The sequence below is a fragment of the Denticeps clupeoides genome, chromosome 9 (genome assembly GCF_900700375.1).
Source record: "Denticeps clupeoides chromosome 9, fDenClu1.1, whole genome shotgun sequence".
NCBI lineage: Eukaryota > Metazoa > Chordata > Actinopteri > Clupeiformes > Denticipitidae > Denticeps > Denticeps clupeoides.
This window is the reverse complement of record NC_041715.1, coordinates 8,110,690-8,168,777: the sequence shown is the minus strand read 5'-3', so window position 1 is coordinate 8,168,777 and position 58,088 is coordinate 8,110,690. Positions and strand designations below refer to the sequence as shown.

The following is a 58,088-nucleotide window of genomic DNA, read 5'->3' as shown; positions in this document are numbered from 1 at the left end:
GCACTTTGTCAGTATGTTTACATTACATTTATCAGACGCCCTTATCCAGAGCGACTTACAATCAGTAGTTACAGGGACAGTCCCCCTGGAGCAACTGTCTTGCTCAGGGACACAATGGTAGTAAGAGGGATTTGAACCTGGGTCTTTTGATTCATAGGCGAGAGTCTTACCCACTAGGTTACTACCACCCTATGTATGTAACTTTGTTCAAATGTTACACGTGGCACCATGTTCCGTAGAAACGTTTTTTTTCGTGTCACTATGTACCATCTAACATGTATATAGCAGAAATGACAATAAAAGCTCGACTTCAACTCTTTAAAATTTAAAATGCCTCCAGTACTGCTCGCCTGGTCCCTCCATCTCTGAAGGTACGAGGAAGACACTCATCTAGACTCTTCTCCGTCTTGGCCCCTCGGTGGTGGAATGAACTTCCCCTCGAGGTCAGAACAGCTCAGTCACTGAGCACCTTCAAACGACAGCTCAAGACCTTCCTCTTTAGAGAATATTTAGATTAAATTGTAACTTTCTTGTTGTCGAACTTGTGTACAGAATCTACAAGTGAATAAAAATATGTATTCATAGTTGGGGTCCTAGTGAACCGGAATTGATCTCATCGATGGTAACTTGAAAGCACGTTGTAAGTCGCCGTAAATGTAAATGTAAATGTAAATGTAAAAATGATATAAAATTGTGCTGCGCTGTTTACACTCCGGGCCACCAGGGGGCGCCCCTGGCAACGCAACGCCACAGACTATTTTTGAGACAGTGGCGATTTGTTGTTTTTGCAGTTGTTTTTGTTTGCCTCAGTTTTTCCCCATTCGGCCGGATCCCTGCCCGTGTGTTTCACTCTCCGCCGCGCCGCTGCCAGCAAGCCGCGACATGCCTGCGCTTCAGTTCGCTTCTCCGGGATGCAGTAAGTCCCGCTTTACTTCCGCGTTCGTCTTCGATGTCGCCTCCCGGTTTTCCCACGTTTGCGTATCTGCCGGCCCTGGCGCACAAGGGCATCTGGCGAGCTGCGGGCTGCTAACCTCGTAATCCCCCCTGCTTACCGCAGCCGAGGACGCGATCGCCGAGCACGTCGGGCGGCTGCCTCCAGATGTTTTTGCAGAAGCGGTAAGGCCCTGTCGCCGGTCCCTTTTATTCGCAATAAGAACATTCTACGTAAAAAAAAAACAACAACAACTCTGTGTGTGTACATGCACAGGGACCGACATCGTGCGCATACGTTGTTGTGCATGAAGTTGTGTCCGGTCCCGACCTTCCCTGTTGAACCTGGCGATGACGCGCCGTGAGCTGTTATTTAGGCTGCATGCAGTCCTGACCGTAATCTTTTAATCTAGTGCCTGCAGATCCTGACCCATCTTCAAGGTCGAGGAAGAGCCGTAGATTTGGCTGAAATGTGTGACGTGAGTCAGTGTGTAGAATTTATATATATACATATATACAGTACAGTTTGGACACACCTTCTCATTCAATGTGCTTTCTTTATTTTCGTGACCATTTACGTTGGTAGATTCTCACTGAAGGCATTAAACTATGAATGAACACATGTGGAGTTATGTACTTAACAAAAAAAAGGTGAAATAGCTGAAAACATGTTTTATATTCTAGTTTCTTTGCTCTGATTACTGCTTTGCACACTCTTTGCATTCTCTCGATGAGCTTCAAGAGGTCGTCACCTGAAATGGTTCTCCAACAGTCTTGAAGGAGTTCCCAGAGGTGTTTAGCACTTGTTGGCCCCTTTGCCTTCACTCTGCGGTCCAGCTCACCCCAAACCATCTCGACTGGGTTCAGATCCAGTGACTGTGGAGGTCAGGTCTCCAAGTGCATAACTCCACATGTGTTCATTCATAGTTTTGATGCCTTCAGTGAGAATCTACCAACGTAAATGGTCATGAAAATAAAGAAAACGCAGAAGAGAAGAAAAGGTGTGTCCAAACTTATATATTTTTTTCTTCTGCATCTTTCCATGTTGCCTGATTTCTATGTATGTAGAAATGCCAAAATGCTGGTGTGCACGTGGAGTGGAAAGACCTGCAAGACGTCGTCAGATGGTTATCGTTTCATTTCAGGTACTTGACCTTTACGGGTGACCCCATAAACCCCTTGTTTGTGCATAATAAAGATGCGGTGTGTTGTTTTTCACAAATCGCAGGGCTGCGACAAAACACAATTTCACCGCTGATCAGTTAATCGCCGGACTGGGAGAGAGCAGCGCGAAGTGGCCCAGGCCAGTGCTGGAGATGTTGCTCCAGCTGTGGACTGAGCGCGGGACCATGATCCACACATGCCAGGAGATCCTGCCGGCAGTCCGCATCGGACAAGTATGTTATTGGACCCTTTTATGGAAGATATGTTAGATGTGTCCTGTTACATATTTAAGTCTAAGCCTATTCCTGTCTTTAAAGGTCCCCAATTATGACTTATTTCTGCTTTTATATCGGTCTTAGTGTCCTTTAATGCTGTATCTTTCCGAAATTCAGCCGTGGTGCAGAATTACAGCCACTTTTAGCCAGACACGGCATTTCTGTGTCTGTAGCTTTAAATGCTGATGAGGAGGAGAGTGGCCTAATAGAGGTTGAGGGGGCATTCGCGGAAATGACGTCACCAACAGTTCCTGTCGGGCACAAACAGGAAGTCGAAGTTTTTCCCAGCAAACAAAAAACATTTACAAAATTTACATTTTGTGCTGAATGTGACGGTTGGGAGGGGTGGTAATGTTTTAGGGGAGGGACAGAAAAAGCCTGAGAAAGGGGAGGTGACCTTTCCCCAAATGACATTATAAGTGGACAAATTCCGGATCCGACCGTCCGAGCTGCCACTCTCTGAGCGGCGAAGCAGAATGGCCGAAAGCGCGCGTCGCCTTTTCTAGCCACAGCAGGACCACAGACAGGCCGGGGGAACTCGTATTAAAATTCTAATTTTATTTGTCACATACATATTAATAACAAAGTAAAAAAAAAAAAATCATAATAGGGGACCTTTTACTATGTGCCTCACTGAATCAACTGCACCTTAAATTTTTTGTTCCTCGAAAAGTGACAATGACAATAAAGATATATCTTAATATTACTGTGCAAACTATATTGGGCACCGCGCAGTAGTTCTATAAACTAAAAGCGGCCCCGTAATCAGAAGGTTGCTGGTTTGAATCCCGATCCGGCAAGGCACCACTGACGTCCCGTCCCCGCACACTGGCTGCCCACTGCTCACTAGAGTGACTGTTAAAAGCAGAGGACACGTTTCATTGTGTCACCATGTGCTGTGCTGCAGTGTTTCACAATTACAATCGCTTGACTTTATCACTTTTAACAATGAAAATGTAAATGTGATGAACGGACGTGCAAAATCCTCCCGCAGCTGGTCGATTTGAGGTGGAAGCTGGCGATGGCGGTGAGCTCCGACACGTGCCGGTCTTTAAACTCGCCTTACGTCACCCTTTCGCTGAAGGTGGCAGACTCCTCCGGAGAAGTTACACACAAATCCTTCGAGATGACCATTCCTCAGTTCCAGGTCGGCCTTTTTTTTTTTTGGGGGGGGGGGGGGGGGGGGGGTTTAAGCCAAATTACATTGTATGATTTGGTTGGTGCCGTATTGAATGCTGTTTATTTCTTTCTCCAGAATTTCTTCAGACAGTTCAAAGAAATGGCAGCGGTTCTTGAGACTGTGTGACTTCTTGCATAGCGTCACTCTGATCTCTGTGATGTTTACATCCAAGCTTTTTTTTTTTTTTTTTTGTCTTGTATTAAATAAAGTTATTTCTGTGCTTTTACATTTGTTTGCTCTGTGATTTAAATAAAACAAATTCGGAATAATTCCCCGACTTCTGCACTGTTTGCAGCAACCGTTTAGCATTGGTTATATTTGGCCTGTGATGGTAACCCTGGCGCTTCGCTGGGCCTCGGTGCCAGAGACTCGGCCTCCGTGCGCCGCATATTTCTTCTATTTCGGGGAGAGCAGGAACCTACATCCGTGGCATCCTGTTACAGAGAGAGAGAGAAGAGAGCAGCGTGAATTGAGTTAAGGCCGCCGCTGTATTTTTCAGGGGGTTATTAGGTGTGCTGGATTAATGGGTTCTAATATTTCTATTGGCAAACAGAATTAAAACACCCAACAAAATGCGTTGCTTACTCTTATACCACAAATTATGCAACTGAAATTCCGAAGCAATTGTGCACCTAAAAAAAAAAAAAAAGAATATCACAAATCTATACAAATTTAAATAATGCCTGTTTATTTGCAATGAATGTGGGTAACACACTCTCCTATGAACCAGAAGACCCAGGTTCGAATCCCACTTACTACCATTGTGTCCCTGAGCAAGACACTTAACCCTGAGTGTCTCCAGGGGGGGACTGTTCCTGTAACTACTGATTGTAAATCGGTCTGGATAAGGGTGTCTGATAAATGCCGTAAATATAAAATGTACATTATTCTGACAACTGAACTGACAGAATTTTCAAACATTATGGCTTATTATGGTTTATGGTTTATTATTATGGTATTAAAGTTAATTATCCCAGACGTGTTGTACATTCCAGGTCATTATTGTGACTGCTTTTTTTTGCATGCAGTCCTCAGTGTCTCTGGGGTCTCTGGATTATTTCTAAATGTCACTGGTAACCTGGTTCTGCACAGGAATTTCAGAAACATTTAAAGCCTGGCAAATCTAATGTCAGAGAAACTAATTTCTTAAAAAAAACAACAACAAACATATATATATACAGCACAGTACAGGCCAAAAGTTTGGACACACCTTCACATTCAATGTGTTTTCTTTATTTTCATGACCATTTACGTTGGTAGATTCTCACTGAAAGCATCAAAACTATGAATGAACACATGTGGAGTTATGTACTTAACAAAAAGTGGAGACCTGACCTCCACAGTCACCGGACCTGAACCCAGTCGAGATGGTTTGGGGTGAGCTGGACCAACAAGTGCTAAACACCTCTGGAAACTCCTTCAAGACTGTTGGGAAACCATTTCAGGTGACGACCTCTTGAAGCTCATTGAGAGAATGCCAAGAGTGTGCAAAGCAGTAATCAGAGCAAAGAAACTAGAATATAAAACATGTTTTCAGTTATTTCACTTTTTTTTGTTAAGTACATAACGCCACATGTGTGAATGGTCATGAGAATCACAGGCCTGCTGCAGGTATTTGCAGGACAGTTGTTCCCAGGGCCACCTGTAAGGTGACCTGCTCGCGCCCGCTGGCCGCCGACTCCACACTGTGACGCGGCCACGCGCGCTCACGTGGCCGCGTCTCCGCCCACCTCGGAGCGGGAACGCGCGTAGCCGCGGCCACTCCTCCCGGGCGAGGGCTGCGGGAGCGCACGGGGTCTCTCTCTCCCTCTCTCTCCCTCTCTCTCTCTTTTGGTTGGTGGCGAAAGTCGCACGCGGGGACAATAACAAAGCCAGCGATCGGGCGCAGCACGGGGCGACGACGACAGGAGCCGCATTTCCCCCTCACCACAGGCGGTATATTTTCTTTGTAACTGAGGGGAAATTAAGTCGGAGCGGTGGAATATTCCCGTCATTCCGTTTTCTTTTTCTCTACATGATACACTCTGAAGGGCGACACGAACTCCGCCGTGCTTTATCCCGCGCCGTGACAACTTTCCGTCCCCTCCTACCAGAATGGACTGAAGTTGCCGCGCGTGTCGCGTGTCGCGTTATTTAAACCGGAGCCTCGGTCGCGGCGATGGCGGGTCGGCCCGGCCCGGAGCCGGACAGGCGCTTCGCGCTGTGGTACGTGGGCTGGTCGCCGCTGGACCGCAGGGCCACGCTGCCCATGCTGCCGTGGCTGGTGGCGGAGATCCGGCGCCGGGGCGAGGGCCAGGCCAGGGAGGTCCTGCTGGCCCTCGTCCCGCCCTTCGTGCGCTGCGTGCCGGCGAGGAGCAGCAGCGCCGCCGTCTTCATCTTCGAGCACAGGGCGCAGTTCATCTCCCGGTTCGTCCACAACAGCAACGACCTCTCCTACTTCGCCTACCTCATACGCGGCCAGCCGGAGAACCCCGAGTCCGAGGTGGTGTGCCACGTCTTCAGAAGCCAGGACCCCAGCCAGGTAATTGGCGCGGTTAATTAACTAAGGGTTAATTACGGGGGGGTCACGTGACTTCAGATTTACATTTACAGCATTTATCAGACGCCCTTATCCAGAGAGACTTACAATCAGTAGTTACAGGGACAGTCCCCCCCCCCTGGAGCAACTTAGGGTTAAGGGTAGTAAGTGGGATTTGAACCTGGGTCTTCTGGTTCATAGGCGAGTGTGTTACCCACTAGTCTTCAACCACCCACAGATCTGCTGAAGTTGTGGCCAGGGGATTGTAGAGAGACGTTTTTCAGATGATCACACACGAAACTGTATTAACGTGGTTTTGTTGACGTCGATGCACAGGAACGTAGGGTGGTAGTGGCCTAGTGGGTAACACACTCACCTATGAACCAGAAGACCCACTTGCTACCATTGTGTCCCTGAGCAAGACACTTAACCCCGAGTGTCTCCAGGGGGGGACTGTCCCTGTAACTACGGAGCGTAAGTCGCTCTGGATAAGGGCGTCTGATAAATGCCCTTTACCTTTACATTGAAACCGTGAATCCGAGACAAAAGGACGAAGCAAAGGCTGGTCTCGGGCTTTATTAAGCATCTGGAACGTTTATTAAAAAAAAAAAAAAGAACAGCCGTCTTGCCCAAGGCTGCAGAGTTGTTCGATAGCCAAAATCTTCAACAGGGGTCTTTTTCTTTAAAATATACGTTTTATTTGGTCTTTAAATAGTAGGCAGCTGGCCATTTTCTATTCACCCCTGGAGTGAAGTGAACCACTTTCATCGTTCCTTTTTTTCTGCCAGAAAGGACATAAAAGTAGGCTAATAAGGTCCTTTATATTGGGAAATTAACATTGTGACAGAAATGCCAGCCGACTGAGTGACAGCTGTCTTGCAGAAGATCTTAAGCCACTCCAAGTCAGGCTGCAGAGTTGATCGATGGCCAAAAAACTTCAACAGGAGATTTTCTTTAAAATAAACCTTATATACACCTTCAAAATAAAACAAAATAGGCTGCTTTTGTCAACTTCACTGGTTTGACACCTTAAATGTCAAAAGTGTCACAACACCAAGCTTTCTTATCTGATTCCTGTTCAGTTATATACTTTAGCGTCGTATGTCGAACCTGTTTCCATAACCAGATCCCCCCCCCCCCCGTTTTATTGGTTCTCATTGGTCCGTGTTCGGCGTGTGGCGGAGACGAGAGCTGTCCTGTCTTCGTCTGTACGACGCGCGTGTTTCTCAGAAGCCAACTGGAGCTGTTGGACTGTTGTTATGCGAGAAAAACTGGCTCGCTTGCGGCATGTGCCAGATGGGGCATGAGGAATTCTCCCTTCACCCACTTCGGCACGAGCTCCTTCACTCAACTACTTCCCTGGAACTACCGGTGCTCCGAAAACCAGACCTCCGTCCCGTCTGGATATGGCAAAAGATGTCTTGTGGCGTGCAGGAACGTCCGGCCCATGTTCTGCGTTTTGAGAAGCAAAAAAAATGTCCCTGTAAGGCCATTTAAAGCCAAAGTTCTTTTCCCGATATATATGTTGTCGGAGCCCAGACAGACCGGAGCTGTTGGAGAGCCTCTGGTCTGTAACCTTAGACCCAGGAGAGTCCTAGCTGGAAGCTGGCGACTTCTGAGCAGCTTTCTATTTATTTAAATAGCCTTGTAGAACTCGATATTTGGAATGGGCGGACCTTTTAAAAGCCACGGCCGCTTTACACGTTGGACTGCTTTTGTCAGACTCCGCTGCAGTCCAGCTGCTGGACTTTTTTTGAAAAGGGGTTTTGTGTGCGAACGAGCGCCCCGTGCATGTGAAGTTGGCCCGAGCTTCAACGTCCCCAGTCACGGCAACGGGTTCGAGGCGTTTGCACAAATAGACGCAGACTGGCGGTCTGCGAACCGGCTTTTAGACCCGCGCCCTTCTTTTGTTCGCTGGCGGGTCCGGTGCCCGGCACCACCTGGCGTGCCTGGAGAGCCGGACTGGGAGTAAGTGGTGCAGAGTGAACTGCTGAGTCATGGTTGCAGGAGACCTTGTCTTGCGCTCCTGGCTCCTGTTCGGCAGTGGAAGGGAGGAAGGAGGTCGCAGGAAATAGCAACTGTTTCTATTCCAATTGAGTTGGGAATAAAGGAAGAAAGTGACCGTAGTGGCTCGGTGTGCAACCATTAAAGGTTTTGTTTTATTTTTTGGCATCCCTTCAGGCAGAAATATGGAACAATGTCTTTAAATCTTTGAGATTAATAGGCAGCCGGCCATTTACTGTTTACCCCTGGACTGAAGTAAACCACCTTCATCATGCCTTTTTTCCGCCAGAAAGGATGCGAGAGGGTCGGACATAAAAATTGGCTAATGAGGTATAGAGGGTCCTTTATATTGGGAAATTTATGTTGTCACAGAAAGCAACAGGACATGATAAGAGCAGCAAAAAAAAAAAAAGAAATTGTATAAAGACTATGCCGACAGTACAATATAAAGAGTTTACTATTCAATTCAATAATCTTGAAATAACTGTGGATGATTGTATTTAAAAATATGTATATAAAAAAAAAAGTGAAAGTGAAGTGATTGTCACTTGTGATACACAGCAGCACAGCACACGGTGCACACAGTGAAATTTGTCCTCTGTATTTAACCATCACCCTTGGTGAGCAGTGGGCAGCCATGACAGGCGCCCGGGGAGCAGTGTGTGGGGACGGTGCTTTGCTCAGTGGCACCTCAGTGGCATCTTGGCGGATCGGGATTCGAACCGGCAACCTTCTAATTATGGGGCCGCTTCCTTAACCGCTAGGCCACCACTGACCCATAAGTATGTATGTATGTATATGTAGAATTTATGGAGTGGATATATTTACATGTATTGCACAAAAGAAAACACTATGGTGTACTGGATGTGTGTGTTTGTTGGTCTGTGCATGTGTGGTCAGCTGTTGTTGACGGCGGTTGGCAGGAGAGACTTACGGAATCTCTCCGTCCCACGTCCCATGAAATGCTAAACGTCTTGCCCAGTCCCTTTTGCCTGTTGCGTTTTTCTTTAGGAAATGAAAGCAGAGTGACGGCCATGATGTCCTTCTCAGTGGATTGAATGTAAGAACCCAAAATGAATTGCTGATAATGCCGACATTAACGATTCCCCGCTGGAAATCAACCGATTCCACGAATAACAATTCACAATGATTGCGCCAGTCCTGGAAAACACTGAAATTTGCAGGGCGTCGTCTCTTCTGGATCAGGGCCGGGAACTTTTATGCAGAGCACACAGATACACTGACATGTTTGGAGGTGTTTTTTACAGCCATCTGTGGGAAAAGCAGCGAGCCAAGCACAACAACGTTACTCTGAATGATGGGAAAAGAGTTAGAGATCATTTATTTAATTTACATCTATTGCATTTATCAGACACCCTTATCCAGAGAGCCTTACAATCAGTAGTTTTAGGGACAGTCCCCCTGGAGACACTCAGGGTTAAGTGTCTTGCTCAGGAACACCATGGTTGTAAGTGGGGTTTGAACCCGTGAGCCTTCTGGTTCATAGATGAGCATGTTAACCACTAAGCTACTACCACCCCTAGTTTAAGAAGAGGTTACAGCTTTGAGTGTACGGTACTGTCACGTTTACACATTGCATACATGACACTGTCATGCATGTAAAGGCGTGTACATTTTTATTTGTTTATTTATTTATGTAAATGTCATGGTACCTTCCCTAGTGGTACAGATCAGTCATTACAGCGTGGCTTGCACCGCATGCCACATTGCAATGGCTGTCCTGTACCAGTAGTGTCTGTACCGTTCCAAAAACATCTCTTTTCAACAGCTGTACTGTCGCGTGCCACCGCCTTTACCTGCATGACACTGTAACGTAAAAAAGGTTAAAAAAAAAAAAAAAAAACGCTACATTACGCTTACATTACCCACTAGGTAGTAGCCTAGTGGGTAACACACTCGCCTATGAACCAGAAGACCCAGGTTCGAATCCCACTTACTACCATTGTGTCCCTGAGCAAGACACTTAACCCTAAGTTGCTCCAGGGGGGGACTGTCCCTGTAACTGCTGATTGTAAGTCGCTCTGGATAAGGGCGTCTGATAAATGCTGTAAATCTAAATCTACACTCAAGGCTGTAACCCCTGCTGCCTAGTTTTTCACATTTAAGATAAAAAAAAAAGTTTGTAAAATTTAGTTCCTTCATCAGTAAAACGGCTAACCCACCGCTTTGGGTTTCTATGTAGCTGACTCTAGGGATTTGGGTGATACGATGCTATTTTTTGCATCCATAATTTCATTCAAAAGCTGCTTTATAATCATTTTGCAGGAAAAAAATATTGTAATGGTAACCTAGATTGCACGATTTGACATTTCAGTTTAAAATCTCATTTGAGAGGATTTATTGTCATTGACCCATATACTGCTGAGCTGTATAGTGTGAACAGTTCTCCGAACCGGTCCCGCGTGTGTTTATGTACACAGCACCCAGTGTTTCCCTTCTGACCTCTGCTTTGCTTTGAAGCAGCCCTGAAGTAGCACTAGCTGTCCTCACATGAACCACCCACCCCACCCTACCCCTCGTTGTGATTAATCTTTTTCAATTAAGTAAATCCTATCGGAAAGGCAGTGCCTCTGCAAACATTGAATCTGCTTCTGCTAGGATGTGGCACCAGGTTTTGCCGCTGTTGACGTACTGAGCGAAGCAGGAGAAGATCATGATGTTGTAGCCCCGCCTACTCCTGACAGGACTTGCTGCAAATAATTGATCAGATTAAATGGTGGTGTGATGTTACTGAACTTTATGAATAATGTATTGTTTTCTTTAAGAGTTTAAAGTTTAAAGGAGACCAGGTCTGGTCACTTTTCAGGTGTTTTGTTGCGTTTTCTAGATCTTTGATTTGTCGGTGAAATGTAAGCAATATCTTTTCTTTCTCTAATCAAAATATTTCCCTTTAAAACTAATATACACTGTTCAAAAATATGAAGGTAACACGAAAATAAGACATCCTAGCTCTGAATGAATGAAATATTCTTATTAAATACTTTGTTCTCTACACAGTTGAATGTGCTGACAACAAAATCACACAAAAATTACAGATGGAAATTAAATTGGTCAACCGATGGAGGTCTGGATTTGGAGTCACACTCAAAATTAAAGTAGAAAAACACACTACAGGCTGATCCAACTTTGATATCCTTAAAACAAGTCAAAATGAGGCTCAGTAGTGTGTGTGGCCTCCACGTGCCTGTATGACCTCCCTACAATGCCTGTTCATGCTCCTGATGAGGTGGCGGATGGTCTCATGAGGGATCTCCTCCCAAACCTGGACTAAAGCATCCGCCAACTCCTGTATAGTCTGTGGTAAAACGTGGTGGATGGAGTGAGATATGATGTCCCAGATGTGCTCAGCTGGATTCAGGTCTGTGACACGGGCAGGCAAGTCCATAGCATCAATACCTTCATCTTGCTGACTGCTGACACACTCCAGCCACATGAGGTCAAGCATTGTCTTGCATTTGGAGGAACCCAGGGCCAACCGCACCAGCATATGTTCCCACAAGGGGTCTGCTGGATGTCAATTTGCAGGGCTCTGGCAGTGTTCCTCCTGTTCCTCCTTGCACAAAGGAACCCTGCTGGGTTGTCCATGTCTCCTGATGTACTGGCCCGTCTGCTGGTAGCGCTTGCATACTCTGGACAATACGCTGACAGTCACAGCAAACCTTCTTGCCACGGCTCGAATTGATGTGCCGTCCTGGATGAGCTGCACTACCTGAGCCACTTGTGTGGGTTGTGGACTCCGTCTCATGATCCCACCAAAGCTCTAGTCTTGCTAATTGGCAACAATTTCCACCTCTTGTCTGTTCCATTTGCACAACAGCATGTGAAATTGATTGTTAATCAGTGTTGCTTCCTAAGTGGACAATTTAATTTCACAGAAGTGTGATTGACTTGGAGTTGCATTGTGTTGTTTAAGTGTTCCATTTATTTTTTTGAGTCATGTATAATACAACAGTGTTATTATCATTCACTGGTTTCCAGTAGCCTGGATATTTAACCAAACCTGGTGTCACTGATGAGTTCTTTAGGGCAAAAAAAAAAAAAATAAAAACTTGTTCATGAGATGATTTTGTCTGCCACAGGCAGCAAACAACCTTGCCGCCTTGCAGCGTGTTGCCTTTATCTGTCCCTCAGACAAAATAACACAGCCGATAGCAGCAAGGCCCCATTCTGAACATGCTGTGGAGACGCCTTTTTTTTTTCTCCTTCAGATACTGAACCTGTGAAGGTTAAATTCCCCAGCATGCAAATGCACAGCAGGGGGTCACACGGGGTGGAGTTGCTTCGGTGATGATTCAAGAAAAATGCTGGCTGCGTCTGCAGGCAGATTTAATGGAAATTCTCAAGTATTCCTGGGAAAACAGCCAGTTGTCAGTTGTAGACAAGAGTCAACGCCCCCCCCTTCTCCTCCACAATTCGTCTCTTTGTGAAGGGAACGTCCAGGCTTACATTTTTATAAATGTATTTATTTTGGCTCTCCCTCCTCGTCCCAATCTCAATGAACTTTCTGTGTTCTTAAGAGCGAACCTCACCCCGCACCCGTTGCCCCCCGCCTCATCGCACACATCCGAACGAACTTTCCCCTGGAATCAGCTCTGGAACCCAACAGAGGCGCGTTATCAACGCTGAAGCTTTTATGCAGAGGGGAGATTTAGTCGGGTCGAGATTTTAATTTCCACAACTTCCTGGAACGAGAGCACCATTTTAACCTCGTGGCTTGTGCTGTCTGTAGTCTGTTGCTTTACAGCGAGAGTGCTGGTATTGATTTTTAAACATTTTTTTTTTTCATGGCAACAGGAGATGGGTTCTTCCCAGGCTTTCAGACTCGACTAATGAAGGGGGGTATGAATATCTGTAGCTGTGATGCATGCTGGACCCCGCAGCACAGGAACTAACGACAAGGCTGCTTGGCTGCTTTTGGTGTTGTCGTCCGGGTCCTGCTTCGTGTCTGGAGCGCAGGAGCGTGCAGGAACTCTTCTTTGGCACAAGGTCTAATTCTGACATTGGAGGACTGTTTGTCCTGTATATCGTTTTTTTCCCCTCTCATTGCATTGTGCTTGTTTTCAGGACAAAAAGAAAATTCCCTTGAAATAAAGGTTTTTCTTATCTTATTTGTTGCAGTAGGAGAGGGAGATCAAAGATGAAGAATTTTTTTTTGTAGAACCATTACAGACTCCATCAGAGAATATTGTTGCATGTACGGTTTGTACGGTTACTAGTTCTAAAATGCAACCCTCTATCTTTTATTTCAGTGAAAAACTTTCTAGTTCCTTGCAAAGTTCGTCTCAGACAGTCTGAGTCTGGGTGAAACATGAAACTGAAACCTTCATAACATCAAACGGCTCTGGTGTTGAGGGCCCCGAAAAGCATCAGGCCGGGATCAAGCAGTCATAAATAAACAAATGGCCCGCGAGAGCATATCACGTTTCCGCACGGTCCATAATGATTCCCGGCAGCTTGTCGCTGCTGAATATTGGGTTTAATTCCACTGTCTGTCGTTGCTGCGTTCATGTGAAATGATCGTGCTGTGCCGGTCTTTTCCGCCAGGTCCCGGAGGTCATCAGCAGCATCAGGCAGGTTTCCAAGGCTGCGCTTCAGGAGGACAGTAAACCCAAACAGGAGAGCGACGAGTCGTTCTACAATTCGCAGAAGTTCGAGGTGCTTTACTGCGGTAAGGTGACGGTGAGTCACAAGAAGGCCCCCTCTACTCTCGTTGATGACTGCATCGAAAAGTTCCGTCAGCACGAGTTGGAGCGCAAGCGCCAGAGACTGCTCAATGGCCAACGGGGGTCCGGTGAGACGCCCGTGGAGTTCTTGTTGGGGGACGACCCCCTCAGCGCGTCCCTGAGTGAAAGTCTGGAGTTAGACAGCGGCGTGACTGAGGAGGGCAGCGAATCGGAAGCTGGCGATGACAGCGGGCCAGGCCTCGGTATGAGTAGCAGCATTAGCCTGGGGAGCCTCAGAGGGGCCTTCCCAGAATGCATCCTGGAGGACTCCGGAATGGAGGAGCAGCAGGAGGTTAGAATGCGCTGCAACAGCCTGGCGGGCAGCCTGCAGTGGCGGGCGAGGGAGGGCTCGGTGTTGGCCTCCACTCGCCGCAGACACGCCAGCGCACCCAACCACGTGCAGCCCTCAGACGCTGACAAGAACCGCACCATGCTCTTCCAGGTAGCCCACACACTTATATCACGGCTCAGGATCCACGGCAACACCGTTTTAATGTATATTTCCATTCACGGCATTTATATAGAACGCCTTTCAATCAGTAGTTTCAGGGGAAGTCTTCCTGGAGTCTTGCTCAGGGACACAGTGGTAGTAAGATGGGTTTGTTGTCTTCTGGGTCACAGGTGAGTGTGTTACCAGCTAGGCTACTGCCTATAAAATACAGCAAATAAAAAGACTGCCATGTACATGGACTGTTTTGCATTTAGTGTGTAGGTTCATTGTAGGGCAATGTATTCAGGTACGTGTGCACATGTGAGTTGTGATTTATAAATATTAATTTATAATATTATATCATTGGCATTCACATCATACCTGTGAACTGCTCCATATAACAATAAAAAACTTAATTTATCTCTTAATTAAAAGAGAGATGTTGTGTAGATTCATTTGAACTAGATTTTTTTTACTTTCCTCCTTTAGTTTATGGCCTACTTGTCCGTCTCCGTATTACGCCCATGTAGGAGTGGCCAGTAAGATCATTCATCTTGGTCTGTACGGGCCACTGTTGATTTACAGACTCTGCCCAAGTGGCCTTGGAATATTTACACAGGCTTTTACTTGCACAGAGAGAAGAATGTTATTCGGCTGCGGCCGTTACACGCCCCTCCTCTCGGCTCTGCATCTGTGTCGAATGCCACAGGAATCACTTAAATGTGTGAAGCAGTCAGTCTCGATTACTGGCCTGCACTTTATAGCACCTCGGAGGAAAGCCTGGCGCTGCGAGTAGGCAGCACTCCTTTTATGTAGAGTGTGATGGTTCTTTTTTTTTTCTTTGGTAACGAATGCACGTTCCAGTAAGTCATTTGTCATCTCCCAAGGCTGCGCCGTGCGGCCCTATAAAGCAAAGAGGCGGTGGAGTGGAGTGAGAAAAAAAACAAGAAAGTTATTTTCCTTCTGGTCAGTCAGTGGAAAATCGCTTGAACGCCATATGCGACCTTGTGAGTGTGTTTACAGTGAAACAGTTTAAGAATAGCCGGCAGTTTGTCATGATGCACCCGATGCAGATCATAATGTGCATTCTTTCCTCACATGAATGAATGAAAGATGAATCGCTTAATTCGGCTCTGCCTGCTGTAGGTCGGCCGATTCGAAGTGAATCTCATCAGTCCAGACAGCAAGACTGTGGTGCTTGAGAAGAATTTCAAAGACATTTCGTCCTGTTCTCAGGTACGTTTTCTGTTTGTGTATGACAGATAAGACACTAATCTAATATATCATAAAGCATCACAAGCCTTGATTTTCCCAACTCATTTCCAATTATTTACAATTCATTTTAATTCATAATCTTATTCATATTCAATCCTAATAAAATATGCATTATAATTTTTTTTACCCCAATCCTCCTTAATTCCTGGTCATATAATGATGTGTCTGCCACCAACACAGGGTATCAAACAGACCGACCACTTTGGCTTCATTTGTCGTGAGCCGGCGGAGTCCGGTCCGAGTCCGTATGTTTGCTACGTGTTCCAGTGTGCCAGCGAGTCTCTGGTGAGTAGCGCCATACTTTCCCCTCATCCCGCGCTCCCAGGGCTATAAACTGTTATTTATTATTAGCTGCGGGATGAACAATGGGAACAGTGCTGCAGGCGGTCCGAGAATAACCTTTGACCTAATGTTCTCCCTGACTGCTACACCCCAAACAGCAACTGTTGATTTAGCTCAGTGCATAATCATATCACACTGTATTATGTGCGCAAATGCTTTATACTTTCTGTGTTCTGAATTGTGGTTACATCAAACACAAGGGGGTATCAAGGAGCATCATGAGTTCAAATATCATAACAATACTGCTGCAGTGGTGTAATAAAACACTTCTGGTAGTATGTAGTTAACATTAAATAAACTGGATTCATGTTGTGTTTGTTTCGATATGCTTCCAAGCTTTCAAGTGACTCTGACAGAGATATGTGGCGTGAATGTGGGGTTTTTAAAAAAATCATGTTATCATTATTAGATGTTCTACAACGGATGGAACAAAAAGAACCGCTCTGTGTCAACGTGGGAGCAATTCTGGACCGGTCGTGTCACGTGATTTTAATTTGTGAGGACTGCTGTGTGAAAATTGTCACAACTGCCTCACAGGTGGACGAGGTGATGCTGACCATGAAGCAGGCTTTCAGCGCGGCAGCCGCTCTGCAGAGTGCGAAGAATCAGGTCAAGCTCTGTGAGGCCTGTCCCATGCACGACCTTCACAAGCTCTGCGAGAGGATAGAAGGTACCACCTCAGGGGCCATCTTCTAAAAAATAAAAAAAATTTAATCTCATTGCTCAGTGTTAAAAAAACGGCCATGCGTGCAAAATAAAGTAAAGGTTCTCCTTCTCCTCGAATGTAGGTCTGTACCCTCCAAGGGCAAAGCTGGCCATTCAGAAATACCTCTCCCAGCTGAGCGATAATGAGCAGGCCGATATTTTTGAGCGCGTACAGGTAGGAGCTCTGCCGCATTGATAGTAACGAAGCTGGAGCGTGTTGGTGCGTAGCTTCTTAACAAAGGCGTTTCTCTGTGAAGAGGATGAAACCGACCTCCGACCAGGAAGAGAACGAGCTGGTCATCTTGCACCTCCGGCAGCTGTGTGAGACCAAGCAGAAGACCCACGTCCACATAGGAGAGGCACCTCAAGTACGTTCCGTGTACACACCTCTGGGGTGCATCTCTTTTTCATAGCTTTTCTTCTATTTTATTCTTCTTCCTGTGCCTATGTCCATTCGTATGAACACCTTGAAAGACCTTTGTTTAAAGTTGCCACTAATATTTAATGGGATGAATTGGTGGTGAAATATAGGCAGGTATGAGAGAGACAAATGAACCACCTAGTGGGGTCACCATAGAACCTGGAAACATGTAATTAACTGAAATTATAGATCAAGATGACCATTAATGACCCCAAAGATGACCCCGGATTCCAGTTATGACACATTGACTGGTCTCTGCCCTTTCAGTCTTCTGCCAGTGGCACACTTTCGGACAGCGCCGCGGGGGGTGGGCTCTCTAAACTGGATGTTCTGAAGAACAAAGCCCGCACCTCCCTGACCAACTCACTGGAGAACATCTTCTCTCGGGTATGTGTTTATCAGAGGGATTTGGCTTGACCCACATTCTGCATTGCACATGGACTAATAATACTAGCCTTTGTTTCTGTGGTTCCTGCGTATTTGAGACGTGCACCATCTGTTGATGTGTTTACACCGAAATATCCTAAATATATGTGTGTGTAGATGAAGTGTCGCTGACATCAGCAGAGCAAAAATCTCTTCTCTGGCAATGGACAGATTTAAGACCTTGTTTATAAGGACATTGATGTCATTTCATATCTGTATAACAGATTGTTGTTATCCTCAAGGTTTTGCATGAAACGCAAAATGCAGGGTGGTAGTAGCATAGTGGGAAGGACACTCGCTTATGAACCAGAAGACCCAGGTTCAAACCCCCACTTACTACCATTGTGTCCCTGAGCAAGACACTTAACCCTGAGTGTCTCCAGGGGGACTGTCCCTGTCACTTCTGATTGTAAGGCGCTCTGGATAAGGGCGTCTGATAAATGCCGTAAATGTAAATATATGTCGTAAATGAAACCTATCCAAATGTTGAAGTTGAATGCAATATCTTTCGGAATGCTATCAATTGTCACTTTGGATTTTTGTACGTGTTCCTCACAGTTTTTTCTCCCAATTCCAGGGAGCGAACCGCATGCGTGGTCGTCTGGGCAGCATGGGCAGCACCAGCAGCTTTGACCGAGTGAGTACCTACCTACCTAAGCCTGCTAGCAGTGTTGCCAAGTATAGCGGATGGATGCAACCCATGTTGCAAAACCAATTGTGTTTTGTTAATGTATTATTAAAAACTATTGTAAGTTAAATGCCACTTACTACCATTGTGTCCCTGAGCAAGACACTTAACCCTAAGTTGCTCCAGGGGGACTGTCCCTGTAACTACTGATTGTAAGTCGCTCTGGATAAGGGCATCTGATAAATGCTGTAAATGTAAATGTAAATGAAATACACACATATAAGATATTTAAAACCTGCCCAGTTTGCAGGAAACCACCAAGTCTGGCAACATTTTCTGCTGGCACTCATCATGCTTCAGAGTTGCAGTAGCGTTTGGTGGAGTCCTGCCCCAGTGTAGAATGAGTGTAGCCACTTTCTCCCACACGTTAAGATGATGACATGGAAAACCTCAAGGTGGTTTTTAATATTATTATTATTATTTTTAAAGTCATTTGTCTTCCATTTACATTGTCTAGGATGGGTTCCAATCACTTAGCAGGCTTGGATGGACTCGAAACTGCATGCAGAAGATTTAAGGATTAGGTGCACTTTCCCGGCAGTATCCATTTCTCAGCGCTTTAATCCGCCTGTGTCTGGGGTGTATTAGATGTTCGGAAAGAACTGAAGCTTGACTTACTAAGGTGTGTCTTAATGTTGTCCGCAGTTTAACAGTAGAGCGCACAGAAGATCTATGCCAAGCTCTAAATGAAATAGTTTTATAGAATAGTTGGAAAGGTATGGATGTTGTGTGAAGAACTGTGTGGGTACCTGGCAGAAGGATGATTGAAGGAAACCGCGATGAAGGACGAAAGGGGACCGTTGTCCCTGAATATTAGAATGGCAGTTAATATGTCAAAATGCAAATGTACTGTTAACGTAGCATTGCCCTTAGTATTTCTATAAAAATAAAATGGGTAAATCAAAAATAAGGGAAAGGTAGAGACTATTATTTAGGGATGTGGGTGAGTTAAAAAGTGCTGGCAGACCACTGACTAAGTGAATTTCAGTGTAATGCTGACGTAAAGGAAAAGATAGGCAAACTGTTAGAGGGTGTGTTCTGCTCAGTTAATTCTAAGTACAAGGCCTGCAATAGATTTTCACAAAAGCACTTATGAATGCAATTTTTTTAAATCTCTCATGAAAAAATTGCTGTTAACCTTTGAGTCCTGAGCACAGACAGCAGCACCAGTCAGCATTACGAATGAATTTAATTTCCGCAAAGCAACAGTTTTGCTGCAGTTGGAAAATCAGTTCAGCCTAAAAACTCTGTAGTATGAAATCATTTTTCCCACTTCAACTAATTCCTGGCTGCACGAATGATGAGGGGGTTATTTTTGAACTTGCTTTTAATTGGGTCATTCTTTATACTGTGTCACTGAGGACAACTGTCCCATTATTATGTGTAAAAGGTTAATTTCAAATGGTGCATGTAATTTAACTGCAGTTGATTTTTCATGCTTTACATGCCAAATGAATATCTAAACGTTCCCCCTTTTTGCAATAACAATCCTATTATGTTACGTTTTACCCTCTTGATTGAAGTTTTGAATTATTTAATAGATTGCATGTAAAGGAATATACATTTTGTTTTTTTATTAGTAGATTTCCTTGGAGGTTTGAGCCATGAGTACCCTTAAAATTTTGAAGCTTAATATAATTTTTTTGTAATTACAACCGAGAGCAACTCCTTAAAGTAACACTTTGTGTAGATCCTATGTAAAGAAGGTGTTTTCCTGTGCCTGGATCCTTCCTGATTCTGTTATAGCTGAGTAATGAGGTGCTGGAATATTGTGGACCAGGCAGGAAACCGTGTGGGGAGAGGAAACCCTGTTCTGACACTGCAGCCGAAAAGAAGGAAAAGGGAGACAGAGCGGGAAACGGTGCTTCACATGGTGCAGTAAACAGGGTTAGGGTCCACCTATTGTCCACCTCCAGCTGTGTGTGTGTGTGGTATCTGTAATCACAAGACAAGAGTGATTAGCATACAATGGATGAGAGAACCCGCAGAGAGTCTGTGCTGTATACAGGTCCTGTGCGGGTTCTGGTTGCACACTTATCAGATGGGACGCATGGGTGAGTTCAGAACTTGGGCTTTGGACCTTAAGTTCCTCTGTGATAATTGGTTGGCATTTTTTTTGTTGAGGATCTTAAATGTTTGCTCTGGCTTTCTAAATACAGTCGGTGCAGAACGTTGGAATTGTCTGTGACAGTGTCATGCAGCAACACTGTGACTTCGTTCCCAGCAGGACGAGTCGCCAGGAGACTCCCCTCCAGGAACTCCCCCTGGGTTCCTTGACGACGACCCCAATGCGCCGCAGTTCCGTCGCCGCGCCCACACCTTCAGCCACCCACCCGTCAAGAAGAGGATCTCCTTCACCGACCTCCATGCGCAGACCGCCAAGGCCCCGCTGCGCCGGCAGCAGTCTGTAGCCCCAGAGCTGCTCCAGAGCAGGTACTGTGCTACTTCCTGTTGACTCGGCTGTATCTACATGTATCTTGAGTTTACACTTAGGTCAGCAGTTAGTTTTGTTCAGGTTGACTATACTTTCACCTGAGCATTTCCCCCCCAAGCTAATTATGTCAAAGTTCACATAAAAACTAATACCCCAGTGCAGCATGTCTAACAGCTCAATCAAAATCAGTTATCATCCATATGTCATTAGATTAAAAAAAATCCTTTAAAAAAACAAATAAATAATTGTGTTCTTCTGTATTCTTGATTTTACTAAAGCCCCACAGCGCTAAATTGACTGATGACAGCTGATGATATAGAGTGGTTTGGTGTTTTTTTTTTTTTTTGTTTTTTTTTTCCATCTCCCAGCATGATATTTTTAGTAACCTGTATTTGTTGTGGACCTTTTATGTCTTGGCCCCCCAGCCCTGAGGGCTGCACAAGGACACGCAGTGTCTCCGAGAGCGAGACGTCCTCGTTCGTCCTCCCTTCCTCCTTCTCCGCTCCCACTTTCCTGAAAAGTTTTTACCAGGGTTCGCTGGGCTCCCTGGGGTCACTGGCTGACAGCGGGACCCTCAAGAGGTGAGAGGGGGCAGGGGCCAAGCCCCTCCCCAGCCCCAGTTGCTGCGACAACGGCTGAGTACGTCCCTGGGAAACCAGGGATTGGGAAGGCGGCAGCCACGTTCTCTGTCTCTGCCATGTGGCGCTTACGTCCACACTGTCTGTCTCTCTATTTGGAATAGAGCCCTTTTCTGTCTTTTTCCAAAACCCCTGCTGGTACCCATACCAGGGGTGAACAGCACAAACCTGATAGGCTCCTTGTCCTGTGTGTGTCAACATAACCTACTGGAGACAAATTTTTGCCGTTTGCGTTGTGTAACTCACACGTTGCAACTCTATATAACCATGCTGTGAACTAACCTGCTTCATTTTTTTTTATTAGTATCTTTCTAAAATATTACCCATGTACCTTGGAAGTGCCTGCGTCAGCTGATCATTTCTCAGTTTATTTACTATACGTTTTTTAACTCATTTTTAGTAGATGCTTTAAAGATTCAATTTAAGCCCGCAAAGTGGATTGGGAACACAGGATCGAAACACGGGATTGTACAATCAAATATAGTGGTACTCAAGAACAATATATGAAGGTTTTTTCCTAATAATAGACCATCATTTTGACTCGTCTAGTAGGCGCAGAACTTTCTGTAAGCAGGTTGATGAATCTCGAAGGATTTACCCGGACGTCTAATCAGGCGCGCCGCTGGCTGGAAATGGACTCCCTGTGCTTGATTTGAGAACGGCCTTTTCCCTCATTACCGGGCGTCCAATTTCCATTTCAAACGCCGGCCAGTTTTCTATTTGCAGTCGAGTGGGTCACTAATTGAAAGCATATCACGACCTTTCGCCGGCCCTCCATCTGCGATGAAAGGGCCCAAGGCCCCGCGGTGTTCGCTGCAATTATCGGGCACGTGCAGAGAGCGCCTGTTGCTCTTCGGTTCGTAGTTCGGCGAGATGGCGAGGCAAGTCTGTCCATGCCCCATGCCCCCCCCCCCGCCCCACGCTCTGTGCTCTGTGCAGGAGAGAGGAACAGGTTGGGTTAATTGAGCTGGCATGTTGAAGCACTGAATAATAGTTACCCGTAGCTGGCCGCTTTAGCAGCTGCAGTAGACAAAGGCTTCAAAGGATAAAGTCCCTTTCTGGAAGTCTGTTACCATTTGCCGGCCCTCCTAATTGGCACGTACGTACATTATCTGGCTGTGCTTTTATCTTTTTACTGAATTTATGAACTTTCATCTATTGGAAAAAAGACAATTTTATGGCTTTCCAGGCAGAACCCACAATAACAGTAATCACATGCACTGTTCCTTTTACAAAACAGGCCTCATTATAATTTTGTTTGACCAATATTGTTTATTATAATAAATATCTAGCAAGCTGCACTTACCAAGCCTGCACTCATGTTTTCACGGAGCTGTGGTATTGCCTTGGAATGCTGGGGATTAAAATAGTAGGCCCATGATATCATGGTTTGTGAGATTCTAACGCTAACAATCTTTTCGTCATGTCAGTATATTTCCCCGGCCCTAGCTTTATGTTGCAGAAGCTTTTTAAGTCTACTCTGACATTTTGGGCCGTTAAAACACATTTTCCTGTTGCAGCTTGCCACAGCTCCCCTTACTTCACCCAGACAACAGGCCCAGTGTGTTTTGTACAGTGCTTGCGCAACACCTTGCTGATGCAGCCAGAACAAACAAGTTTAAGACACAATTTCATGGCCGATTTGCTGGTTTCGTGGCGTGTGTGGGGCCGGTGTTGAGAGATGCGGCATCGTGTCCTTGCCTCGGTTGATAGAATTTGTTTTGGTTCCGTTGTGTTTGGAGTAGAGATGCCAAGGCTCGGTGCTCCTGTTGCCTTGGAGACCAGACTGGCGCTCTGGTGAGGTGATGGGTTCCAGACCTGACTCGCTGTCATAATAGCCAAAGTTCACCGAGTCTTAAATGTCCAGTGATGGCTGCCATGACCCGGCTTTAAACCCTGTTGTCTGATGAGAAGCGAGTTGGAGTAAATAGTGTAAAAAAAAAAAAAGAAAAGTTGACTGGGTGGTCTAGCCTGACCATGTATCTTCTGCAGTTTTAAATACAAGCGTGTTTAGATGCATCCTTGATGTACAAATCAGGGAAATATATAATTAATCTGGGACATTATTTATATTTATAGAGCGAGTTACAGGGACAGTCCCCCTGGAGACGCTCATGGTTAAGTGTCTTGCTCAGGGACACAATGGTAGTAAGTGGGGTTTGAACCTCTGACGTTGTGGTCTACTGGTTCACAGGCAAGTGTCAAACCAAATAATCTACTACCACATCTGGTACCACATTTTGGCTGTTTTGACTGACGGCAAAATGTAAATTGGCTGATTCTACACTATGTCCGGTATTAGACCAGTATTAGTGCAGTGTCTAGACTATGTCCAATCTGCCAGCTACACTAGCCAGATTGACATGCAAAAGAAACAGGTAACTGCTTGGAGTTAATATACAGTGTTTCACGTCTGACATGTGGAGTAGACACTGGAAAACCGCCCTTTAATCCGGTTTTAAAACCAAATGTAGGCATTCTAGGTTTGTATTGTTACAGTAGTGCATCTCAAATATCATGTGGTACATGGTGGGCGACGGGCTAAATGCAGTAGGTGTGGGCAGTAGTCCAGAGCTTATCTCTTCCTGACGTTAATAACTTATTTCCCGTCATAAACAACCCCCCCCCCCCCCCCTTTTCCCCCATCCTAAGGATTTGTGCATGTCCCCTCTTAACAAACCTTGTCTTTTCTTCTTCGTTTGCAGGTACTTGTATACTAATTATGATACTAATTGTGCTTTAATTAATCAGTTTTGCTTTTCATGCAGTGTTTGTCTTGTTGAGGTGAATGTCTTTTTTTTTTTTTCATTTCTAGATTGTACACAGAAGTAAATGGCTGTGTGTGAGTGTGTGTGTGTAGTGCAGTGCCTGTTTGCGGTGAAGTTGTTGCGGTCACTGACTGTGTGTGTGTGTGTTTCAGTAATGGGGAGACCAGGAAGAGGACCCTGTCAGGATGCAGCATTGACTCAGTGACAGCTGTCAGCCCGTCACACACTCCACGTCGAGTGTCCTGGCGTCAGAAGATCTTCCTCAGGGTGGCTTCACCCATGATCAAGACATCTGGGTCCATGCAGCAGTCTGGTGTGTGTGTGTGTGTGTGTGTGTGTGTGTGATCTTTGTGCATTCGTTTATTTATTTATTTTTTTCATTTTCTTGCATGATACCAATGGTTTGATTTTCTCCAGACATGGACTTGCTGCCTCTCTCCCCACGTGCCTTAGTCCAGAGTCGGGACTCTTTATCCAGCCTCCTCTGCCCTGAAAACTCCCTGTCTGGAGGCGGTGGCCGGCGCGGGTCCTCCGACTACAGGGCGCTCTGGAAGAATGCCATCCACCAGCAGATCCTGCTTCTCCGCATGGAAAAAGAGAACCAGCGTCTGGAGGGTCAGTTAGCACCCAGTGCATCACCTTGCTGGCTCCAACCGCACCCACTCAAATGTTGTTGGAACGCGGGACGTCGGTACCTATCTGAACTGCTCTGAACTCGCACTCATTCGTCCACCAGACCCATGAATCTGCAGTTTGTTTCCAGCTGGGCTTCTGACACGGTGTTTTTTTTAAGAGCGCCAAATGCTCCCACGCCTGTTTGAGTTTCTGCGATGGCTATTTCGGGAGAGGAATGTCTGACAGTGAGTGAGTCTGGTGTTCAGGAAGTCATTTTGAGGAATTCTTAGATGCAGAGGTTCTACTCAGTGCCCCGTTAATCACGGCAGGCTTATTAACTGTCCACAAATGCAAGTGAGGAAATTCTACCGATTATGCTGACTTTCAGTCTCACGTTGCCCTCTGTTGGTAAACACTGGAAGGGACATTAACTCTCCAAATTAAATGATTGCTGCAGCTACTGTTTTTTTAGACCCCCCTTTCATCTCTTACCTTCAAACTGACACAAATGATTTATGTTGTCAAGGTTTGGGTGTCATCAAGCCCTTGACCTCACTCACTGTTACATCACCGTGATCTCTCCCTGTATGATAGCCAGCAGAGATGAGTTGCACATCCGCAAGATGAAGCTTGACTACCAGGAGGTTGGGCAGGACTCTAAGGAGCTTCAGGTGTTCTGGGAGAAGAAACTGAGTGAGCCATGCAGAACCAAAGTCCAGTGGGACAAGGAGGAGGTCCACAGTGCCCTCTGCAAGGGTAAGTAGAACAGGGTGGTAGTAGCCTTGTGGGTTACACAGGTTCAGACCACACTTACTACCATTGTGTCCCTGAGCAAGACACTTAACCCTAAGTGTCTCCAGGGGGGGACTGTCCCTGTAACTACTGATTGTAAGTGGCTCTGGATAAGGGCGTCTGATAAATGCTTTAAATGTAAATATAACTGCAAGCCGGTCCTTCACATTGATTGAACTGAACAACTTGGTACTGCTGATAGTCTACCCTCTGCAAGCCATCTGGTATGTGTTCAGTGGGTTTACATTTACATTTACAGCATTTATCAGACGCCCTTATCCAGAGCGACTTACAATCAGTAGTTACAGGGACAGTCTCCCTGGAGCAACTTAGGGTTAAGTGTCTTGCTCAGGGACACAATGGTAGTAAGTGGGATTTGAACCTGGGTCTTCTGGTTCATAGGCGAGTGTGTTACCCACTAGGCTACTACCACCCCGTTTAGTTGCTTCATTATCAAACCTAATTTAAGTGCCAGATTTGGACCATGTAGTGCAGCATTGCTTCTTAATCTTGTGGATCCTGTGTGATCCTGTAGTCATGCAACCAATCTATTTATTCAGTTCAGTTGTACAGGTTACAGGTCACATTAAAGGCATGAAGACTTTTTAAATGATTTATTGTGGTCAGTATTTTACATCATCTATACTACAGAGTCGATTCAGTAGAAACCAGGTGAACTGGGATGAATTGCCTCATCTTTCTATTTAGATGCCTCGTTCAATCTGACAGGACAGATCTACAAACTAAACTTGTGAATAATTATTTCTGTCTGTATCTCATTTGTATTTCCGTCAAGGCATTCCTAAAATCCGGCGTGGGGAGGTCTGGCTCCTCCTGTCCCAGCAACACCGTCTCCGGCATCGGCTCCCCTCCAAACAGCAGCCAGCGGACACTCCCTACCAGGACCTGCTGAAGCAGCTGACCACCCAGCAGCACTCCATACTGGTTGACTTAGGTATGTTTTTAACTCTCTCATGTCTTTCAGTAAATTCTAGATTCATGCTGCTAGTGTCCCCCAATATGCACCATGCAGTGGGCAAGTTTCAGGAAGGGTCCTCACCTTCTCCTTCTGCTGGATGTCTACTAATAGATTACATAGTTGACTAGTTATGGGGGGAAGCAGTGGTTGGCCTAGCGGGTAAGGGAACAGGTAACGTGCCACTGAGCAAGGTGATGTCCCCACACACTGCTCCCCGGGAACCTTTCATGGCTGCCCACTGCTCAAGAGGTGATGGGTTAAATGCAGAGGACACATTTCATTGTGTACAACGTGTGCTGTGCTGCAGTGTTTCGCAATGACAATCACTTCACTTCCAAATTACTGTTGTCGAGACTGATTCAGTGGTGACTTCTCTCTCTCTCTTTTTTTTGTGTATCAGGTAGGACATTTCCCACACACTCCTACTTCAGCGCTCAGCTAGGGGCAGGACAGCTGTCCCTGTTCAACCTGCTGAAGGCCTACTCCCTGCTGGACGCAGAGGTGGGCTACTGCCAGGGCATCAGCTTCGTGGCGGGCGTCCTTTTGCTACACATGAGCGAGGAGCAGGCCTTCGACACGCTCAAGTTCCTAATGTACGACCTGGGCTTCCGCCGGCAGTACCGGCCCGACATGATCTCGCTCCAGGTAGGGCTGGGATGAGAGCCACGCAAAAAAGTTCCGATATTTATATCTTTTTTTTCTGTGACTGCAGATTGCTTTAGAGAAAGGGTGTCAAACTCGTGATCCCATGGGCCATATCCGATGAGATTATTTTATAGAGATGTATTATTATGGGCTGCCGATATGAAGTGCTGATAACACACAAACCACCGATCCCATAATGCAGTGTCTCAGTTGCCTCTCTGAATGCAAACTTTACACGGAAGTTCAATCAGCTTCGTTTGAATCTGTACAGGAGCAGTTTCCACGTCGATGGCAAATTCTTTTTTTCATGCTTCAAAGTCACCAAACCATCGTGTGAACTCTGTTTGTCAGCAAAGCGAGCTCTGCATTATGTGATTGCGTTCACCAAGGCAACTGAGGCACTGCATTATGGGGATTTGGTCTGGTTTGACACCTGTGCTTTAGAGGGTAATTTGAGAAAATGACAGCAGTTTCAGAGAAGGCTATCTTCTTCCATTGCTTCACTGTCCAGCTCTGGCATCTTTAATGGTGAGCAGCAGTTAGCGCTGTGACTCTGACCGGCGTCCTGCTCTACAGCCGCATACACTGCATGCTGTGGTTGCACTGGGTGCTCTACGATGACCAGGAGGCCTCAGCAGGTTTGTCACAGTGGATCAGACCCCAATGGCCCAGCGTTCACTTCTCACACACAGAGGATCTTCATGAACCGGTCATTAGTTCTATGGTTGTCCTTTTGATGAGCTGTAACCGCTGCATACCAGTAGTCCCGCTGTGTTGGAGGTGTCCCGACACAATTGTCACACGGTCTAATTTTCTGTTAGTGGTTTTAATGTTTTGCATGACTGATGTATATGTATGTGTGTGTACCGTTGTGTCTACCAGGGTGGTAGTAGCCTAGTGGGTAACACACTCGCCTATGAACCAGAAGACCCGGGTTCGAATCCCACTTACTACCATTGTGTCCCTGAGCAAGACACTTAACCCTAAATTGCTCCAGGGAGACTGTCCCTGTAATACTGATTGTAAGTCGCTCTGGATAAGGGCGTCTGATAAATGCTGTAAATGTAAATGTAAAATGTCTCGCTCCGCTCTTTGTAAAGTCTGTTTATTTTGAGGGAAGGGCTTTTTTTTTTTTTGTCTTCCTCTTTTCATGCGCTGGTTGCCTAGCGAGGCTCTATTCATTACCTACGCGGCTATTATTTATCGCCGCTTTTGTCATCTCCCCATGGCTTTTACCAGGAGGTCATTCATTTAACGTCCTTTCAAGAACCAGCTCCAGGCTCTCGCTGAGCTCTCAGTGACTAGGATGCAACCGTGTCACCAATACACTTGAAAGCCAGCCATCGGGTTACGGTCCGGTTGGTCGTTTTTGAACCCTCTCCCACCGGTGCGGCGCATAGGATGCATCAGCTTTCGGAACAAACAGAATGGGCTTATTGTGTAACAGCTGAAGCTGTTGTGTGAACGAGCGTCGGTATTTGCCCAAAGCCAGAAATACCTGAGTGCCATTACGGCATTATAATTTCAAGCGCTTTTATTTTATTGTACTTTCTGTTTGATCAACGCCCGACTGCAGGCCTCTCTCTGCCTACGGAAAAAAGAAACACGGTGAGTCAATAAGGGCCTCCGCCTTTTGTCCAAGCCTTCTCCCAGTCATCGGCTTTAATGTGACGTTCTTTCCCGAGGCATCTACTCTCGGCCGGAGTTAATGCCTCAGCCGCCGGGGGGGGGTAATGTGTAACCCTCTCGCCAACAACCGACCGCCTGACAGTTCGGCCGCCCGTCCAAAGTTCGCCGCGGCGCTTCCTTCACGTTCCCACCTCCTTTCTCCGGCGCAGATTCAGATGTACCAGCTGTCCCGGCTGCTGCACGACTACCACCGCGGGCTCTACAACCACCTGGAGGAACACGAGATCTGCCCCAGCCTGTACGCCGCGCCCTGGTTCCTCACGCTGTACGCCTCCCAGTTCCCTCTGGCCTTTGTTGCGCGCATATTTGGTATGTGAATTTATTCTTTTTTTTTTTTTCCGCTCCTTCTTCTAACCACATGTTTTTTAAAACGTGTTGAGGAAAAACTGCTTAAAAGAGAGTCTTTCATGTGTCTTGCAGATAGACTGAGGATGAGTAACTTCTTTGTCCTGCGCCGATGGGGATGATATAGGGACGTGGGTCTGTGTCTCTGTTCTCTGCAGACCTCCTGTTCGTCCAGGGCCTGGAGGTGATCTTTAAAGTGGCCCTGTGCCTGCTGGCCAGCCATGAGGGCGAGATAGTGGAGTGCGACGGCTTCGAGACAATCGTGGACTACTTGAAAACCACCATCCCCACCCTGACCCAGGCTCAAATGGAGCAGACCATCGCGAAGGTACGCAGCCGAGGGTGCGCCGCGCCCGGGAATGGAGCTCATACCTCACACGGTGCTGACGGCAGGGAGGCGTGCAGCGTGTAACTCGATGCCGCAGTGTGTAATTCAATGCAGCTTCCATCTTTTTATCTGTCCTGTTTCCTGGTTTATACTAAACCTGTCACATGATGCAGTATGGCTAACACTGTATGCTGTAGCGACAACAAATTTCCTGTTTTATTGCAAGGGGGGCCATTAAACATTCACCCCCTCTATCGTGGTACCTTCTTTTTTTATTTTTGGCTTGGTTCTGTTTTATACCGGCTTCACTGTGTGTGTGTGTGTGTGTGTGTGTGTGTCACTACAGGCTGCAGAGATGGACATCTCGAAGCAACTGCATGCCTATGAGGTAGAATATCACGTCCTGCAGGACGAGATGGTGGAGGCGCCTCCTGCCTGTGAAGACACAGACCGACTGGAGAAGCTGGAGAAGACCAATGCCCAGCTGAAGAAACAGAACATGGAGCTGCTGGAGAAGCTTCAAGTGCGTGCATATGTTTCTCTTTGTATGCATACTAATTCGGGGCAGAATTATGATTCCAATTGAAACCGAAAGAATCGCGTTAGATCGCATTATTTTGTAAATGTTAACAGACGTGATGCCAATCTTGTAGTTGCAGTTTGTCCTGGTCGCCACTAGGTGGCAGTCCAGCGCAAGTGTAAATGCGGCTGTGGACGGAATGGAGAACAGATGCGCAACTCGGATTTCAGGCAGTAATAAATTTTCTCGTTGAGAGTCTTTATTGACCTGAGGTCACAGCAGTGATTCTGGTATCGATCATTTTTACCTATTTATTCCAGTGGGATTTTGATGGAGGGATGAAAGGTTTGTAGCCTCGACTAAACGCAGGAGATTTGTAAAGATGAGTCATGAGAAACCCTTTGTTTGTGTCAGGCTCACTTTCTCTGGAAGACATCATATACTTTTGTGCTCCTGCTGGTTACATTTTCTTGAAAAAAGTGAGTTGTTGGAAACGATCTGGGATCTTTCATGACTCTTGTTCTTCCCAACATCGTAAAGTCATTACTTTACAGTGTCATTACTTTACAGTGTCAGTATGTGATGAAACCATTTCACTGCTGCAGGTGGCGCAAAACATAAAAAAAAAGTTTAATTGATGACTTTTTCTTCTCCACGTCCAGGCAGCTCGAGTGAAGATCCAGAGCCTGGAAGCAAACATGGAGAACTTCTTGTCCCGTGAGAGCAAGATGAAGCACATGATTCGCTCCCTGGAGCAGGAGAAAGCTGGCTACCAGAAGACCATCGAGCGCATGCGCAGCTGCCTGCCCGCCGACGCCGGGGCGGACGTGGAGATGACCCAGATCAAGACCAATGGAAAGGCCAAAGCTGGGAGCAAGAAGCCATGAGGAGCAGCACGGGCATCTGTTTGGACGTGAGGCTCTTGTGTGGAAAGCTGAAGTGCTGTGGGTTTGAGGGACTCACGGAGGTGGACAGCTCAGTTATGAAAAGCTCCCCAGCCTCCTCTCAGTTTCATGAGTGACTGAATCGCTTCTCCAAGATGGTCCTTTCTCTGTATTTTATATTGGTCTGTGTCTGTTTTTTTTTTTTCTTGGAGCTTTTTAAGGGCACCAAAATACTTGAAAAAAAAATATTTTGAATGTATTTTCTTCCCAAAGAAGAACAGAACTTCAGACTTAACACCAAAGACCCCTGAGTGGTTTCAGTTTGACTACATATCGCCGCCTCCTTTTGAGTGCCCTCCTGGTGAACTTTCTTTTCAGAGATCAGGCAGTACGAGGAACCGTGAGGCTTTGATTACCTACCAGTTCCCTTCCAATCACGCTGAAAAGCATATGCAATCCTCAAGAGAAGGAAAAAGGAATTCCACTGTAACACTACTGTGTGTGTGTGTGTGTGTGTGTGTGTGTGTGTGTGAGAGAACTTATCACACAGGAAGACACGATGTATGAGAATTGCTCGTTGGGTCCTCCTAAAGTTGGGGACAAGGTCAGATGTGTCTCAGAAGAGGCATGTGAGAGCTTCACCGTGATGCAGTTGTTCTCATGTTGTTATATGCACTCCAAATGTTAAAACACGCACACACACATATGCACACAAAGGCAGCTTAGATGATTAGCCACTCACTGTGCACCATCTCTGAGCTTAATGACTTAAAGCTTTCAATAGAATGAAGTGACAAATCAGTGTTTATACTTGTGATTCATGCAAAAATTGATAAATGAGCAGATATCAGTGGGATTTTAAGAAGCAGAAAACCAAATGCAAAAATTTGGACTTGCCTCAATGCAGGGTCTGCAGGTAGCTGTTCATTTTTTTACGGTATCCCACAAAAGTGCATTAAATTCTTCAGCGCTATTAAAACACCTTTTAAACTGCAGTTTTTCCATTGTTGTCCACGCCTGAAATTGTGTGTTTTTCTGAACAAATCTTTAAATAATAAATTTTCTGAATCGCAGGATAAACGCAAAAGCTAAAGAGATTATGGCTGTAATTTCTTCTCCTCTGTCAGTGACCAATTAAGTGAAGGGTGAGGGTGATAGGGTGACCACCAAGGCTATGGCCAGGGAGGCCAGTTGAGCTGTTTCTATTAAAAGGACCTGGATTTCTAGCCACGTGCTTGTTGGTCAGCCTCTACTAGTCCCGAACGTGGCTTTCAATCAAGGAAACAAACCAACGCACACGAATCACTGAGCCTAGCAAAAATGAGCCTGTACTTGCTGAAAGTGTCCTCCATGACATACAACTCTGCGGTCACCCCAGTAAATGCGTTACTTGCTGGGGTTTGAGTAAATGTCGGAAAGGTCAATGGTCGTGTTTCATGCAACAGTCTTACACATTTCGGCGTCACTTGGCATTGGGGAACCTTGATTCAATATGGAAAAAGAACAGGACGCTTGAGGGGCCGTTATCAACTAAGTGCCAAAGGAAGTCACATTTTCTCCAGGTATTGCTGTAAATAGAAGTGATTCTACATTGTTTTTTTTTTGTTGGGGCCCGCTGTTTAATGCCAGGCCGCCGTGTGAACCTCTGAACCGGAACTTGGTAACGGAGCTGAGGAGGGTTGACTGTACGGCTGTATGTGATGTTATCAACAGAATCTGAATAAAACAAGCAAGTCTCCGCTCTGCTTTTTATACCCACAAAGCCTGGTTTCCTTTCGTTCTGATTAATGGCTCGTTATTTGGATCATGTGCCGCCGAGATCTCCAGGAAGTGTAGGATGGTGTGAAACTGAACTAGTAGGCGCCTTTATATCAGCTCTAACGTTTTGTCCCGCTATGATTATGTTGTTAAAAAAAAAAAACACCTTCATTTGACCGGAGATGGAGACATAAGTTGATTCAGCATCACAGGACGATATCCTACCTGAAAATCCACCTCGTTCCTCTCAGTCTGCCCACTTGAGGAGTCTTGCAATATACATCAATAAGTTGCTTAATCTTGCCAAATACATATAGCCAATCAAAATCTGTTAGGATGAAGTGGTGGCTTGTAATAGGAACCACTGATGCCAACGCAATCCTGCTTATATTGCAGTAAATTGTTACGGGCGGGATCATGCTAAGTGGTCAAGCAATGATTTCTTTTGGCCCCGCCCCCAAAAACCTGTATAAATCCACACATCTTTGCAAATGTATTTATTTGCAGAAGGTGTTTAGTGACTATGCTCATTTTGACATTTCGTCAAGACGCTCTGGTACGTGATGGTATCTTCTGAGCTGCGGTGCGGTGTCATGTGGTTGTGCATTCTTTTTAACCTTGTAATGCGTACGCCTCACCTGGGACCCACCAAGGCTCGCCGGGAGACGGACATGATCCCTTATCTGCAGCCGGAGGCCTGAGCTCTGCAGAGGTCGGGGAGAACCTCCCTGTTTTTATAGCCGTTCTCATGGCGCCGGCTTCACGGCTGGAGCATCATCCCCTGCACGCAGTCCAGATACGAACGGGGCCGCATTCCGCGCACATTCCCACACGAGGACACACATCCTGCCGAGGGGAAATGCCTGAGTGCCGGAGGAGGGGTCGCCGAGTCCTGAGGGGACGGGCCCTGCAGGACACTTCCTGTGCCGCAGCCTTATCTGGAAACGCCGCCGGCTCGGCCTCCCGCGGCCCCAGTCTGTGAGGTCTGTCATCTTCCCCCTGTCAGGAGGCATCGCGGGGTGACCGGGCTGGGGGAGGTACTGGGGGGGTCACCGCTGCAGGGGTAGAGGGGCTGCGGACGGGCTCTGCGGAGGTGGACGGGCCGGGTGTGCCTCTCTTCCTTATAAGGTGATTTTCCTTGCACGGCTTGTGGCAGAGTGCGCCAGTGTCGGTGTGCGGTGGAAAAAAAAAGCTGCAGGGTGGACCGTCTCCAGGAACTTTGGACGCGAGGAGACGGGGAGGGGAAGGGAGACTTCGTTCCATCATTTAAAAAGCACCAGAAAAGTATTTGCTCTTTATAGGCCTCTGAGTGGCTTTAACTGGGACCTCTATAAACTGGGTGTTATCCCCGTGGACGTGTTTGCGGAACTGCTCTGATGAACGCACCGAGGCGGCGTTCGTGCAGAAAGGAAGAGAGTGAGGTTGTGTGTGTGTGTGTGTGTATGTGTGTGTGTTATGGGGGGGGTGGGGCGGGTGATGTGACCTGGGTGAAGTGCGTGGGTTGCAGACAGCTGTGGGCGCTGGACGACTGGAGACCCAGGTGTGCTGAATCTGGCCTGGGGAATTGGGCGAGCGTCCCCAAGGTCCGATCATCCCCCGCTGTACGCATTCCCGCGATCAGACACCCAACGCCTCCCCACCCACATCTCCAAAACACTTTGTCTGCATCGAAATTACATCCCGAACGCGGCGTCTTTCCGATTTTCTGGCCAGCGGGCTCACAAACTAACAAACCGAAAAAAAAAACTTCCATACTTTAAGAATAGTAGCAGAATACTGTTAGCAGAATACCACCGATATCTGACATGAACGAATATCAGACCGAACTGGTCCCCAACCATTAACTGCACAAGCAACAGCACTGGCAGAGACAGCCTGGCAAGAGTGCTTCCTGAGTTGTGCCGTGACAGACAGTGGATTTTTCCCCCAACACCATCATCGTGGGTCCTTGTGTACCTGTCAGGGATCTCGCTGCCTGAGGGGCATTTGTGAGCCACACTTCCAACCACATCCCCCCGAATGCTGGGAGACAGGCTGCACACTCCCTGGAAAATCACTGGGCTTACCTGATCCAGCAATGAATTAATCCGTTTCCCTTTGGGAGGGGAACAAAGCGCGTCGGGCCCTGGGGAGTCTCCCAGTCCCCCCACCGCTGCACTCCCTGCCACTGCCACTACATATTTCATCTCCAGCTGCTAGCGATACGGCACCCTGTAAGAAAATACTCCACATATGCTCCTTTTATGTACCGTATACGCTTTATTGCTCCCTTTTTCGCAAGCCTTTCACTGTTTAGTGCAATGGGTTGGGGGGGGGGGGGTACATTTGACATGGAAGACGTCCTCAAGATGAAAACGTACGTTTTGCACCATCCATAAAAGCTGGCAGGATGACAGGATGAGGAAAGGAATTTACCCTGGGACCGAACTGTCCGAAGCGCTACGTCTCTGTTTAACAGCCACCTCTCCGAAATACGAGGCACAGTTATTGGGCTATTAACAAAAATAAAAATGAGACAGCATCCAACCTCGTGATTTAATGCCAGAAAGTGGATTTATGTATTCATAAAGGCTGCTGTTAAGTTTAAAAATGCTGTAAACTCTCAAGCTTTTCTCTCAGATGGACAGAGTATATGGTTCTGAAATCAGATGCTGGCTGCATCCTTCAGGCATATTTTTCGCCCTTTTTGTACCATTTCATACTTTAAAACCATCTTATGAGTCCCATAAATTGAAACACCCACCTCCCTGCGTGCACTCGGCCCCAGAGAAGGCCCCAATGAAGATGAATCCTCGCAGTGAAACCAGAGCACCTTCAATTATTATTTCTCATATTTAACAAACGGCACGTATCTCTGCACTAAACGCTCTCGGATGATGAAGGATACGTTAACGCGTCCTGTGAAATCAATCCGGCCGTGGCGCGGAGACTAATCATGGCGCCCCTGCCCCCTCAGCCAGTGTTATCTCATTGAGCCGAATGTTCCAGTTGAGGTAAGGGCTCGTGACAAATGTGACAAAAAGTCCCCAGTGAATCTGAGACCACGAGCATTCGCACTGCTCCCTGTGTAATCTAATTATCCGTGAGTCAGGGCACATATCTCAGCCTATTATTATTATTATTTCTTACGAAGAGAAAAAGGGAGAGGGGTCATTTTCTCTCTCTGCGAACTTCCTCGGACAGTGGGTGGAGGCCGGCTCTGGGGAGCTGGTGAGATATCAGCGTGGAGGGACTGGGCGTGGGGCGGCCCTGTCGGCGAAAGTCGTCCCCGGGCTGGTGGAGTCGGATGAGTCTCAGAGCTGACGTCAGCGAAGAGCTGGGCGGTGTGTGTGATCCACTCGGCCCCCCAACAGCACAAAAGCCATCAACGAGGGATGGAGAGGAAGGGGTCTTCAATCTGAATGCGGATTATTGACACCCCCCCCCCCATCACAAATATTTGCTGTTCTGCCCTCGCGCTGAGTAATATGGGCTGTGCCATGAGAAAAAACATTGTGCTTCGCCCCCCCCCCCCCCCGAGTATGTCCTGCCCTCCTCGGCTGCCGAATAAACATGTGTCTTGGATGAACTTTGTCTAAGGAGGAGCGGCGCTACAGACTCCCCTCAGTCTGAGATATTCTCACACAGGGCCCGCCAGATGCCTGGCTGGCCGAAGGCGCTCTCTAGACACACACGTGGTGGCGGGGAGGCACGCCCTCGCTTACGGAAAGCGGACCACACCCTTCACACATGCCAACAGCCTCCTCGTCAACCGACACCAAAACAGCTCCCTGCACGCTGTACGGCTCCGGCTCGTAAATCCAGGCATCAGCCAGCTTTTGTTGTCCCAGACCGCCGATGCCACAGCCGTAATTACGGCGTGGGGGCCACACCCACCTGTCTGTCAAGTTCCGCTGTCATCGCCTTGGCCTTCTTGCCAACACCAACTCCAACTCTGCACAGGCTGAGTCAGGTCGGCCAGTTCCGAATAATGCTGGGCGAGACCAACTGGAGGGCGGGGGCTCGTTTAAAATGGCAGGAGTTGCCACACTGAAGGAAGCTCACGCGGGATCAAAGTTTTTCCAGCCAGAGGGGGGTGGGGGGGTGGGGGGGGAGCTGTGGGGTTATTTGGGAGGGTCCTCTCAACACCCTGGTGCCTGGCTGACGGCCCAGGCAGGCTTAGAGCTCAGGTCCCTACTGGGTGCTGCTGCAACTTCCTGTGCCTGTGGGGCAGCGGCACCCCCAGCTATTTATAGGTGAGGCCTTCCTGGGGTGGAGGTTGGGGTTGGGTGCTGAAAAAAAGGTTCTGAGGCAGAGACAGGTCTTGACATAAGTCCAACAAATGATTAGTTTACACAGACTGACTTCCAATCGCTAATTACAGGTTGAGGCTCCCTGGAGCTACACAGGCAGAAGTGGCACTATTCTAGTAGCTAGATTTGTAAAAAAAAGAAAAAAGAAAAAAGGATTGTCTTTGTGGTTTAGATGGTGAGCTGTATATGAGGACCACTGGGCCAGCCCTACCCATCCATCATTCATCCGTTTCCTTGACGTGTTGATTACTGGCTGGTTGATCGTACAGATGTGCTTTTTGAGCCTTTACAATAAGGTGACATTTAAATTCAACGTGCCAGACAGCCCTCGTATCTGCCCTTACATCTTGAAAGGGATTGTTTTGTCATTGTGATACAAATGTGTTCTCTGCATTTAACCCATCACCCTTTGTGATCAGTGGGCAGCCATGAAAGGCGCCTGGGGAGCAGTATGTGTAGACGGTGCCTTGATCAAGGGGACCTCAGTTGTCACCTTGGCGATGCAGGATTTGAACTCACAACCCCTCCTTGAAAAGTTATGGTTGACTCTAAGACGTGCAGGGCTAGTGCCCTCCTTTGCTCAGTGGCACCTCAGTGGGACCTTGGTGGATCGGGATTTGAACTGGCAACCTTCTGATTACGGGGTCGCTTCCTTAACTGCTAGGCCACCACCGCCCCGCAAAGGTAGAGCCACAAGGGCATTACCAATGATCGCAACACCGACCATCAAAAAGCTATCGATTATCATCAGCAAAATATGCTGAAAATCAAATAATAAATCTCAGGTTCAATTTTCTCACTCTCCTCACCTACTTCACCGCTGGAAAAGATTACAATAACCCAGTGGCACAGTGTCCCAAACCACAGCACAGGTTTAATGTAAAATATCTGTCCTGCCAGTAGAAATCCAGAGGTCTTCATGGAAACCCAGCAGACTCCTTCCAGGAAGAACCCAGGATGGCACCTCAGAGAGCAGATTGACTCGTAAGTAACATGTCGGCCGCCCAGCTGAAGACGCGAGTCTGATGTCTGGGTGGTGCGGTGCCGTCTCAGGGCCCCGGTCGGACTAATGACTGGGCGTGAGCGCTGTCCTCCACACTGCGGCTCGCTGGGAGCCGGGCAGAGCTGGCAGCCTCGCTTTCGGAAGACAGGAGCCGCAGCATCTCTCCTCCGAGCGTCTTGTGCCGGGTAAAGGGGGTTGATTTCCCATTGTGCTTCATTAACCTTTCCCCGCTCTCATCAGCTCGGATTCATCGCGGCGAAGGGGCGGAAACGGGAGCGATCCGGCGTCCAGATGCCGCCATGCACGCTCACCTCTTCCCGCGTAATTGCGGACAAGTGATTGAAGGGGGGCCAACTTTCCTCGCAATTTGCCCGACCCGTGACTCGAGGTCCCCTCTGCCTCACCCGCGTTTTGCTGGTTTCCGATCAGTCTGGTGTGTCTGCTCCCCGTCCGCCTTAATCGCGCCATTAGCGCCGCAGCGGCTGCTGTCGTCTCGGCGCGGCTGATTAATACGTGAAGGCCCCTGCAGATATAATCTCCCGCGGTATCAGGAGTTGCGATGGTCAATAGCCCCCGCAGCTCTGTGTGCTTAGCCACATCGACCTGCTCGCTCCATGGCCGCAGACTGGACCGGCCTTTGACTCACCTCTGGTGGAGAGGAGATAAAACGGCACCAGGGTGAATAGGAACAATACAATAAAAAAAACCAAAAAAAAAACCACAGTAGTGTGTGTTGGTGTGACTCTTCAGATATGTCTGGTCTTCATCTGCCTTTATCTAGTTCAGGGTCATGGGGGCCGTCCCGGCAATCTATACACCAAGGCACAAGCAACCCCTGCAAGGGTCTCCGGTCCATCACAGGGGCCAGACGTGTTTGCACCGGGAGGCGATCGAACTCGGTAGCCCATGCGCTCGAGGCACACGGAGCTACAGCAGATCAGATCCCCAGTGCTCTTCTGCTCCTGTGTGTCCTTCGTGGCGAGGGTGGAGACAGCAACCCCTCTTCGGCCTCTTCAGCTACCTCACTAGTTTCACTAGAATAAATTATTGACTAAATTGTAGACGGAAATGTATAGAATAGGAATGTTGTATCATGTTGCATAATTCAGCACTAGGCTGTCCATAGAATTGGTTCAATTATAGATTCTTAGACATCTGCGTAAAAGGAAACTTTTTTACTGCAATACGCATTGATTGGTCAATTTTCTTTGGTAATTTAGTAAAATTCGACCACGAGTTTAATTAGGAGAATGTGGAAATGTACGTTCTGTTTGTGTGTTTAGACATTTGCCATGTCGTCCCTACAAACACGGAAATACTGTGTGTATAATTTTTTTAAATAAAGGGGGAAAAGCCCGATCTTGAGGAGGACGTTTCCGTCAGGCTATTTAAGTGGCCAGATGTAATTCACGCATGCAAAAAAGAGGGTAGAGACCTAATGTGGAGATTATGTGAGGTGTGTGTGTGTGTGTTTGTGTGCGAGCGAGTGAGTGAGTGTGTGTGTGTGTGTGTGCGTTTTTAATGAGCCCCATACCCCAGCCCACAGCGAGCAGAAAGACTGTGAGACTGTCAGCTCAGTGGGCTGAGGATGTGGAAATTGAATGGAGCCTTTCAGTTCTACTGCTCGTCTCCCCGGGGGTGAGAGACTGGTTGCCATGGTTATCTCGGATTCCTGCAGCTAATGGGTGGGAGTTGTGTAGCTCTGGCAACCTGGCCTGTCTAGGGTGGAATACGCGCTGAGAGCTTGGGGGTGTGGTGGCCATGTTCTGGGACACGGGAGGTCAGGCACACACACACACACACGCACACATGCGTGCAAGAGCAGCACACACCCGCAGCGCCGTGGCTCATGTTAAAGATGTCCCTCTCTGCACACGTGAAGCGCCGGGGCACCGGGATAATTAGCCCTGGTCCCCGCGCCTTTCTACTGCATTCATCTTGTAGGATTTCCTATATTGCACTCCACGGCCTGGCCACAGGGCACTTCACTTCAGTCGCGTGAGCAGAAAATTATTATTCATGCCGAACTGTTATTATTTTAAATAACTGTGGCACAGTGTGTGTAACAGTTGGCTCCGGTCCCTCGCATATACCAAATGGTCGTATTATGAAAAAGAACAAACATTTTGACGTTCTTTCTGACGCGTCCTACCAGTCCAGACCACAGTAATCCAAAGAATAACATGTCGGCCATCTCAGCTTTCGACAGTGCGCCGCGTAGCAATTCCTACAGATCTGCCATGATGTAGACAACGCTCCGCAACAATATGAAATCCATAAAGTGCTTTGTTTTTTTTGGCCGGTGAAATAACCTGAAGCACACACAGGCAAGAAACAAATGTATTCTGCACAAATGACTGGCAAAAACAACGGCATGCGTGTAACGTGCGGAGTGATGTAACAACGCCACAATCTTTACAGTAAAATTGCACCGAGTCGATCTACAGGCGAGGCGGAGGCACACCCCTCCACCACCAGCGCTCTTCCCTGGGGCTGTAGACTTTATCACAGGCTGTGGAAGAATCTGAAAATAACATGGGTCTGAAAAACTGAGGGGGGGAAAAAAAGTTTTCATTCGCTCGTGCGAGGGCCACAAAAACACATCGTTGTGCGTAAATTTTATTATTTTTTTTTGTATCCAACACGTAAGACGCTCATTTTCCCCCAATTCCCTCCATTATCGGGCTGGGGCTGGGTTGTGGAGCGAGAGAGTTTCCAGAGTCGGTCCCGTTCCCCCTTCTCTTGCGGTGCAGATGTCTTGGCTCGAGTTTCATTTGGAGTACTGAGTCACAGCTTTGCACGGCCCCCCCACGGACTTAAAGGAACTTGGCTCCAGAAATCAGAGAAAGCGTCCCAGTCCCTGCGTGAAGCCAGCAGAGTTCAGGGATACAGCGTTTTATCTTCCTTTTCTGGGTTTGTTTTATTTTACAGTTTCTTTGCACAACTTTTGACTTCTCTGTGTGGTGGAAAAGAAAAGCCATAAATAAGAACTGCACAGACCTGCTGTCAAATGTGACCTTCTAAAAACTCCATGCTGATGCCTGGACACAGCGGAAAAAGTCTGATTCTTTCAGATGATGAAGTGCACTGGTTTTCTGTTAAGTGGCGGGCTCAGTAAAACAGATTTTCCAAGTAGGCGGGTCATCTGCACAACTGGCCAATCAAATTGCAGGAGGCGACGACACTGCTAAACCTCCTGCCCCCACCAAACAGTTATGTAATCCAGTAGGGTCTTCAGACTCCTTATTCCAGAAACCTAGTAAGAGTGCAGCGAAGCACCAAGCAAAAAATCTTCCCCAGTTCTGCGGTACTCATTTACCGTATTTACCAGACGCCCGTATCCAGAGTGACTTACAATCAGTATTTATAGGGACAGTCCCCCTCCTGGAGACACTCAGGGTTAGGTGTCTTGTTCAGGGACAATGGTAGTAAGTGGGGTTTGAACCTGGTTCACAGGTGAGTGTGTTACCCACTAGTTTACTACCACTCGGCCATTCCAATAAATTCACGAAAGTATTCCAATAAATGATGTCATTGGTCCTGTTTAGGTATTGCCAAGTTGTTGCGCATGTTAATTAAAAATTGATTAAATCTGTCTGTCTGTGTGATGGTGTACTAGAATTGTAAAAAAGGTATTTTGGGTGTATCTAAACCGCAGGACGTTTCAAATTGGAGAACTCATAGTCAGGACCAATAAATCTTTTTTTATTTTGTGGAGGAAAAAGTTGCACTTGCGGTCGCGATTAAAACGTACGTTTCATCCTTCCACGCTCGTCTAGTCAGTGTCTCGCTTTCTCTTTTCTCGCCTCTTCTCTCCCTCCTCATGACACTCAAAAGGTTCACAAGACCACAAACGCCCCGGTGCAGCTACCTAATCGGGAGTAAAAAGCCTCCCTGCTGAAGTTCGAAGTTACGGCGCATAAGCCCGTGGAAACATCGTGTTTGTGTTAGTGCGTATCTGCACTTCGATCTTCACAAAGAGACCCGTAAACTCATTCCAGGTCAGCGAGTGTTTGCGCTAATCCATTACTCTCGTGTTTAGCCCCCCTGTCTTCTCCAGAGTTTCCACAGCCGGCCCCGGCTGCCTTTGACTCTCGGCCACCGCATGTTCTCACCGTCCAGGCATTCGGGGGAACCGCGGCGCGACTCCTTCGGTTTCGCCTCGCCGGGCCACTCTCGGGTCTTTGGGACCGCTTCGCGTAGGGCCGCGTTCGGAGCTGGAGACCCCGAGACGCTTTTATGAGGGCTGAAAGTGTGGTTCACGGGTCCATGGGGTTGACTCGCGGAGTTTTAATCGTCCCAGGCTGAGGCGGGTCTCCCACAAACGTCAAGCTGAATCACGACCCCTTTGCTACTACACGAAACGTACAGCAGCCTATGGTGCCATTTCTCCTCTGTCTTTGACTTGACCAGCAGACCACGCTCATGCCGGAGACCGAGTTCAAGGTCCATGTTTGCATGTGTGTGTGTGTGTGTGCACGTGAACAGAGAGAGCAGAATATATTTATTCTGCCGCGTTCTTTTTTTTTTTTTTTTTTTTCGAGCGAGAGAGCAGGAGCCCCAACGCACAAGTGACTCAAGGGTCTTGTTATCCCTTCCTCTGCTGGTGCTCCCGTTTCGGATTTAATGAACAGCAGTGCCGGGCTCCGGCTCCTGCCAGGCAGACTACAGCGTTACTTCCAGGCCTGGCAGGGCCTCTCCTCTTCTCCCTCCAGATAAGACCAGAGGACCGCAGAGCAAGAGCAGGAGAAAGACTCTGGGACTGAATAATTGATGCCTTGACAAGACCGGCATCACCTTGTCCAGCGGAGAACTTTGGAGTTAATTGTGCAACGCGAGGACGCTCATCGGCCAGACGGGAGTTGCTTGTGCGCGATACACAACTGCGTGCCATATATGCATAACACACTTCCATTATTGGTGTTTTTCTCTCTGGTGGATGCTGCTGGTGTTTTGACCGGGTTTACCCGCATCACGGTTACACCTGCTCTACAGCGATGTTTCATCATCTCTCCATCCTCACCAAGCGGCACATACCGAGATATTGTCTATGCAGCACACACCAGCGCGCTGGCATAATCCGGCATGCCTTTGAATGGCTGCAGTGTGGGGTTTTGTAAAGAGCACATACAGAAAATCATTATTTCGTCCATGATTGACATAATCGTACAGGGATCCAGGATAAATGAGAGCAGCAAGGCTCTTTTCTCGCTCCCCCAGTGGATCTGGTGAATGAAGGGATGCAAATGACCGCCGGTTGCACTGAAGGCTATTGAAAAGCTCTTAAAGGGACAATGCAGTCGGCAGGTCTGGTGCCAGCAAGGTCGATGTAACTTCTGTCGATGTTTTATAGCGACGTGCCAGATGCGTGAAGCAGTGATAAAAACCTACGGCAACGCAATTGTGAAAGGAAAGTATTTCTATTCCCAAAAGCTGTGAACTTGTTGGTTATTTTTAAGCACAACACCTTTCCAGGCACAAGTATCTTGGCTTGGTTTCTCACACTGGGCCAATCTCGGTGACTCCACCATGACGGTGTTTGTGGCATTGATCCGTGATGTGCAGTTCAGTGTCATAACATGGGAGACACAAGGATAGGGTACGATAGTAACGGGGTCTCTGACAAGGCTCACCTCCCCCCCTCCTTCCCAAACACAGAGTAGTCTGAACTTTAGGCTGGGAAGTGTGTTTATGGGAAGCTTTTGGCAGGAAGAGGGGAGTGCCGGTGCCAGAATAACAGCATAGCGCTGGTATGTGTTACAGCAGGGAACGTCCTGAGTGAGAGGGAGCTGGGCTGTTGTTTTTAGATCGCTCGTGACACCCGGTTCACCGCTTGTTAGTCATCAGGCTGGCGGCGTTGAATTTAATGGACTGTCCCTCAACCACATGTTGGTGACTGAACCTCATTTGTGATTTACAAATGACGAAAATTGTTAAATACCCATCCTGCTATACCTTATGTAGCCATTGTTGCTGACCATTGGACAGCTGATGGATGGATGGATGGAGGACAAATATTTTTCCTGATAATCACTGTGTTTCCATGCACAGTTTTGTAGGCTCGTTATGTGTCTTGACTTGGCCATTTCATTGGACGACTGTCCTTTTCCCATATACATTCATGGGAGTGAAATCAAATTATAGGCAGCTATTGGCTACTGATAACATATTTGTTTTCACAGACCAAAAACAATAAACAAACTGTTTAGATGATGTCAACCATATGCTGAGAGGTGAACTGGTCAGCTTTACAGTGCTGTGCACTTTACTTTACCATTTACAGCATTTATCAGACGGCCTTATCCAGAGCGACTTACAATCAGTAGTTACAGGGACAGTCCCCCCCTGGAGGCACTCAGGGTTAAGTGTCCTGCTCAGGGACACAATGATAGTAAGGGTGGATTTGAACCTGGGTCTTCTGGTTCATAGGCGAGTGTGTTACCCACTAGGCTACTACCACCCTGTCACCTTTATTTCTTTTGTAAATGAAATGTACATCATTCCTTAGCGTCACAGTGACATCTGAAGGCAGGCAGCACCATTTTTGGTTCTGAAGAGGGAATTACGCCGCATGCACAAAGCACCTTCCACTTTGGATCTACTTGAACTAATACATTCAGGGGTAGCGTGAATATCAGTCACATATTTTGGTTAGTTGGACTGAACTGTAAAAAAATCTCCACAACATAGCAGCAATGTCCAACTGTCACATCAGTACATTTACATGGCATATGAATTATTGCTGTGTTAGTCAGACTGAAATCAGACTAAACTGAACCATGAGGTGACAAGGTGCATCAATTTGTATGATATATATGTGTATAGCATGCATGGAAAGCTGTAAAGCAGTCCAAGGTATCAACATGCTGTTGGCTAAATTTTTTGTCTATTATTTTTCTATGTGATGTAGTAGGTAAAATTTGCAGTAACACTAACAAGCTGAAATTATAAACTACAATAACCATGCATGGAAACATACTGGCTGATATGCTGAGAATGCTCCATTGGTAAGGATCTGACTAACGGTAAATCTAATAAGTGTGACTTTTAAATAGGTGGGTGAAGATTGATGACGTGCACGTATGGGTTTCTAATAAAGTGGCCAGCGGGGGGTATTCTATCAGACCCGTTTTGAAAAAAAAAAAAAGGACAGAGGGTATTCCATTAGTTGTTTCATCAGCGAGAGAACAGACATCTCCTGTGACCTAATTGTTGTGCATCTTTCCTGCCGGTACGGCCCCCCAGCAGTGCGGCACAGGAGGCAACAGTCTATTTACCAGACGTGCTTTTCCGTTGCACATTTGCAGAAATATCCCAGTCTTGGCAGCGGTGGGGTTAATTGAAATGCAGTGTTCGAGGCATTGCTCGCTAATAGTCCGGTTTAACCACGGGAGACCCTCGGCGGAAGTCACTTTGAATATGGAGTGCTGCTGCCGCTCTCCAGGCCGCGGACTGAGGCAGATGCCAGTCACATTCGCCCACGCGACTCCCACGTCTCAGTACCCGTATTCCGGGGGCAGATTCCACGCTCAAGCTGCACTCAGGCAGATAAAGAAAATCACATTGATTCACGGGAAGGAGACGCAACAAAAAGAGCCGCTTCCGCGCAGTGGTAAATGGGCTGGTGATCGTATGAGTGATCATGACCTGTTCACTGGGCATGGCAAACAGTCATAATGTGATATCCATATCAATCGCAGATTTCACCCGCTTTGGTTTCCCAGAGTGCCCCTGCGCACGCTTCCGCGGCCTCTTTATATTCGACAAATGGTTTCCATTCAAGAGCAGAAAGCCGGACATGTGCAGTATGCGAAACACTCCCCAGGATCTCAGAGCCTACAAAGTGCACAAGCTCCTTTGCAGAGGCTTCACAGAACTTATTCTGAATGCTGGCGGTCTCTTTTCCAAGCGTTAATTATTAACTGAGGGCATGCTACACCATACCACTACGCCCTGTACCACTGCTTATAACACAAGTGACAATAGTGAGCAGGCGTGTCACCCCAATGCATTTTGAGCTGGATATACCTGTTAAGTGCGGAAATGTTTTTGTTTAGTGATTTATCGGTTTTCCAACAGAAATAGTGCAATATATTTGTCTGCACTATCAATGACACTGGAGTTGCTCAGCTCAATGTAGAAACATTGAGTAACAATAGCTACATTTACATTTATAAGACGCCTTAATCCAGAGCGATTTACAATCAGTAGTGACAGGGACCGTCCCCCTAGAGACACTCAGTGTTATGTGTCTTTCTCTGGTACGCAATAGTAGTAAGTGGGGTTAGAACCTGTGACTCATTACAATTAAGATTTGTGAACTAGGATCTTGTGCTGAGCTCTTGCATGCAGCCATGCAGACATGGGTATCATTTGTAATATGAAAAAAGTCCATACATATCTGTTTTCATTTGTATTTACTGAATAGGTATAGATAGATAGATAGATAGCTAGATAGATAGATAGATAGATAGATGAAAAATATTTATCTTGAAATATGACCATCTGTGAATTATGAGATTTTTGATTATGCCTTATGCACTTAGCAAACTTTGAGATTTTCCTTTTTGGTTCTCCAGACCCGTTGCAATCCCCACGGTTGCCGGCCTTCAGATTAGACCATATTTCAAGCACATGCTGCCTCAGCAAAGGAGAGGAACTGATTAGCACTGAGGGTATGATGGGAAAATGGGCATGTTCTCACTTTGCTACCCTTGACTGCCATCGGACTTTAGACAAACTCCATTAACATTCCTACATGGTATCCATTACAGTTTGTCTGCCCCTTCAACCCACCCCCCCCCCCCCCCCAATCTTATTTTATGTTCATGAACAAGCCCTCCAACAGAGCAGCAGCCACATTATCAGAATTAGTGTCCATGTAGTGTACTCTTGGATGAAGAAGTCCCTCTCGCTCTTTCTCTCTGTAAATATAGCCCAGGTTGGATTTGGACAGAGTCGGGTGTGGGGTGAGGGGTGGGGGGTGTAGTCAGGGCAACCCGAGCGTCTGAACTGTGGAGACAGGTAGAGTGGCTGAGAACCACACTGACACTGCAGTATAACACTGCCCTGAGAGACACACTGCATTATTAACCAGAGAGAGAGAGTGAAGGGGAGAACGAAAGGATGAGAGCGGAGGGTAGGAAGCGAGCGAGCAAGGGAGGGAGGGAGAGATAACAAAGTGAACACCCAAGCCACACTCCCAGCTGAAACTCTACACTGGAGACACATACTGAGGAGCCAATAGCCCTGCTGATTTCTCGCTCTCTTTCTCTTTAAAATATCTAATGAATAAAGGGAGGTAAGACAGAAAGAGAATAACAGCCCTAATGCCTACATTCTATCAGAGCTGTGGCAAGATTACTGTGGAACCTCCCGTCCCTGAGTGGACCAGGTGTGTATACACACACACACTCACACACTACCTGGTGTATGTGTGCTACCATGTGTGTGTGTGTTTGTGTACGTGGAATAAATTTGCTCCAGAGCGAGGCTCGCCAGGTCACACAGACTGGGGTCGGATTACCGGGAAGGGAGGTTAAAAGGTGTTTGCTTTGTCCGGGGTGAAGGCTGCCCACGGTATCAGTAATTGATCAGCGGATGGCCTTTGTCATTGGTTGTATAATGGGTGGACAGAGGTCAGCCACCAAGTTACCAAAATTACTTTAATGACATTGAATTTCTTACATTCTCACCTCGACTCATAGAAATCGTATTTCCAACTTCCTTAATATTCCGCAACTAATAGCATTTAAATTTTGTATGGCCTTGTGTAAGTAGCATCAAATTATTGTACACCATAAGTAATATATTTGTAAAGTAGGGTGTGAGAGATCAGTATTGCAAACTGCAAACCTATACAGCTACATGCTTTTAAAAATTTACTCTATTCAGCATATAGAAAGCTTGGAGGGAGCTGTTTTGCATAATGACTTGCAAAACATTATTTTGATATTGCATGTAAAGAAAAAAATATGAGCTGATCAAGTCAATATGTGTTCACGGAGGTTTGGTAAATCAGACCTGCATCTCCCTCTAGATACCCAACAATATCAGATTTAATGCTACCAATAATCGTTTTTTGTTCTCCTTGACCTCTCTGCAGCATTTGACACAGTTAACCACAAGACTCTTTTGTGAAGAGGCTTGGAATTCGGAGCTCAGCATGGCAGTGGTTGGCTTCCTAGCTTGATGAGCGATCTTACTTGGAAAGGATCCACCTCTGCCTCACGTAGACTCTCCACTGGCGTCCCTCAAGGCTCAGTGCTAGGTCCTCTCCTTTTCTCCCTCTTCAAGAGATCACTTGGTGAGGTCATTTCCTCACATGGGTTTTCCTACCACTGCTATGCCAAAGACATAACAACTTATTTTCTCTTTTCTTCCCTCAGATCTACATGCTGCTTCCAAAATCTCTGCATGTATAACTGACATCTCATCTTGGATGGCAACCCATCATCTCAAACTCAATCATACCAAAACTGAAGTAATATTCATTCCAGCAGATTCTTCACCACATTGGGATCTTGCTATTTACCTGGACAACTCACAGCTCTCTCCTTCTACAACAGCCCACAACCTTGGAGACAACCTACTCTCCTTCTCAACTCACATCAGCAATCTTTCCCGTTCATGTAGATTCCTTCTCTACAATTTCAGACAAATTTCAGACAATTTCTGTCAACACAGGCCACCCAGATACTGGTTCAGTTATTAGTAATCTCACGACTGGACTACTGTAACTCCCTTCTAGCTGGTCCACCACTATGCACCATCCGACCTCTACAATTCATACAAAATGCAGCAGCACGACTGATCTTCAACCTTCCCAAATTCTCCCATACCGCCCCTCTGCTACGTTCCCTCCACTGGCTCCCAGTAGCTGCACGCATCAGGTTCAAAATACTGATGCTGGCCTACAAAGCCAAACATGGAGTAGCACCATCCTACCTCACAGCCCTTATTACACCTCGCACTGCACCTCGTATACTCCGAGCCTCCAGTACTGCTCGCCTGGTCCCTCCATCTCTGAAGGTACTAGGAAGACGCTCATCTAGATTCTTCTCTGTCTTGGTGGTGGAATGAACATCCCCTTGAGGTCAGAACAGCTCAGTCACTGAGTATTTTCAATCGGCAGCACAAGACCTTCCTCTTTAGAGAATAATTAGATTAGCTTGTAACCTTCTTATTGTCTGACTTATGTATAGAAACTACAACAGGGAGTATAAAAAGATTGTATTCATAGTTGGGGGTCCTAGTGAAACAGAATTAATCACTTCATCGAAGGTAACGTGGAAGCACGTTCTAAGTCACTCTGGAGAAGGGCATCTGCCAAATAATTTAAATGTAAATGTAAATGTGGTATATTTTAGCCTGCAGTGATATGGTATGGAAACTGATTAAAATTAAGCAAAATGAATGAACAACCCACAGAACTGTAAGAAAGAGTTGCTCTGATCATCTGCCCTTTTTTCACGTTCACCACTGCATGTTTCCCTACAATGCTATTATTCAGTAGTCCCAGGACATTGTTTTTTTTCTTTGATCATTATCTGGTAAGTAAAGAGGGGACAGAATATGATGAATGGGAAGAACTGGCGTTCCCTAATTAAAGCCAGCGGGGGATACGGCTGGTCTTCCAGCCCTGTCCTAGTCTCAGGGAAGGCCCGTTATTTGGGGTGTAGTGGAACACCCCCCGCAGCAGCAGAGCAGCATCTCAGCGGACTCTATGGGAGCGACATGTCCTCAGGCTACCCCATTATGCTCCCATGATGCATCACTGACACACTGACCACAACCTGCTTGGTGTGAGAAGCAGCTGACGATGTTTTACGGCAGAGGACATTCATCGTTCCACCTGAAGGATGGATCATTCAGCTTGTCTGAAACCATACTAATGTCTACACCAGTAGTATTCATTTGTAATTTTAATATGCACTTAAAATTCTAATTGCACCAATCCACTGGCAAATGTAACTTGAAAGCACGTTGTAAGTCGCTCTGGATAAGGGCGTCTGCCAAATGCCGTAAATGTAAATGTAAATGTAAATGTAAATGTAATGGAGAACAGTTCAGTGGGATAACCAGTATATACGAATATGCTCTATCTGAATATTAGCTGCTTATAGAAACAACAGTGCTATGTAAAGATGGATGACCAAATAAATAAATTCAACACAAAGTGCCTCCATCAGGTTAAAACAGCTCGTTACAAGTTCTGCACCCTATTGGATGGACCTCTTGTTCCAGTTTTTAATAATGTTCTCCCATGTGTGCTCTCATTATGGAAGACACAGCCTTACAATACAATAAAATTACAATAAACTACAATAAAATTTCCAGTGACCGGTTCCCACCAAGCATTCCTAAAAAGACAATTTTTCTAGTTGGGGTTGTCATAACAAGCACTAAGCAAACTGCCTTTTTTGTAACTCCAGCCATAAAAGTGCAGTACCTAGTGGAACTTCAGCGATATGAGTCATGGCAACGGAGCAGGCACCATCGTTAGGGTAGAGCCACCGTCACTAGACACCGGGGCTTAAGTGCCTGAGAGCTGTCTGTCTCTCTGTCTGACTCAAAACGCCACACTAGGTCCTCAGAACCCACTTCTGCTGCACCGGTTCTAAAACCCCTCCAATTCATACCTCCCACACACAGCTACAACTTGCTGTGCGAATATGGCACTCCAGCCGCAGTGCGTGTATCGGAGCAGCGGGCCAGGGGCTCGCTGTCAGCCGGCCAGTCCAGAGGAGCGGTGTTTACTGGACTCCTCACCCGGAGCGCTAAGATGTGGGTGTACATATGGAACAGCGGAGCCGTGAGGTAATGAACCCTGGCTCTATGCTGCATTTCATTGGAATCTAATTGGGAAAGAGCTGGAGGGCACTAATTTGAGCTCTGTGCTGGGTAAATGTAGTGCAACCAGCTATGAAGGGTAAATCGATGTATTACCTCAACGCCTTTCTTCACTTGTAGCGAGAAACCCATTGCAGAGTTGGGTGTTGCTCTGTGTTTTTTTATTTCACATAGGGCCCTATTTTCTGAACACAGTTACAGGGGAACGTTCACTATTGTCACAAATGAAGTACGTCCTCAGGATTTGCTGAAATAAATTATTCTGTTTATTCTGAAACGTCAAATTAAAACAGCCCAATTTGGCAGCTTTCCTCCTCTGATGCCCTCGGTAGTAATTGTAATTCTAGGGCCTCAATGAACAATGCAAACATTATCTCTGTCACAGTCATCTTGGGAGCTTGTCCACTACCAAAATGAACATGCAGATAGATTATAAGTAGTTCTATTAGAAAATTCTGAGAACAGGTGAATCTGAAATTCACAAACCAGACTCAATGCACTACATCCTAAATAATAATATGTTACAAATGTATTATCTCTGTATTATCTGTATTACATCATTTTGGGTCAGAATAAAGCAGAGTAAAAAAACTGGTTGACGTTCAGGCCGAGAACAAAAACTTCTGCCCAGCTACGCCGGAATAATAGCCAGCGCCTTCTCATTATAATCTTTATCACACGAGGCCTGGTGCCCCTGACAGGGTGGCACTCTCGCCTGTGGAGGAAGAGGAAACTGAATTTATCGTCCCCCCCGCCGCGGCAGCATGGGTGGCTGAGCAGAAAGCCAGAGGAAGAGTCTTAATAGGAATTATCCCTCCCCCAGCGCCGGTGAGTTCGTTTCTGACTTACATAAGGGGCATCTTTGTGGCAAGAGATCTACAAGGGAAGAGAGTAGAAGAGGGGAGGACCCAAGACGAAAGCTCGGGACAGGAGAGACTCGTCGGATGGCCAGGCTGGGCTGTGTCTGAGCAGGGAGGTGCTCTCTTGCAGCCTCCCTCTCTGAAGTTGCATCTTCACCATCTGCCTCGGGGCAGCGGCGCTGCCTGGGGCCGTCCCCTGGGAAATAGCTGTGGATAAGTTATTCAATTAGAGGTGCATTATTGGGCCGGTTACCTCGAAGGACAGAGCTGATGATGTTGTGATTACCCTGCTCTGCATTCCTTTATGTACCCGGCGGGCTGTGCTGCTTCAGTGCGGGCGGGTGGGCGGCCGAGGGAGGGGAGCAAAGAGGGAGGGAGGGACGGATGGGAGAATGAAAGCGAAACTGGGGTCTATCAAAAATGCCTGACTGGTTTCAAATGGACTTCCTAAACATTATGTTCCCCAGCCACATGCACCCACACAGAGCCGATTGGGAAAAGAGGCTCCCGGATGGGATCCCTTGCAGCAAAAATTTGGAAAAATTGGAAACACTTTTACCCCTACCCTTCAGTACCAAATGTTACTCCAATGACTAGATTTGCACAAATGTAATTCATGCATAATAGTTATTGAATTACTTTATTTCCATTGCATGAGGAAATTATATGGGTTCTTATTGAAATATATGATATCATCTTCAAAAAAAGAATACAAGACATCGTATTAATCATCAGCCATAGCCGGAGAGTATGACCAGTGTGATATCTGGCATGGCAGCAGTCCCCGCAACCGTTCCGACACGCCTCTTACCTCCATCGCTTGGGGGAGGAGGGGCAAAGTGGGGGTGGCATCGGGAGAGGACAGACCTCCGGATCTCACAGGAGGAGTTGCGGCGCTCGTTTTCAGCTCTAGCCATCACGGGGGCTGGATTAGCCTCACAAACACTAAGCACAGATGCCCAGAGCGCGATGGGGTTGGTGCCTCATCTGTTGTTCTGAGAATACAAATAGGTCAGTGTTGTAAAGGAGGGGCCGCCGTGGTCAGGAAGCGCTGCCAGATGAATTCCTCAGTCAGACTTGATGTTAAGGGCCATCTGGTGAAAATGTGGGGGAAGTCAAGCATGATGCTGGCGCTCTCTCACCGTACGTGAGTACTGAGTACGTGAAAACCCTACCCCACCCTTAAACACAACATCTGATGAAAGGACTGCCCAGGACCATGTGGTCACATGACGTCTGTGAGAAAAAATTGAGGTCTAAATTGAATTTTAAAATTTATTTCCATACTGGTCTCCCAAGATTCCTGCACAAGCATAAACTCCATCAGCAAATGTTTCTCCAGATAATTGGGAAATAAACGGGGAAAAACTTTCTTCTCACCATTTATAAATAAACATTCTTCAGCTATGATGTAATTGAATTTTTGGAATTCACAAGAACGCTTTTCGTGTTTTCGCCACCGTCAGGCTCAGTGGACCACTCGAAGTGAAAACAATTTACTTTGGCCCAGAATCAAATCCCCCTCCTGATTAAATCTCATTTGCTTTGAGTGAATCAAGTGTAAAATGAGTAGCTTTGAATTGTCTTCAATGCCCGGTGTCACAGTCGAAGCCAGAGCCTCAACTGCAGCACAGAATAGGTGAAAACTGTGTTGAATTTTCTTAAAAACCCTCACATTTATCTGCTTTTCTCATATAAAACCCACTCCAACCTACATGGCCTTTGTAGAAATAAGATTAAGGTAATTATATGATGAAAAGGAATCATATGGAATTCCATGGATTCGCAGATTTTCTCTTCATATGAGAAAATAAAACTTGATGTTGTTTGTAAAGAGGACAAATGAATAAAGGCGCAATAAAAATTGGTATATTTCCAGGTTTTTTTGTATTTTACATTTTTTACAGTATTCCAAATCTACAAATGACATGCATTTAATGAATGTACACATGCACATATAAATGCATCTATTTTAAATGGTTACTGTTGAGTACATGACATACAGTCCAGGATTATAATTTTTTTGTGAACCCTACACTTTAAAGCGCAGTTATTCCAGCTAAATTTATCACCTCTCCTCATGTATTCACCAGATAAATTTAATTCATTATTTCAAAATTGTTTTCGCGTGCATCATTTACTATGCTTATTTCACTTCTTCTGTCTCCCTGTTGCTCTGCAACACATCCGTCTCTATGATTATTTAAACTGGTGCCAGCAAATTACTGTGACCCCCTTTAATTTGGCCTGTGATGAGGGGCCCTCCAATTCTCCACAGTCCCTTTTAAAGCAGAAAAGTAGCAAGTGAAAGCAATGTTGTTGCCATGGCTACCTGCTGGCAGCCTCCTCGGTGTACCGAAAGCCCCCACAATGAACAGCACTGCCTGTTCCCAACCCAAGCCTGGGTGGGAGGGGGTGGAGCTGCATGGAAACAAGGAGAGGTCTCTCTCTCTCTCTCTCTCTCTCTCTCTCTCTCTCGAGCTGACAAAACCAAGGCTGTTGGCTGGGAAAAGACCAACAAAAGGCATTACAGAGGCTCCGAGTTGCCTCTGCAGCTTGCACGGGTACGAAGGCTTTCATTGGCAGCCAGCTCAGGGATGCTGGGGACCATAGGTACACACGCTGCCCAACAGAGCGAGGGCCAGGTGTACCTGAGAGCAACGGGAGACCCTTTGGTCTAAAGCAACGCCTCTCGCATAATCACAATGCTAACACGTTGCCTGTCGAGGCCGGCTGCCGCAGTTGGTACGTGGCTATGGGGCGCAGCGTGTGTGAAAAGGGCTTGAATGTCAATTCATCTCCACCCTTCTCTCGAGGGAAGCTGATCCCCGTAATGGATACGTGTGGGCAGTACCCGATAGACGTCTCTTAGCATCAGGATACACTAAACTCCTTGTTACTTTCATGAGTGTCCTTTGCAAACTAAACAGCGGGGATGAAGATGTCCCTTTGTCAGCTAATCCACACCTTCTTGTTTTCATCGTGACAGAGAACCCAGAGCTTTAGTGAATTGGCCAGAGCGCTGGCGGTTTACACAGCATACATGTATTCGTATGAGAGCGAACGAGAGAGTGTATGTACTATATGTACAGATTCTCTAACTTACTGTATATATGCATGTTTAAATGTATATCGAGAGTGTGTGTTTCTTGTTTAAATGTATACTGTGGGTGTGTGGTTTTGCATGCACTTGGTTTGTGTGTGTGTGTGTGTGTGTGTGTGTGTGTGTGATGAAAAATACATGCACATCTTGGCCCTGCTCTGCAGCCAATACAGTTGCTATTGGACACAGGGGTGGTGGTCACATGGAGCCGCCACCCCCGCCCTTCTCTTCTCCCCTGCAGTGGTTGGCTGACCTTGGCCCAGCCTGAGAGAGCGCTTGCCTGGGGTGTGCACTGCCAGCACTCCCCCTGTGAGGCCAGGGCCAGCACAGGTGAACAGAGTCCTGCACGAACACAGCCTCTCGCACAGCACTGGCCTTCCATGTACACAGATGTCATTCTGACTCTGGATCGAGACTTCAGACCTATACTGCTATCTATCTATCTATCTATCTATCTATCTATCTATCTATCTATCTATCTATCTATCTATCTATCTATCTATCTATCTATCTATCTATCTATCTATCTATCTATCTATCTATCCATACACACACACACACACACACTCACACACACACATACATTATCAGTCAAAGGTTTGGACACTCCTATGGGTTTTGAATTTTTTTATAGAACAATTCTGTATACACAGAGCGTGTTTTCTGCCTCTCCCTCTGTGTGTGAGCTTGTGTACACAGTGCAATCTCTGCCTCTTATTGGCTTACGCTGACATGCATTCCTTGACCTAACCTATTAGTCACTTTATAAAAGGGGCGGCAACGTTGGCGCATGGAGGGGAATCCAAAGACTGGACCACAACTAGACGAGGGACACGGCAGCAGAGGCAATAGGTGACAAATGCCAGCTAGCAGCGTTTAGCCGTGTATCTATAGGCCTACAGACATATGTTAACAAAATGTATGAACAAAGCATGACTTAAAAGCACGGCATGAATTAAATCTATCTTAGAACACAACAGAACGAAAGAAAATGTTATGTCTGGGTATGTCTGTAATGCGACAATTCTATTGCTAGAAGCTGTGCATGTCCAAGTCTGCATCGGCTCCGCTGAGACACTTCATCCTTTGTCTGATAGATTACACATTTTTATACACAGGGCAAGACACAACAGCTCTGACAATTAAATGCTCTCTTGTTATGAGTCCGCCGTGCCCCAAGGCCACAACACATGGAATATTCTATTAAAGCGCGCTTCTGCTCATAATCCCTCATAAAAGCTTTGACGCACCAATTATCCTACCACTAAAACCTGCCATTACGTTCTCCGCTGATATTTACAAGATGCACCTTGGGTTAATTAAAAGTGCAGGGATTGATTTGCGGTGATTTATAGCTGTCCGTTTCTCTGTCTTGTGCCCTTTATGTACTGTGGAGACGGCGGGGAGTGAGGAGCGGGGCTCGGCAGGAGACACTTTTATTGTTCGGCATCAGACTCTCATACAGTAAAGACGCGTTTGAGGCTAATCGTCTATCAAGAAATTTCTCCGGGCCTCACTTACAGACACACACGCACACTTTTTGTCTCTTTCTCAGGACTGCTTCTGAATGGCAGTGTTGCCAGATACTGATGGTTTCCGAAAACACAAAAATACATGATTTAGCCTTTATTCAGTACATATGTTGTCTTATATTACTTTAAAGTAATCTGGCCAACACATAGAAGAATTCACCAGCATGCTACAGACAACTGTGCTCTTTGCAACATCTTCATCCTCCATTTAACCCCTGAAAATCCTGCATTTGTCACCATTGTACATGTACGATATGGCTTTGTGTATGACTTGCATTTGTTCTTTCTAATGTTGTACTTCCTTTGTATATGTGTGTTGTTGTGATTTCTTTCAATTTGGCCAAAATAATGTTAAAATAAATAAATAAATGCATGCAATTTCCTGCAAATCAGAATAAAAAACTGACCAATCTGGCATCACCGACTGGCAGCCTGGTTTCTGTGCCATGCAGGCGCATGGCATTCCCTTCCCTTCACCAGAAGCAGTCAGACTTCATGCCATGTGTTTGTTTCATTGAGCTCCTTGCTAAACTACATCTGACTGGAAAAAATGAAACTTTGAAAGGACAAAGTTTCTGAAGACGAACTAGTACTTCAAAGAAGTTAATTACTAGTGGAACACCTCTGTATTCCTTTCAGCAAGGTGAAATGGGAATGTTTTTTTCCCCTAAAAGTGACATCGGCTGTTTACAGGTAGTCAGGATTAAATAAAAGGAGAAACCCTTCACTCGTAAAAATAGTCAGAGGTCGCTGGCCAGTTCTCTGAGGTTGTAATCGCCATATCTTAGCTACAGGCCACACTAATTATATTCGCTCAGTGGGAGTCTGGCTTCGCCAAAATAATTGGTGGAAATCCGTACAGGTTAGACGTGAACGAGAAAAGTGATCATTTCAATTTACTGAAGCAATTATATTAGTGGGAGGGTTAATGTTTTGTGCAAGTGTGTATTTATTGCTCTCTAAGCCTTCTAATTATCATTAAGTGAGCAGACACCAGTTATACTTTCTACCTACATTAAACTCAAAACCAAGTTTGGAAGAACAGTTGAATAAATTTATAACATTAATAATTTGATTAAATAAAATGCTCTAAAGTTATTATCAATGAAAGGATTTAATTTAGCTTCCCTAACACAGCAAATAATGATAAATTAGTTATTACTATGCCTTTAATAATAGTATTTTGCTTTAAAATAAAAAAAGTAATGTGAAATTACATATATATGTTTCATTTGGATGTGAGATAGTATTATTTATAATTATTGTGTGTTTGTGGTTATAGGTGTGTACTAAGTTTATGAATTATTTAACCCCAACTGTTCTTATTTAGCCAAGTTGACCAGTTTGCAATAACCAGGTGATCGAGGCGACTTTCCTCTCATCCCGCCCTCTTACTGCCAAGGAGGAAATGTGTTAGATCCTTCTCAGGAGGGGCCTTCATCGCCGGCTCTTTTAGAAGCTCCGCTGAGGAACTGGGAAGAGGGTGATAGCCCTGGCACCGGTCCCAACCTCCTCCTTCCCTCGCCCGGCACACCTCCTTCGCTGCCCTCCCCGCAAGTCTGATTCCAGTTCTGCTTCTCTGGCTCTTTACAAGACATGCCAAGACTCTTTGTGAGCCAGGCGGAGAGCGCACTTTCAGCAATAGTGCTCGTGGAGATGTCATTATTTTGGTGAAATTGCTCGCCTTGTTCTCGGCTGCAGCTGTTCTGCGGGGCTATTTCTGGGCCGAATTTCGGCTGGGATAATCATCTGAAAAGGCCCTTATGTTGTACATGGCCTGGTCATTGTGTTCACACAAAGATAGCAGGTCTGTCTCAGCCCTCACATTGTTTCAGAGTATCCTGCACGTTAGATGCGAAAAGTGGCCTGCAATCGTTTTGAATCTGCTCTTTAATTAATTTCAGTTTATTTCATCTCAAGCCTGGCAAATGTGCTTGGATGTGTCTTAA

The 58,088-nt window shown here is 46.5% G+C and overlaps 2 protein-coding genes and 1 long non-coding RNA gene across 6 annotated transcripts; 2 read left to right on the top strand and 1 right to left on the bottom strand.

Moving 5' to 3' along the window:
- Window positions 1-710: 710 nt before the first annotated feature.
- On the top strand, window positions 711-3,740 carry commd6 (COMM domain containing 6). Its single transcript, XM_028991629.1, has 7 exons — window positions 711-916; window positions 1,058-1,116; window positions 1,344-1,409; window positions 1,999-2,075; window positions 2,159-2,327; window positions 3,364-3,516; window positions 3,625-3,740. The coding sequence occupies exons 1-7, from the start codon at window positions 883-885 to the stop codon at window positions 3,673-3,675; spliced, it is 609 nt and encodes a 202-aa protein (XP_028847462.1). The 5' UTR covers window positions 711-882; the 3' UTR covers window positions 3,676-3,740.
- A 1,573-nt stretch (window positions 3,741-5,313) lies between these two features.
- Window positions 5,314-31,832, top strand: tbc1d4 (TBC1 domain family, member 4). Of its 4 annotated transcripts, none has more exons than XM_028990743.1 (20): window positions 5,314-6,070; window positions 13,637-14,257; window positions 15,392-15,481; window positions 15,701-15,805; window positions 16,400-16,532; window positions 16,651-16,742; window positions 16,825-16,935; window positions 17,256-17,375; window positions 17,992-18,051; window positions 20,330-20,535; window positions 20,962-21,117; window positions 24,095-24,255; window positions 24,360-24,557; window positions 25,152-25,313; window positions 26,146-26,304; window positions 26,729-26,973; window positions 28,812-28,971; window positions 29,166-29,335; window positions 29,682-29,858; window positions 30,518-31,832. In XM_028990743.1, the coding sequence occupies exons 1-20, from the start codon at window positions 5,708-5,710 to the stop codon at window positions 30,740-30,742; spliced, it is 3,714 nt and encodes a 1,237-aa protein (XP_028846576.1). In that variant the 5' UTR covers window positions 5,314-5,707; the 3' UTR covers window positions 30,743-31,832. The 4 variants fall into 4 exon arrangements, with proteins under 4 accessions (XP_028846576.1, XP_028846577.1, XP_028846575.1 ...); XM_028990744.1 differs by having other exon boundaries at window positions 20,327-20,535; window positions 24,396-24,557; XM_028990742.1 differs by having other exon boundaries at window positions 20,327-20,535.
- Window positions 31,833-51,476: 19,644 nt separating this feature from the next.
- Window positions 51,477-52,338, bottom strand: LOC114796399 (uncharacterized). Its single transcript, XR_003750716.1, has 3 exons — window positions 52,316-52,338; window positions 51,791-51,830; window positions 51,477-51,711 (listed from the first exon to the last, which is right to left on the bottom strand). It is a non-coding gene; the product is annotated as an uncharacterized LOC114796399 (long non-coding RNA).
- Window positions 52,339-58,088: the final 5,750 nt, after the last annotated feature.

Coding starts and splice junctions, on each gene's coding strand:
- tbc1d4 (XM_028990742.1), top strand. CDS start 5,708: ATGGCGGGTCGGCCCGGCCCGGAGCCGGACAGGCGCTTCGCGCTGTGG. Junction 6,071..13,636: donor GAAGCCAGGACCCCAGCCAG/GTAATTGGCGCG, acceptor CTTTTCCGCCAG/GTCCCGGAGGTCATCAGCAG. Junction 29,859..30,517: donor AGCTGCTGGAGAAGCTTCAA/GTGCGTGCATAT, acceptor CTCCACGTCCAG/GCAGCTCGAGTGAAGATCCA.
- commd6 (XM_028991629.1), top strand. CDS start 883: ATGCCTGCGCTTCAGTTCGCTTCTCCGGGATGCA. Junction 2,076..2,158: donor TGGTTATCGTTTCATTTCAG/GTACTTGACCTT, acceptor CACAAATCGCAG/GGCTGCGACAAAACACAATT. Junction 3,517..3,624: donor TGACCATTCCTCAGTTCCAG/GTCGGCCTTTTT, acceptor TTCTTTCTCCAG/AATTTCTTCAGACAGTTCAA.